The sequence below is a fragment of the Seriola aureovittata genome, chromosome 22 (genome assembly GCF_021018895.1).
Source record: "Seriola aureovittata isolate HTS-2021-v1 ecotype China chromosome 22, ASM2101889v1, whole genome shotgun sequence".
Taxonomy (NCBI): Eukaryota; Metazoa; Chordata; class Actinopteri; order Carangiformes; family Carangidae; genus Seriola; species Seriola aureovittata.
The window spans coordinates 20,574,273-20,645,733 of NC_079385.1; the positions used below are offsets into that span (position 1 = coordinate 20,574,273).

The 71,461-nt window shown below is 41.0% G+C and overlaps 7 protein-coding genes and 2 long non-coding RNA genes across 9 annotated transcripts in view; 4 read left to right on the forward strand and 5 right to left on the reverse strand.

Annotated features, from left to right (window-relative positions):
* LOC130163706 (histone H2A) overlaps positions 1 to 2,061 on the reverse strand; it is a 2,181-nt gene extending 120 nt beyond the window's left edge. The window contains exon 1 of the mRNA XM_056368053.1: positions 1 to 2,061. This exon is cut by the window's left edge and continues 120 nt beyond it. Coding sequence (XP_056224028.1) covers positions 1,633 to 2,019 — 387 coding nt within the window. The 5' untranslated portion in view covers positions 2,020 to 2,061 and the 3' untranslated portion in view covers positions 1 to 1,632.
* A 418-nt stretch (positions 2,062 to 2,479) lies between these two features.
* LOC130163703 (histone H1-like) lies at positions 2,480 to 4,551 on the reverse strand. Its single transcript, XM_056368049.1, has one exon. It carries the CDS (start codon positions 4,159 to 4,161, stop codon positions 3,526 to 3,528), a length of 636 nt encoding a protein of 211 aa, XP_056224024.1. The 5' UTR covers positions 4,162 to 4,551; the 3' UTR covers positions 2,480 to 3,525.
* Positions 4,552 to 8,191: 3,640 nt separating this feature from the next.
* Positions 8,192 to 9,853, forward strand: LOC130163701 (histone H1-like). The gene has a single exon (XM_056368048.1). It carries the CDS (start codon positions 8,726 to 8,728, stop codon positions 9,359 to 9,361), a length of 636 nt encoding a protein of 211 aa, XP_056224023.1. The 5' UTR covers positions 8,192 to 8,725; the 3' UTR covers positions 9,362 to 9,853.
* Positions 9,854 to 10,531: 678 nt separating this feature from the next.
* Positions 10,532 to 11,479, forward strand: LOC130163704 (histone H3). Its single transcript, XM_056368050.1, has one exon. It carries the CDS (start codon positions 10,558 to 10,560, stop codon positions 10,966 to 10,968), a length of 411 nt encoding a protein of 136 aa, XP_056224025.1. The 5' UTR covers positions 10,532 to 10,557; the 3' UTR covers positions 10,969 to 11,479.
* Positions 11,480 to 11,602: 123 nt separating this feature from the next.
* Positions 11,603 to 12,029, reverse strand: LOC130163710 (histone H4). The gene has a single exon (XM_056368058.1). The coding sequence runs from the start codon at positions 12,005 to 12,007 to the stop codon at positions 11,696 to 11,698; it is 312 nt and encodes a 103-aa protein (XP_056224033.1). The 5' UTR covers positions 12,008 to 12,029; the 3' UTR covers positions 11,603 to 11,695.
* Positions 12,030 to 12,924: 895 nt separating this feature from the next.
* LOC130163708 (histone H2B 1/2) lies at positions 12,925 to 13,566 on the reverse strand. The gene has a single exon (XM_056368055.1). It carries the CDS (start codon positions 13,528 to 13,530, stop codon positions 13,156 to 13,158), a length of 375 nt encoding a protein of 124 aa, XP_056224030.1. The 5' UTR covers positions 13,531 to 13,566; the 3' UTR covers positions 12,925 to 13,155.
* A 1,509-nt stretch (positions 13,567 to 15,075) lies between these two features.
* LOC130163834 (potassium voltage-gated channel subfamily A member 1) lies at positions 15,076 to 51,561 on the reverse strand. The gene is made up of 2 exons (XM_056368257.1): positions 48,632 to 51,561; positions 15,076 to 18,735 (listed from the first exon to the last, which is right to left on the reverse strand). Exon 1 carries the CDS (start codon positions 51,277 to 51,279, stop codon positions 49,561 to 49,563), a length of 1,719 nt encoding a protein of 572 aa, XP_056224232.1. The 5' UTR covers positions 51,280 to 51,561; the 3' UTR covers positions 15,076 to 18,735; positions 48,632 to 49,560.
* LOC130163835 (uncharacterized) lies at positions 20,714 to 54,816 on the forward strand. Its single transcript, XR_008826530.1, has 4 exons — positions 20,714 to 21,035; positions 39,791 to 39,904; positions 53,946 to 54,029; positions 54,655 to 54,816. It is a non-coding gene; the product is annotated as an uncharacterized LOC130163835 (long non-coding RNA).
* A 12,565-nt stretch (positions 54,817 to 67,381) lies between these two features.
* LOC130163601 (uncharacterized) lies at positions 67,382 to 69,510 on the forward strand. Its single transcript, XR_008826490.1, has 2 exons — positions 67,382 to 68,290; positions 69,387 to 69,510. It is a non-coding gene; the product is annotated as an uncharacterized LOC130163601 (long non-coding RNA).
* Positions 69,511 to 71,461: the final 1,951 nt, after the last annotated feature.

A 71,461-nucleotide genomic window follows, 5' to 3' on the forward strand; every position in this document is an offset into this window, starting at 1 on the left:
CTTTCAAGCTAGAGCCCGTGAGCCTCTGAACTTCCGGCTAAAATTCATTCAAAATAAAAGTTAAACATTGACCCTGGCAATCCTGCTGACCTCTGAAATATTAAATTGGCCGCCAACATAGACTCTAATTATCAACTACTCAAATTTACCAAAATATTGGCGTTTTTAATTTAATATTGTTTCCACCTGTTATGACCTTTGCAGGGTTTGGAGCAGGTTTATTTCATTTGGATTTGTGGATGTGAAATATATATTCATTCAAGTTTATAGAATAATTGAATGGATGAGCCTGTTTGAATAATTTTTCAGTTTGATTGTTCTTTATGTGACATAATGAAGTGTCCAAAATGATTCAGTGTCACATATAATTTAGTGTCCAAAAGGGAAAGAGTTATCATCTGAACACATTTGGAAATGTTGTTTAGATTATTGTAAAGGACATAACAAGGAGGTTTCTCTCCTGCTCTGATGTATCCAAACACATTTAATTTCAAGCCTGATTGAATTTTAATACAACCTGGAATTATTGACAAATGTGCGCTGCATCATACAACAAGTACAGTCACTAAAGAAAAAACTCAGCCAATACCTCAGTGGTTTATTAGGCCGTGGGATTATGGAGCTGAGAGGAAGTGAAGGACCAGTGGATCTACAAACATATAAACTTCTGAAGCCTTGGAAATCCTCTGTGAAACTAAGTGCGGCCACATCCTTGTTCAAATGTATTCATTCAGCTCATCTGCTTTAGCACTTTCATGGAACGTCATTAAACATTATATATTTCTTGTTTGTGTTATTTGAGTTATAAACATGTTAACAAACCTTTTTTATTCACTGACAAATAAATGAACATGTCATCCAACTTAATGATGTTAATGTTTGAGACCAGTTAGACCTCAGAGGTTTGACCTCAACAACAAAACCCATTTATTTTGGACTTTAGAGGGTGGTGCCAATGTGCTGACTGCAGTTTTTACTGTGGTCTATAAAATACAGTAAAGTATATGAAAGTTTCATATACTCCCATATTTGAGCATAAATTACAGGCAGTCTGTGAGACCCATAGACTGTAAATAACAATGGATGTAAACAGGTGAGTTCTTTAAACAGGTGTCATGAAGGAAGAATTTAGCTCTAAAGACCAAAACTGTTTTTGTACCAGGCTGTAAACATGTTTATATCTGCTGCAAAGTTGGACATTTTCACATGGAAGTCTATGGGACTGACTCACTTGGAGCCAGACTCTAGTGGTCGTTAGAGGAACTGCAGCTTTTGGTTTCATTTTTCAGCTGCTTGGATCAGACCACAAACCTTCAACATTCAGGTCATTGAATGGCTGCACTTGTTCATACAGATCTGTGTGGTATAAACTAACTCAACTACAACACAGAAAGTGTGATGTAAAGTAAAAGACAGGTATTTGTGGTCAGTTTAGGAGCAACATGTTAAGCCAATGTGTGGTTGTTATAGATGTGCAACATGTGTTTATGAGAAACTACAATAATAACTGATAGTATGTTATTAATAGTTGTATATGGAAATGATTATGTAGCATATAAAAAGGAATGAGCTCTTAAAGTGCAAGTGTGTGGCTCTTAAAAGAGCCGTTTGTTCAGTTGGAGCGGGCTGAGTTTACTTGGCCTTGGCGGGCTTCTCGGTCTTCTTGGGCAGCAGCACCGCCTGGATGTTGGGCAGCACGCCTCCCTGAGCGATGGTGACTCCGCCGAGCAGCTTGTTGAGCTCCTCGTCGTTGCGGACAGCCAGCTGCAGGTGGCGGGGGATGATGCGGGTCTTCTTGTTGTCACGGGCGGCGTTTCCCGCCAGCTCCAGGATCTCAGCGGTCAGGTACTCGAGCACCGCCGCCAGGTAGACGGGAGCTCCGGCACCGACACGCTCGGCGTAGTTGCCCTTCCTCAGCAGCCTGTGGACACGGCCAACGGGGAACTGGAGTCCGGCACGAGAGGAGCGAGTCTTGGCCTTTGCTCTGGCCTTTCCTCCGGTCTTACCACGTCCAGACATGTCTAACGAGAAATTTCCTGTTGTGAAAATTACGAACAGAATAATGCAGTGTCAACAAAGCCCGGGTTATATAGCTGCCATCTGGCCGTTCATTGGTCAGGTACAGCCGCTGCGTGATCGTCCAATCACAAAAGGTCACGTCATGTTACTGTAGCGAGTATGAGACTTCCGCCGCAGAGTATGTGCCACTTACAAAATAAGAGTTTCACTGTCAAAAAATAAAAGGTTGGTTATAAGTATAGTGCATTAATGTACATACAATTAGAAGATGTGTAGTCTAACACAACGTTCATTTTCCATTTCATCTTATTAAAACTATTAAACACTGAAACAATCATAACTTCTGAAATAAGAGACAGTAAAATAGGGACAACACACATAAATAAAATCAAAGATTAAAATCAAAGGGAATAAATGCAACATATAAATAAGGATTATGAAAAAAAAAATGTCCAAAAATATATATATTTCCAAAAGCAGGTCTATATACACAGTGAAACAGAACAAAGATATTGAAGGAAAATATTTCAGGCTTTACAAGTTTCTACTGTTTTGGAGTCATGGAGGAGATTAACACTGATGAAGGAGCAGCGTATGAACATCTGTTTAGATGTTTGTCCATGTGAGATTTTTGTGTTTGCTGCAGTTTTAGCAATTATTTATTGGCTGGTTTCGTTTTAGAGGGAAAGAAACAGTCCAGAAGAGTGAGACACAAACTGTCCACGTCACACGGCTCATACATGCACTCATGCAATCATATCTATATTGTTTTACTGTGGGGAAGATTGTCAAATTTTCTTTTATACTTTTCTATAATGTAAGCTAATCATGTACCTTTTCTTTATCATTAGTGCTATGGTCTGTATGGCAACATCTAAACTCTTAATTAATTGTACAGAAAAATAAAAAACATCCATCCATTCAGCAACTCTTTCACTCAATAAACGCTTCAATGGCTCTTGGATCCTTGTGTTTATATGTGCACACCAGCTAAAGGCTATAGGTTCATTATCCTTATATAATATCCTTATATAATCAGGCAACATAATCACATGTCAAGTCTAGATTATACATATAAGATTTCATTCATTCATTGTGATGTTACTACAGCTGTGGCGGTGTGGTTGTGTCAGGATGAAGCAGATCCACCTCTGAATGGAAATCACTGCAGACATCTGCAGTGATTTTGATTTAGTTTATTCACTTTAAAATCACCTTTAATCAAAGTTATGTCTGTTCTACCGAACATTATTCTACATCCACAGTAATTGGCTACTTACCTGTGACTGTTGGAAAATGTCATGTGACAGTTTAATTCAGGGACGTATTGATCATTACTAAACACTTTCTATTATTAAGTGAGTGGAGAAAATAACATGTCAAAAACAAACAGGAATTGTATAATATATAAAGAGTAAGTTAGAGGCTGGACATTTGCTCTTAGTGAAATATGTGGGTGGCTCTTAAAAGAGCCTTTTGTTGTGTTTAAAGTAAAGTTTTGTAGATTTACTTCTTGGCTGCTTTCTTAGCGCCAGTCTTCTTGGGCTTGGCAGCTTTGGGCTTCGCCACCTTCTTCGCAGCCTTCTTGGGTGTAGTCGCCTTCTTGGCGGCCTTCTTCGGGCTCTTTGCGGCTTTCTTGGCCGCTGCGGGTTTCTTGGCGGCGGCGGCGGCAGGTTTCTTGGCCTTCTTCGGGGTGGTCTTGGCCGCTTTGGGCTTCTTGGCGGCCGCCGGCTTCTTAGCGGCGGCTTTCTTGGCCGCGGGCTTCTTGGCTTTAGGGGCGGCGGCGGCAGCGGAGGCGGCGGGCTTCTTCACCACCTTCTTGGGCTTCTCGGCGGTCTTGCTCGCCTTGAAGGACCCGGAGGCTCCGGTTCCCTTGGTCTGGACCAGGGCGCCTTTACCCACCAGGGTCTTGATGGCGCGTCGGACGTGGGCGCTGTTGTGCTCCACATCGTAGCCCTGAGCGGCCAGAGACTTCTTCAGAGCCACGTAGGACAGACCTTTCCGCTCCTTGGACGCGGACACGGCCTTCAGGATCAGCTCGCTGGCGCCGGGGCCGGTCTTCTTGCTCGGCTTAGCGGCCTTCTTCTTCGCTGCTTTGGCCGGAGCGGCGGCGGCGGGTGCGGCTGGGGCGACTTCTGCCATTGTACTGTCAAACAATCACTGTCAACGAGAGCGATCGGACTGATTCAGATTCTCCTGCAAAGACTGGAACTTAAACACACCATGAGAACCGTGGAGACTCAACCCTGCCGGCCTCTCCACAGAGCCGCGGGAACAGGAGACACTTGTGTTTTCTCTTTGCCGATAAACCCAGAAAATACACGTTTGGCGGAACTAATCAAATCTATAATCGTATCGATCTGACAGCGAACGAGTTTCTCTGCGTGTGTAAGTCAAATAAAGCTCTGAAGGTTTTTGAATATGGATTGGGAGGCCTTCAAACCTCTCCTATCTGCCGCCGTGAGAGGCGTTGGTCCGGGACTTTTCTCTCTCATTTCTCTCCTAAATGTTTTAAAAACCTCCAGAAAACTAATTAAAAGACTTTGACAGTGAGATGAGAAGTTTGTTCACAGATCTGATGCTAAAAGATTTAATTCCTGACACTAGTTTTTAATTAAACACAGGTTAGTTTGCTGCCTTCAAACACACTCATGCCAGTCGAAGCCACTGGCTGAGTTACTTCCTGTGTCATCTATTTACCAGTTACTCATTTTTAATTCATCATGGATTCATTCCTAAATTAAAGTTACTGCAATCTGAAGTTGTGTAACATGTATTTACATCACTGTAATGACTCAAACGACTTTACACACACACCGACCTCAAAAGGAGACAGATGTGCTCAAGCTCACACACACACTGTCAACAGTAGAGGTCACTTTATTTATCACTACACTTGATAACAATCAATAGAAGATCAATACACCTGTTGATTGGTTTTTCTACAATATCAAAGCAAGAAACAAATTATTTCAATGAAACAGACACTTAGGAAGAAAAACAGAAGAATAAAGGTTCATTCAGTCAAATAACAGAACACTTGTGTATGTCTGGACGACTGGGTGAAAAGGTTGATTTAGATGTTTTAATGTATGAAAAGTCACTTTTAAACAAATAAAACATAAAACTCCAGAAGAACGTGAGGTGAAATAAGAAAGTTATATTACAGTGAAATGGCACATCACAAAAAACTATGGATTTTGCAGCACAGCTATAATGAATATGCCCTGAATGTAGTGATGAGAAATACTGTAAAATGTAAATAATTCACATTAAAATCAAACATATTTATCATGCTGTAAATACACCCTATTTCCAGTTTATGAGCCACATCAAGACACAGCTGTTGGTATAAATCAGGTTGAAATAACAACTAATAACTACAACATTATCAGAACCATCATAAAGATGAATCAACACCTGTCAGCTGATCTGATCATTATAACCTGGATTTATTCCACTGCTGCTGTTTTACACTAAATCACTATTATATGGTATAATTGCATTGTACTATAGTTTATATGATGGTCTTCGTGTTTAGGGTGAGAATAAACAAATACTTTTGAATTGCCTCTAACTATTTATCATTTATTTTTGTTTTTTCAGTTGGTCACTAGAGGCCATCTTCATTTTCATTAGATTTTCTATTCATGGCACATGAGTCATTCTTTTACAGCATGAAGGATATTTTTTGGGTTATTCTGTTTAAAAACATATTTAAACTGTTAATCCTGTTACTTTTGTTTATTCGGTTGTCATTTTACCTTTATGTTGTCACAACAGAAACAAGATTTAAATCTAATCTTAACCAAAACAGAATCGCCTTCCACAAACTCCAGTGATCTTTGACCTAAAGGAAACTATGGCGAATTATCCAACCTCATTAACTGACAGTTATTACATGTTTTACTATAAATAATATTTAAAGGAGGTTATATGCCATTTATATACTGTCTTTGATCGCATGACATGTGACACATGTCAATACAACTCATTTTGAGTTTTATGTCCACATTTACAGTGCATTCAGAAAGTATTCAGACCCCTTCATTTTTTTCACGTTGTCATGTTGCAGCCTCATGCTGAAACTAAATCTAAAAAAAATTGCAAATTTATTTAAAAAGTACAACCTAAAATACTGATATAAGTCAGTCAATCAGACAATTAGCTATGACAGTAATAATTACATTTTTGAAATTTTGATGAAACCGAGATTGAACTGTTTGGCCTCTGTTATGTTCCCTGACGAGGAACCAGGGGACGATCAGGAGGCAGAACAACGTGTGAGGAAAACCAAGGAATTTTCTTCTTAAACTAAAACACAAACTAAATCACCAGACAAGGTAACTAAAAGCGCTGGTTGCAAATGAACTATAAAACAATACACTACCAGGGTTTTCACAGCGTACTGAAATGAGGGTCAAAGAGCAAAAGAAAACACAGGTAAGTCAGGTATCGTAACACCCTCTTTCACAGGAAGCACAGCAGCGTACAGCTCCCACCCTGGGGTGTATTGTCATGTAATGTAGTGCATTGTACTGTGGAGCCAAACCATCACATACTTCATTCAGTGTGAGGATGACTGCTAATGTGCTGAATCAGCGTAAGACCTCCAGAGCAGTGCGGTAGTCAAGCATAACAATAAAACACATATTAACACGTTCATTAGGGCAAGTCGTCATGCAGCGGAAATTCTGAATTGTTTAATATGTTTTTCAAATGATAAACAGCCGTCTAGTTGTGTGACTGATGCAACATCAAAGGTTAAGATCCATGGTTTTTATACTTTATACTGGTCTCATGGTTTTGGTTTATGATGGTTTGATTTTCTCATGATCTTCCCGCCTTTTTTTCATCATGTAGAACAGGTGGACAATAATGCCACATACGATATAAAAATTGATTGGTCAGAATCTAAATATTGTGGTTAAAGGTGTAGCTGCTCGATAGAAAATAATTTTATATTAGAACTAGAAAATTCCAGGGAAATTTTGAGTGCCACGGGGGCTACTGCCGGGATGAGTACATGATTTATTTCCAGTGTTCAAACGTCACCCTGATCATATTCTGGTTTTGAGAAATGTCTTGATATAAAAGACTCTGATATAAAACAATGTCACATCCCTCCATCATGTATTATGTGGAAATATCTCATATTCGGTGTTGTTTTTTTTAATAAAACAAGAGGCAACATGTCTTCAAACTGGCATTTAAAGGGTTAAAATCCTGAAAACTAATAATCATTTGGTAGGTTTGAGCAGAACTGAAGTGGTTTAAGAGATTTATGCAAAAAAAGCAGAAAAAAATATTGATATATGATGATTTTATAGCATTTTCTTTGTGTGTCCTTTTTTGGACGCGAGGAACCCCAGAGGGAACAAAATGTGTTACCAGTGTATAATAGACCTGTAACAGTAACTGACATTAGATTTTAAAAATATGTCAAAAAAGACACTTTCTTGCAGAAATCCATACCTGCGTTTATTTATATTGACCATATTTTGTTGCTGATCAGATATGAAGACAAACCTGGAGGAATCTAAGTAAAATCTTACTTTAAAAAAAGATTTAAATAACTAATGTTTCTGACTTGCTTGAAAAAGCTATAGATCTAGATCTAGATCTTCTTCTTATGTTTGGTAAAGGTATTGATGCCACTACTAGTAATACTACGATTTATGAATACAGTCCATTCCTCTTGGAATTAGCACAAAACAATATATTGACCTCAGAAATATATGAACAGTCTAAATATAATGTCCAGGAAGATGTGAATCATGTACATACAAATAGTCAATGTTTGTGCATCAGGTCAGTGGGAACATATATCTTACCCAGTTCATAGATAAATAATCTGTAATCCATGATAAATATGAGTATTTATATCTATCATTTGTTATGTTTTAAACATATATTCAGTAAATTCGAGCCCATGATCCTCCTGCCAGACCCGGGCCTGAGGCCTGAGGCCTGAGGCCCCGGCAGCAGCTCATAGGTTTGTTACAGCAGAACAGTGAAGCAGCTCATCCCAAAGCAAGAAATTACATTTCTATATTTATTCCTCCACTTTTAAGTGCTTTTGCTTTAATGACAAAGAAACAGCTTCAGATTGTCTTTGGTACAAACACTTTTTACAGGAGAATAAAACTAATGATAAACACAGTGACTGTCTGCCATAGCAGGTGTCAACACCGTTTGAGTGTGTTTGAAGGCAGCAAACTAACCTGTGTTTAATTAAAAACTAGTATCAGGAATTAAATCTTTTAGCATCAGATCTGTGAACAAACTTCTCATCTCAGTGTCAAAGTCTTTTAATTAGTTTTCTGGAGGTTTTTAAAACATTTAGGAGAGAAATGAGAGAGAAAAGTCCCGGACCAACGCCTCTCACGGCGGCAGATAGGAGAGGTTTGAAGGCCTCCCAATCCATATTCAAAAACCTTCAGAGCTTTATTTGACTTACACACGCAGAGAAACTCGTTCGCTGTCAGATCGATACGATTATAGATTTGATTAGTTCCGCCAAACGTGTATTTTCTGGGTTTATCGGCAAAGAGAAAACACAAGTGTCTCCTGTTCCCGCGGCTCTGTGGAGAGGCCGGCAGGGTTGAGTCTCCACGGTTCTCATGGTGTGTTTAAGTTCCAGTCTTTGCAGGAGAATCTGAATCAGTCCGATCGCTCTCGTTGACAGTGATTGTTTGACAGTACAATGGCAGAAGTCGCCCCAGCCGCACCCGCCGCCGCCGCTCCGGCCAAAGCAGCGAAGAAGAAGGCCGCTAAGCCGAGCAAGAAGACCGGCCCCGGCGCCAGCGAGCTGATCCTGAAGGCCGTGTCCGCGTCCAAGGAGCGGAAAGGTCTGTCCTACGTGGCTCTGAAGAAGTCTCTGGCCGCTCAGGGCTACGATGTGGAGCACAACAGCGCCCACGTCCGACGCGCCATCAAGACCCTGGTGGGTAAAGGCGCCCTGGTCCAGACCAAGGGAACCGGAGCCTCCGGGTCCTTCAAGGCGAGCAAGACCGCCGAGAAGCCCAAGAAGGTGGTGAAGAAGCCCGCCGCCTCCGCTGCCGCCGCCGCCCCTAAAGCCAAGAAGCCCGCGGCCAAGAAAGCCGCCGCTAAGAAGCCGGCGGCCGCCAAGAAGCCCAAAGCGGCCAAGACCACCCCGAAGAAGGCCAAGAAACCTGCCGCCGCCGCCGCCAAGAAACCCGCAGCGGCCAAGAAAGCTGCAAAGAGCCCGAAGAAGGCCGCCAAGAAGGCGACTACACCCAAGAAGGCTGCGAAGAAGGTGGCGAAGCCCAAAGCTGCCAAGCCCAAGAAGACTGGCGCTAAGAAAGCAGCCAAGAAGTAAATCTACAAACTTTACTTTAAACACAACAAAAGGCTCTTTTAAGAGCCACCCACATATTTCACTAAGAGCAAATGTCCAGCCTCTAACTTACTCTTTATATATTATACAATTCCTGCAGTTGTAAATGTGTTTAATTGAAAAATTGCTGTGTAAAAGAAGAAACTTGAGAAGATGGCGTTTATTGAATTTCTATTTTTATATACAGTTTATTTAGTATATTTTTGTATTGGTGACCATCCTGGTTATAAATCACTGCAGTGATTTCTAGATGGACTTAATGATACTGTAGTTTTTAGAGCAAGTACTTACATTTTTCTTCGGGTCATGACGTTTTTTTCAAATGTCACTACAATTGTCTTGTTTTACTGTCAGTCACAGCTGTGTCACCTGACTTGAGACTTGTGTATATAACTTTCTACTGTTGAACTTGATTGTTGTTGTATTATTTATTTCTATACACTTTTTATAATAAAAAATAATATTAGAAAAGTGTGTTTGTGTGTGTGTATATATATACTTTTCTAATATTATTTCTGTCTTTGTGAGTTTTCCCTCTGGGAATAAATAAAGATCAGACTTATCCATAATGCTGTAAATTCATTACCAGTAAATAAACATTAATTTATCTTTATATTATTTATATCAACATGACACCCAGCTGTGGTAAAATTAAACAGCTGTTACGCTCATTTACTTTCATTACTTCCATATAACAGACAGTTACAGTAATAGTTATTACTATTTGGTTGTCAACATTTATTTTACAATAAATATTTAGTCTCCATTAAATAAAACTTATGGTGTGAACACACACAGGTGCATGTAATGTTTTTTGATCCAACCCACTCATATACCAAATGTTTATTAGATAGATTAATACTTATATTATTTTGTACATGACAATTTAAAATATTATATATATATATATATTTTTTTTTTTTTTTAAATAATCATATATATAATATTTATTTTTTCCTTTCTATTATTTAATGTATAAAATACTTGACAAAATGTTTTATACATGAAACGTGCATGCCTACTTTGGTATGACGCTGCAGACGAGCAGCTACGTCACGTGCACATATTCGACCAATCAGGCTTGTCGGCGCTCCGGCTCTGGCTATATAAACAGACACGAGCTGCTACTGAATCACAACTCTTTCTGAGGAAGAGGAAGAATCTCGTACTCGCCCGAAATGGCAAGAACCAAGCAGACCGCCCGTAAATCCACCGGAGGCAAAGCCCCCAGGAAGCAGCTGGCCACCAAGGCTGCCCGTAAGAGCGCCCCGGCCACCGGCGGAGTCAAGAAGCCTCACCGTTACAGGCCCGGTACCGTGGCTCTCAGAGAGATCCGCCGCTACCAGAAGTCCACCGAGCTGCTCATCCGCAAGCTGCCCTTCCAGCGCCTGGTCCGGGAGATCGCTCAGGACTTCAAGACCGACCTGCGCTTCCAGAGCTCCGCCGTCATGGCTCTGCAGGAGGCCAGCGAGGCTTACCTGGTCGGCCTCTTCGAGGACACCAACCTGTGCGCCATCCACGCCAAGAGGGTCACCATCATGCCCAAAGACATCCAGCTGGCCCGCCGCATCCGCGGGGAGAGGGCTTAAACCCGCCTGACTACACTCCAAACACAACGGCTCTTTTAAGAGCCACACACCTGTTTCATAAGAGCTCTGTCCTTTCAACAATATACATAATACTCACCAAATATATAATTAATCAAACTCATTTATATGGTTTATCAAATATGGTGAACCTTTACATGTGGAGCATAACTGATCCTGAATCAGTTCAGGAAAAAAAAGTATCAAACACATTTTTCCAGCCAGTTTTGTAAAGTTGTTGAATAAAATTAATTACTGTCTTCAGACCATAAACAAACTGAGCCTGTGAACACTCGCTCCAGAAGCACAGAGTTACATTAACCTATATGTGGCTTAGAGACATGTATAGATGCAGTAATATGATTACACTAAATCTGTTAATAGTTGAAAGACAACCTTCCAACATTATCCCAGGCTTGGCAACGTCATCATAAAGATATCCCCGAAGTTTTTGTTCACAACATGAAATATATTATACAAACAAGTGCAGCTACTTCAGAATTAATATTCATTACAATTTAATATAGTTTGTAGTAACTTCAACTTTTACCAAAAGTAGGAATTAACCTTAGTCACTTATGATTTACAATGTTTGTAGCGTCATAAAGAGTTTAAACTTCCTTTACACAGTAACAAGATACTAATATTAAATCTAAAGGATTAATCTCTGTAGAGTAGATGTGTGGCTCTTAAAAGAGCCGTTGTGTTGTTGGGGTGTGTGGTGACACGTTTAGCCTCCGAAGCCGTACAGGGTGCGGCCCTGCCTCTTGAGGGCGTAGACCACGTCCATGGCGGTGACCGTCTTCCTCTTGGCGTGCTCGGTGTAGGTGACGGCGTCACGGATGACGTTCTCCAGGAAGACCTTGAGCACACCGCGGGTCTCCTCGTAGATGAGGCCGGAGATACGCTTGACTCCGCCGCGGCGAGCCAGACGGCGGATGGCGGGTTTGGTGATTCCCTGGATGTTATCACGGAGAACTTTACGGTGCCGCTTGGCGCCTCCTTTCCCGAGTCCCTTGCCTCCTTTGCCGCGTCCGCTCATGTTGCTGATGGTTCTCAGAAACTGATGATGAGCGCGTGAGTCGCGTCGCTATTTGAATCCTGTCTGCGGACGTTAGTGAAGACTACATGTATCCACTGGGCGGGAAACTGGGCGGGAAACCGTTAACCGTTGGCGTTAACCCTTTGTTTAATGAACAGAGGACATTATCTTATGTTTTCATACAAACTTCTTTAGATATCTAATCACGTATTTTTCTTTATTTACATGTTTTCCCGCCTGTTTCCGTCAATGAGTGAAATGCACGTTAAATTATCACTGTGCCATCCTTTCAGGTTTCATTCCTCCAGTCTAACACAGTATTGTATTTATCACATAAACGGTGTATGTATTAAAATAAAGATAATGTGTTGGTTGTTAAGGGACAGTGTGTTTATCATCACAGAGCAGTTTAATGTCAGAGTATGATGGATGATAATCTGATGTATTTACTGCATTATTATACAGAGGTCCGAAATAGGAAAAGCAGAACAGAAAGCAATTGTTTTAATTGTTGGCTGCGTTTTATCATCTTTATATGATCCTGTTTAATAAGAATGTTGTTTGTTATTTAAATTATATTGTAAAGTCTTGTGTGTTCAGTGTTCTTTCATTAATAGTCTTTAATCTACATTCAGGTTTCTGTTGATAATGAGATTTATCTACTTGATTAAATAAAAAGGTAAAAAACAAAAATAGTAAACACAATAAGAGAACAGTATAACACTGATGTGATATATTTGAAGTGGGGGATTAAATGAAGGCGGTGGAGAACAGAGCAGTTTTTAAACTTCTCTCTAAGGTTCAGTTTGGGCAGATCTGGTCTCCACTGTAGTTACTCAGTGACGAGCTCATGTGGACTAAAGACTTATTTATACACACACACACACATAAACACTATATACTTATATAAACACCTCAGATACAAAGAGAAGTGAGTTCTTAGCATGTGCCAAGAGGATGATAAGCTTATTTCTTAGTGAAGGATGATGTTGGGACTTTAGACTTCAACTCCACTATTGTTGGTATTTGTATTAATTATGAACAGATTATATTTGTACGACACAAAGCAGAGGAAGGTTTTGTCTTTGTAGAGAGAGTGGGTGGCTCTTAAAAGAGCCGTTGGGTTGTTGTTGTTATAGCAGAGCTGTTTACTTGGAGCTGGTGTACTTGGTGACGGCCTTGGTGCCCTCAGACACGGCGTGTTTGGCCAGCTCCCCGGGGAGCAGCAGGCGGACGGCGGTCTGGATCTCCCTGGAGGTGATGGTGGAGCGCTTGTTGTAGTGAGCCAGGCGGGAGGCCTCACCGGCGATACGCTCGAAGATGTCGCTGACGAAGGAGTTCATGATGCTCATGGCCTTGGAGGAGATTCCGGTGTCGGGGTGGACCTGCTTCAGCACCTTGTACACGTAGATGGCGTAGCTCTCCTTCCTGGTCTTTCTCCTCTTCTTGCCGCCCTTGCCGGCGGTCTTGGCCACGGCTTTCTTGGAGCCCTTCTTGGGCGCTGTCTTCGCTGGTTCAGGCATCGTCAGAGATTCACTTTCCTCAAGCAAATGTGAAGAATAAGCGCTGCGCCTGCTCTTCTTCTACACACCATATGCTAATGAGGCTGCGCTGTCGCCGCTCTGCCATTGGCTGATTGTTAACGCGTGAAGGAGCAGCTCCACCCGGAAATCTAACAGCAGGACACGGAGGAGACAGTTCAGGGGAATGTGGTTCGACCCCATTTTAACGGTACAGACAACGTGATGTGTTCATAACGCTTCACTTGAGGCATTATTTAGTTATAAAATATAAAATAAAATCTATTTTGATGCTCATTAAAGACACATGTTGTGTTTGTCACATCAGTCTGATTTCATGAACATGTTTCATACTTTTGATCGTTAACAAGAGGATTTTTTTTTTTAAAGATTATCAATTAAAAGTGTATAAAATATTAACCGGTGAAAACATTTTGGTGTAATCTTAAACTTTACTTGAATACGTATAAAAAAATATGTGGGAAGTTTAGTTAATCTGTTTGGGGACTGAACCTACAGCACAATGAGCTTTTTAATTTATTAATTTATTTAAATGTAATTAATCAGTCGTTTTTTCTAGGTCAGAGGGGACAATTTAAAAGACTGATACCTCATACAACCTGGTTTTGGAAGGTGTCTTATATCCAGCAAGCTGCTCTTTGTTCAACATTTACTTTAGATCTGGATAACATGAGACAAAGTAAGAATTGGCCAGAAACTGTATTTATACATAAAAATCTGTCTCTAACATAAATTCTGTTTATTAACTTTTGTTTATTAGTGTCATCTCTCTCTCTCTTGTGTTTAGGGAATAAATCTATTATACATTATAATAAAGTTAACCTTCTATTTCAATACTGTTAAGCAATGCCCTCTACAAGAAGGAATTTGGATCAACCCTACATCTGCCATATTGTGCGCTCTTGTACAGTTTATTTAGTGTATGATATCATGCAAGAACATATATAATAATTATTTTCATTTCATATAAAGTTCATCTTGTGTAAAATCTTTAACTGTCGAAAATAATTAACATGTGACATGAAGAACCATTTAATACATTCAGAATTTATGTCAGTATCAGGATGAAATCACACAAAATTGTCTGAAATGGAGAAGAAATTCTGTCCTGAGATTTTCTGCATTTGAAGAAAAGGTACATCAGAGAAATAATATAAGGAGAATTTAGACAATAAAGATGTTTAGACAGCGACTGTGAATAAAATCAATGTCAGATTTATTGTTTGGAACCTAATGGATGATAAAAATAAGGAAAAAATGAAAATAGTAGATCAAAACTACTCTATTCTTAATGATACTGCTTCAGCTCATGTCTTCTTCTTCTTCTTCTTCTTCTTGTTTTTGTTCTTGTTCTTGTTCTTGTTCTTCTTGTTCTTCTTCTTCTTCTTCTTCTTCTTCAGCAGTGTGATAAACACGGCCACACTGTGCTGAGATAAATGTATGTGCACGTTAGTGGCGCCATCTAGTGGCGAAACATGGAAACACCACCTTCCTCATTTCTCCTCAGTCAACAGCAAACAGCCACAGTTGAGTTAGTTTCAGTTTATTTCATAACTCTTCTGCATATATTATTAACATTTTAACAAACAGGATTCTTTTTTGTTAAAAACACAATGTAACATTAACGGGATTGAGGTTTAACATGTGATACACTTAAACCACTTATACACAGAGAACGTCAGAAAGTTTTGGCTTATTCAGACCAATTTGGCAGCGTTGTTTTGGGGAACGGTGTCAGTAAAGGTACTTGATGGACGGAGGCAGCGTCACGGATGATTCACACTCACAGGCAGCAAAGTCTTAGTGACTCCACACAGGAGGGGGAACTACCTCCACTACTGTTGGCAGAGCACAACATCATAGGGCTGTATTCAGTCAAAACCATGCAGTAAAAATGAATAAATAAAACAAAAGAAAATCAAAACACTTTGCAGGTTTGCCTACAAACAGTTGCTTTTTAAGAAATGTTGTAAAATGTGGATTTGATTGAAACAGATTTGTGGACCATGAGCGCCAGTTTGTGCCTCTGAGGGGTTTTTTGTTGTTGTTGTTATGGTTACAGTCCAGTCAAAGAAAAGCAAAAAGAAAAATGCACAAATCAAACTCCTAAACAGGTTTCTTCATTTCTGAGATACTCTGACACTGTTCAGTACAAAGAGATATTACATGAAGTGTTTCATAGAGCAGGTTTTTAAACCCTTTTGAAAGTGTTTGAACCAAACAAAGAAGGAAACTCGTCGTCGCTCCTGCCGTGCAGCACGTCACCACAAGTTCTGTCAGGATCATTTATCGAGTTTAGTCTAGTTTCTTTCATATTTTCATTTCCATATAAAAATAATGTGTCAGAATGATATGTAAGATACAACCAGAAGTCTGTCCCTGTGCTCTGGTGTAACTCCTGATGATTCACTGTGTGAATGGGTGAATGAGATATTGTAAAGCGCTCTGAGTGGCTGACAGACTAATGTAAATGAGGTCTATTTACCATTTATTTAGTTCTGGGGCTGGTTTGGATGGAGAAACCCCCGTCCTTCCACACCTTTCAAACATTCGAGTCGGGGGCGTCTGTGAATTCACACCCACTTATCAGAGCTTTTGTGTCCTTCCTGTGAGTCTCATGCATTTCCTCTTATTCCTGCCTCAGCAAAGAAGCTATTACCCAGGTAGCGTTAGTCCAGGACTCTGCCTAAAGTTTAAAGTCCCCATATTTAAACGATATCACCTCCCAAATCTCCACAACCTTGCAGTTCCAAGCAACGTGAGCATGTTTAACACATCATACAAACTAGTTCTGATCCAGGATCCTTTGGTCCAACCAAGTTAAGCCCAGATCAACAGTAACCATGCTCGGTTTGCAAGAATTAGCCAGAACTAAACTGGTTTAAACATCCACATACTTTTGGCCACACGTCGTATCACCTTTACAGTAGTTGCCATCTTTGTTTGGTTAAATGAACAGAGATGCACCTTGTAAAACAGATTTCAAAAAGAAAACATCACAGAACTGAACATTATTGTGAACATGACAATTCCCTAAAAGGCACAAACTGAATCTAGTGAACCACTGATGCATTTAACTGAAATCAATAAAAACCCGATCAGCCTGTAAGATAAATATGTGTGTGTTTGTGAGTGTGTGTGTTGTGAGGTAATATGGAGAGCTAATGGAGGATGTTTGTAGGAGTTGAGGGGTAAGGCTGGACATCTCCAATCTACACAGTACAGGGATAGCAGCTTCGAGGAAACACAGAACACGATTCACAACTGCAGAAAACAGGGTTGAAACAATAAAACTGGAATTACTGTAAATTCTCAAATACTGGATTCTATTTGAATTATATTCCTAATAATTAAAGTCATCTTATTTTATTAATAGCAAAAATAAACAGGACTTTTACTTCTGGAGGCCTGATAAACAGCCTGATACACTATTTACTACCTACAATATAAGTAGATGTAAAGGGGGTTTCCAGAACAGTTACCTGGTGTCAGCATTGTGCAGCAGTAATTCATTCCCAAACCTAAATACAAAAGTCCATATATTAGTTTCAGAGTTGTCAACCAGACCTTAACCCTGTTCAGCACTGACGGACTGAGATAAACTAACAGGGTCCAGACTCTTCTTGTGAATATCAGCTAACAAGGCACAAATCTAACGTGAATTTAGTCATGAGTTTTGCAGGTATCAAAAAACTTTTCAAAGATTTTTAACCCCAATCTCTTTCCTTTCTATGTTGCCTGAAAATGACATATGTCCTCGCTCGATACAAGAAACGACGCATTAAGTAAACATATTTTGTATAAAAATATAGAATTAAAGAAACCAACATCAATGTAAACGAATATTACTGATCGTTAAATGTTTTAATTTCGGTTTATGTCGCACAAATTGGGCACAAAGATACAAAATCTTCAGCCGCCATCTTTGCAAAACTGATTAAAAATCAAATCATTTTCTTTAATTGTTCAACATATGTAATATAATTTCATCCAGATGGTCAGAAGAGTCTGTGAGGATCCAGAAATACCTGCAGATTGTCAGGTATTCAGCGTAGCTTTCAGGAAGAGACTGATGTTAGCTATCTTTACTTAATCATGACCATTACTTGTATTTTATTTGAGAATTTACAGTATTTCACCTCCCACTCTGGCACTCACTCATTCTTTCCCCACTTGCACACACATATGTATTCATGCCACTTATAGTTGCTCGATTGATATGTAGGAGGAAGTACAAAATAACAGCAAGAAGAACAGGCCACACAAAGGTAGAGAATACTAAATACTTCAGATTCAAGCCCCTGAACGTACAGTAGAAACCAAAAACATCGCTCGAAAAATCCAACAGCTAAGATGAGCTGACAAAGAGGGGCTCGTGATGTCAGCCCCCCCCGAGAACGGTGAGACCCTGAATGCATCTTGCTGTTAGGGAGTGTTTAAAACGCCTGGCGCATTGTTATCTGAGATAGGCTATGGCTTTGGCCCTGGTCGGAGCAGGAGGGGATGCAGCTGAGGAAAACTAAACTTGGACAAAATCGTCTTTTAGCAACAACCAAACGTCCGCTCTCCCTCAAATGTATTCAGATGATTTTTTTTTTTTCTTCTCCCTTCATCTGTCTTATCGTTTTAGAAAAATAGAAATCAGGAAAACATCATTACAAAAATAAACCAAAAAGTTCATCCAAAGTCTACATCCACATGACAACTTCACATAAATATGGACTGATATTGCACAGCAAGGGATTCCTTCTGATATGAAGTAAATCACTGACACAACTTGTAGAAAAAAAATAACGTTAGGACATTAAAATGATCAAAAGTTGCATGTCCTGGTTAGGTTTGATTATTATTATTATTTTTTTCTCCAGAGAGACAAAGCAGCACAATCCCAGGCCCTCCTACATCAGGCAGATGCTGTATCCTCTGAGTCCTGCTCCAAAGAAAAAGAAACTAAAAAAAGAGCAAAAGAAAAGCTTCAGAAGTATCACTGGTGAATTTTGGTTGAAGGCACAGAGTTCCAAAAAAAGGGTCGAAGATGCTGTTTTTTTTTTGTTTGTTTGTTTGTTTGTTTGTTTGTTTTTTTGAAGAGCAGCAGCAGTTTTTTTTCGTGGTTATAGTTTCCAAGGTGGAGGGGGTTCCTGCGGTCGGTCGACTCTCCTGATGGTCGGAGGGCAGGGCTTCAACTCTCTGTGGAGACAGAAACAAACACACCACACATGTTCAGAGGTCAGAGAGCAGAACACGGTTCAAAGCAGCGGCAACTAAATGCTTTCTGAGACTGTCCTGTAAGACATTACTATGACATTATTATGACCCATAGTTAGGTTTTGTTGCTAGGCGACATCTTGTGGTCGTAGTAGTTATGGCAGTAACAAAGGGAGAAGTGCGGTGACGTAGGATAAAGAGAGACAAAGTCCACATCAGATAGCAAAATAAATCTGACCCATACTGGTCCACATGCTTGTTTTCTTCTTTGGGTTCCACGGCCCAAATCTGGCCCACATACAGCATGACTCTCTGGTGCTACTTCCACATCTGGACCAGTTCTGGTGCACACACAGAAAGATTTTCATCCGTCAGCCAAGACCAGAGGATAACAGCCAGAATCTGCCCAGATGTGCAAGTGTATGGGCCAGACTTGGGCCGATGCTCCAGGCTTATGTTGGGCCAGAAGTTTCATTTTGCTCTCTGGGTCGGGGGGAGGATGTGGTGGATGGATGGGTCGACAAAACACAGGAATATGACACAGAGAGCAGTGTTCGATTCCCATGTGAAACTAGCTGTTTATATTGTAACCATGACAACACAGAGGGTGTAATGTTGAGGAAGATACTTATTTTAACCTAAATCATCACCTTTTCCTAAACCTAACCAAGCCATGACCATTATTCTTGTAACCAAGGCGACAAAGAAAGGTACGCTGCTCCTGGTACAGCTGGCGTGTATTATCGTAACCATGACAACTGATGTCCGGTACGCCTGCCGCAGTAAGGGCGCTATTCCAGGAAACACTGCCATGGGTCGTATCAGAGGGTTGAACAAAACAACCTGGTATGTACAAGTATATACTTGTAATTGATTATCATGTTGTATTCACCACTGGTAGTCGAGGCCCAATCAGGGAGCGACTGTGTGTGTCTACATCATCGTTTCCAAAGGTCTCAGTTTCTGTCCGTCCAGACTACAACACAAACCCAGAGTTTTCAAAATGAAACAGGTCCAGCAGCGTTTCTGAAACTCTCAGTTTTAGGCGTTCAGAGCTTCAGAGTCATGTGGACAGCAGGAGTAAACCAGCAGAAGAGATGAGTGTTGAACCTAAAACACATTGTGTGGTGTTTGCCACAATCGATTCTTGCAAGAAAATAAAAAAACTAACCAGAAAAGAAAACCGTGTGGTTGCAGAGTCAAGTTTTCAGTCTTGAATTTTATACAGAGGCTGAAACTGTGAGATGTAATCAGCGCTCGAAAACCAAAGTGTGAGGTTTTGGTAAACTGTAGGGATCCTGACAGCGGGTGCTTTTTGTAGGGTGGTCAAAAGCTCGGGGTCTATTTACTGTATGTGTCGATCCGGTCCTCCCACCCCCCACCTTTTTCAACATCTTCCTCGAAGTTAATCCTGCCCGCAGCGGCAGATGGTGCTGGGAGCATCCATGGCTGTGCCCTCAACAGCTCCTGTAGTTATGAATGATTGCATGGTCTTAGGCATTAAGTTGGATCAGTGTAATCCACTGCAGCATATGCAGCAGCAGCCCCGCGGGGCCAAATCCAGCAGGCAAGAACTTCCCTCCTTCACTTTCCTCGCCAAATGCTCACCAAGGAGGCCAAGAGGTGTTAACATGGGCCACCCTGCCCTAATAATGTGATACCACACACAGAATTATTCATTATTTATGTGATGTTTGGTTCATGTAAAGGTGCATTAGAATTTATAGATTTTTTTTTTTGTGTGTGTGTGTGCATCTATAATAGGATTTAGCATTTGACTTTTTATAATTGTTTAGAAAGTGTTTTAATTTACAGTTAATATATATTTTATAAGCTGTTTCTAAGGCTTGTTCAGTTCTGAGAAGGTTTGGTAATGATTTTGTTTAATTTGGAGATTTAATTTGAAGGAGTTTGACTTCCGGTTGACCTCTGGGTGGTCACGCGAGAAAGACGTTAGTGACAGAGATGAGTTAAGTTGTAAACGCTACGGACTCTGAAGTGTTTCCCGTGTGATTGTGTGACGTGTAACTGTGGATTGTTTGTTAGTTTACTCGCTCCTTTGTGTGTGTGTTTGTGTGTGTGTGACTTTGGGACTGTTTACGACCAGCGAGGTGTGTTTTTTTTATTCACTCTGGAGCGAGCTAGCTTGATTAGCTGAGCTGCCGCCATTGTTGGGAGGAACATCCGTCTTCTTCACCTGCGCGGACGAGAGTGGAGGAGCAACGGTCGGGAGGAGCCGTGACTCGGAGGACGGGCTGCCGCCAGACACGGTGTGATTCCCGGTACGTGACTCCTGCTGCTGCTGCTGTTTGATTCATTATCTCTCTATTCAAGTGTCTGTTTCTCCATGAGCTCCACCATTAAGCGCGCCAACAAACCTCAATGCAAAAGCTTGTTTTAAAGAACAAACTAAACTATAAACTGCACTGAGGTTAAGACAAACTGGACAAAAAAAGTCAGACTAAAGCTACCTGGGTCTTTTTGTTTTGTTTAATTCATGTTTTTCAAATTGGGTGTGTGTTTGATTTGTGGGATTCCTGCATTCAGTTAATACAAAATTCAAACTGAGGAAATGTCTTTCCCAGTATATGCTGAATAATTGATAGAAGATAATTAGCATATTTCTGTAGTCACACCACACTGTTATTGAAGCCAGGGTTATTCCCTTTTAGCCTTTCAGTAGTTAACATACAATCATACTTTTCCCTAGATGTGTGTTTTATTCAATGAAATGTCTCTTTCACCATTTTACTAAAGGGGTTTAATAGTTTATCACGTTCTGTATAAGTGTCCTTCACATCAGGAGCCGGTGGTTCAAGGGTTTCATTTTTTATTTGAGCTTAGGACAAAATAAAAAGTGAAACAGAAAGTTATAGTAAGAGTTTCATCTAATTTAGCCAACCTGTGTTGTAAAGGCCTGAATATACATGGATGGAAATCATTTATGCCATTGACCAATCACAAGCCGTCTTTGAGCTGATCTTTGAGAGTCCAAAACAGATGAAGCTATTATAGCCTTTTAGCTTTATTTGAATAAACTGTGTGGACTTATCCTCCCACCAAGCTAAGATAATGAGTTTACTAGCTTGTTATTTCATAGAGCGTCATTTTCCCTCTGAAATTATTTTTTTAATTGAATGAAATTCTGTAAAATGATGAATAAAATGTCACAGGAAAGTAAAGGAGCTGTTGTCTCTGAGCTAACCGTTAGCTTGATGGCTACAGAAGTGCCCTATTCAGTTCCCACCAAGTTTAAACCGATCAGCACCAATCCAGTGTATGACATGATCAATGCACATTAAATACAGTTTCTGTATCAGTATAGAAATTAGTGTTTTTCCATCAGTTACATTTATTCTTTAACTTCTGGCTGTTGTGACACGTGACTTAAAAAATTATGGAATTTTTAAATTTAGCAGAAAAAGGCACCGTTTTAGTTTAGAGTTTGTATTTGTTAACAGAATCAGACGGGGACATCAGGCTGACAAAATAGATGTAATTATTGATCTGTGATGAGATTACAGAAGGAAGACAGTAATATTTTTTTGCTGATTTAGTCATTTTGTTTCCCCCTTCCTTTTTAGACCAATACTCAAATCAGAAAGTTGAGGCCTTGATTAATCATTGAACAATTAGAAAGCAGGAGATTTGTGTGATTTGAACAGTTGGCACAAAACTGATAAACATAAACTTGGACGTGTGTCTGTACTTCAGAAAATGCTGGCAGTGTAGATCATCCCTAATGCTAAATGTTCCCTTTGAACTCTCTCTTTGAGCAGTATTTATTATTAATTCATCAGCATCACTGGCTGGATTATCTGAGCACAGTCGAAATCTAAACACACACAGTAGACAGTGTCTTTGGTTATATGGACATAGGTGCATCCAACAGGGTAAAATGTTCTTGCTACTGTCTTTGTATTGACAGATCAAAGCTGATGGAAAAATGAAGATACAACCTCCACACATTTCCATTTTTCATTCATAACATAAGCAAATCCCTTCACCTCCCTGTGACCTTCCCTTCAGCCTCATGAGTGCCGTTTTTTTCTGAATGACTTAATCATTGATTATCCTCCGTCTGTAATCACGCTGACGTCCTCAGCGGGACGTCTCGTTCCGTCCTCGCCGACAGACGGACGATTAATGATCTAACTCTGTTAAAATCAAAAGTTCATCCAGGACATCGCTCATGTCCAAGATTCTCTATTTAGAGATGTGTTAGGACGTGTTTTTAAAACGTAAATAAATTCAGAGTAATCACTTATAGTTAACATCAGGCTCATTGTGTAATTTTAAATATGGTACTTGTCTTTCTCTTGATTCTCTCTGGTCTTAAAGTTTACATAAAACAGACTTAATGGATCATTAGATCGCCTGAGGTTTTGAATTTTAACGGATGATCAGATTTCTCTTTATGAATTCATTCGTGCGTTTCTTTCAGCTGATCATTCTTGTACAAATTTGTCAAGTATTGGTATCTCGATGCAGAGAAAGAAATATTTCTATTCTTCTAAACTCCAAATTTAGAGGGTTTTGACTTTTGCAATAAGCAATAGCAATTTAAATAAGTTAACTAGCACTTCAGGGAATAATAATGAGCATATTTCACAATTTCCTGACATTTTATTCAACAAATGATTAACTGATTATTAAAGAAATATACATCACATTGTCAGTCCACAGCCCGACTTCCCTCCAACTTCAATTCCATGTGTGTGGAAACTATTTACTTGGAAAAAAACCTGTTCACAATTATATAAATAATTCTCCAGTGTATTGATAATGAAAATAATTGTTGTTTGCAGCTTTAATGATTTTGCACAGAAAAAAGAAAGTAATTCAATACAAAGCAGTTTTAGAGAAAGTGAGCTCAATATAAACTAAAATAAATAAGATAATAAATAAGACGGAGGCGGTCCCTCTTCCAGACCGGGGCCACAGAATAGAAGATGGAGCTTCCATTATAGTTAATGATGTCGTTAAGCGGTGCAAATGTCCAACACATTAGCGATTAATCAAATTATGTAAAAAGCTTTTGGAGCCGCCAGCGGTCCTCTTTGTCTGGATGGTGATCTGTTTAAATCCACATATCACTGCAGCACTAATTGTATTCTGAGTGTCTCGTAGTTAAAGTAGCAGAGGATGAGAATACTTGTGCATTTTTACTGCTTATACTTTAACTTTATTTAACTGATTATATTTATGTACTTTTGTATTTAAATGCAGGACTTTAACTTGTATTGGAGTCGTTCTACATCCTGGTTCTGGTTCTTTTACCTCCGTACAAGATCTGAGTTTTCCCTCCACCACTGCTCTTTATTAACCCTCTGATATCTTCAGACTCGTCAGTCTCATTAAACACCACAAGGTGGAGCTGCAGCATTTCTGCAGATGTGCGTCGTCCTCTCTGCTGTGGGAGGTTTTTGGTCTGAGAGACGCGAGACTGCTCTGATTTGTTCACTTGGTTTAGTTGTGGTCCGTCCTGTAAATACATGATCGAGACATTGAATCATTAACATCCAGAGGACAGGAGGAGCTTGTCTCTGGGACTGACGTCGTCTTTTCTTTTGTTTCACCTTAACTCTGCACTTTGACCTCTGCAGATGTAATTTTACATTAAGATGGGAACAGTGACATTTGGGCGCTCCAGCAGTCTGATTCCCCTCCGGACTATTTAAAGCATGAATCTATTTGACAATGCGAAGCAGATTAAATGCAGAGAGCTCAGTATGTATGAATGTATTTATGTATGTGTGCCTCTGTTGGTTCAGATGAACACGTGTCCTGCGTATCTGCTGTTACACAGTGGGAAAATATGCACAGAGAAAAAACTGTGTGTGTGTTAGATTTGATGATTCACTGCTGGGGTTGTGAAACATCACGCTAACCTGCAGGGTGTTTTTTTTTTTTCTGCTGTCAGCTCACAAAGTGGGAGAGGTTTTATTTTATGTTTTTTTTTCATGGTACCACCACTAATTTGGATTTATTTGTGGTTGCTATGGTTACCATTTTCCATTTAGAAAAAGCTTTGCAATAAGATTTCTGACCTTGAGTTTCACCCTTTTAATTCACGTGTCTATTGTTGTTATCACAAGGGGCTGCTGATGGTCTTTTCTATTAATCATCACATCAATTCTTAATATAGTATCAGTAACAAAGTCGTGTTGATACCAAGCATTTATTAAATATGAGGTGACAACTGGAGAACAGGAAGTAACAGTACTGACAAATGTCATTAACAGGCAATTTGATTGGTTAAATATATTTATATTTTAAAAAATTAAACTCTAATGGAACCTATTATTAATTATTTATTTATTCATTCACATTCGTTTTTATTTTTTTTATTTTTCCTGATAAAAAAATACACTGACATATCAATGACCGAGGAAAATGTGATTTAACAAACAAAAAAAAGTAATAAATATAAAATATTATGTTGGATCCTATTGGATCCCAGAATATTGAGAATGGAAAAATAAAAAAAACATTTTACATGGCAGTTATTGACGACAATTTGCTCTATTAGCAGCATTAATTCGCCCTATTATTTATGGTCGTATTCTCTTATGTGACAGGTGTTGCTCTGGGACTCCTCATACAGTTATAGCCCTTATCTTTATCCATGGGTATATATTACAGACTTGGTGGATAAACGTGGTGCCCCAAAAGTGACAATATTATGTATTTTTGTGATGTCATTGTCCATTTAAAGTCTGTAATGTATCCCAGAGATGTAAAAATTAAAATTTTATATGATTTTAAACATAAAAAATATTGATTATAATCACTATCTCTGCAGCTTTGACACAAACAATAGTATTGATTTTAAAAACTACATGTTGCTCGATCCCTAAAATAGACAGCGGAGATCGACGAGGTGTCGCTGCTGGATCTGTTTTTCATCAGAGACCCTCCCTGACCTCTGGATGTGAGGATGGCCGCGGATCACGTAGCACGCTCGGCATTATGTACTTAATAACAGACACTGCAAATCCCGACAGGACGGGCTCCAGCCTCAGTCAGCGCGGCGCCGCAGCCTGCAGGACTTAGCTTGAGCCAAAGTGTTTTTGCAACCATTACACAGATACCGCTGCAGTTTTAAAAGGATCTGCACACATTTCAGACCTCAGCACAGAGAGAGAGAGAGAAACATAACACACACCTCTCAAATCTGGATGCATAAATTGACCATATCCAAATCTGTTTTCACACCCAACCTACATAATCTGGGGACGGTCTGGCTGTTCCTTGCATGGAAAGGAATTATGGGAAATCTGACAGTGACGGGCTCTCGAGAGGAGGCCTACAGCTGTCACAGTATATCACACATGTACACATGGTCTGGGCTAAAGATGGATGTTGTTGGAGTCCTGACATAGACAGAAATGATAAAGAGCTTCAGGTTTTTCACCTGACGCCTCGTTCTGACTGGATTTCTGTCTCCAGGGGAGGTGAGGTGATTTTAACATCACCTGCCCTGATCAGCGATTTTAATCCTGTCATTTTTCACTTTCCGACCCCACCACATAATTACAGCCACAATGATATCCTGTTTTTTCTGCTCCTCCTGCCATTTAAATCCTGTCCCAGAGATATGTGCTTGTTTTTTTTTTTTAAAGTGGATCTCTGACTTTTTTTTGCATGAAGAGCTGCTTGTCCTACTTTATTCAACAAGTCCTGCGATCCTAAACACCGGAGTGGCTGTTTGTCCGTACCCTCAGATACAGCCCACAGGAGCGACCAGCACTTCGGTTATGGGCTAGAACAGTGACGTCAAATTCTGGCTTTGAAAATGAAACCAGAACCAAAAAAGGAAACTTGTATTGAAAAAAGTTATATTGGCACAGACATAAAGTTTGGCACTGAAAAAGAAAGGGGGAGCGCTCGATTTATTTACATTCAGAAGCCTGACGGGACCACATGCCGAGGCAATGGCTTAGTAACTCCAGAACTGCTTCTCTCTGCGCGCTAACGTTAGCTCATACCGGTCAGCTAGCTAACCCACAATAACCAAACAGTGAGGACTGCTGGTTAGTCGATGTCACAACTGTTTGTTCCTATTTCCCAAATTGGCACCATTAAAAGTAGCTGAATTACCCATGAGCACTTCCTGTTTACAGTGTTTTTCATAGATGTAATAACTGTCACTGTGATACTGCAGAAAACCTGAAACATGAAGTTTTGCAGCTTCATTTCTCTGGATTTATTTGTTGATGGATTGACATTGTACATCAGAGATATTTCTTTCTCTCTTTTTCCTTCTTTCTGCTTCATGCCCTCGTCTGACACAAACCATATCCTGTAATTTCACCGGGTTTAAACACCGTCCAAAACGATGAGTTAAATGACTGAGGAGCACGGTGAAGATTACACTCCCCACCTCCCTCTGTAATGTTAATCCTGCATTAATGGGGCTAAAGACATATTTTTATTGAGCCTCATCACTGACGTAGTCGCCCAAAAAAGGAGGGTAAACTGTAAATCCCATCTCCTTAACTTAATATCTCCTGGGGATTTAAATCATTAGAGTTCGTTTTAGTCTGTAAGTAAAAACTTTTCTGCAAATGACAAAGGACAGTTTTGTTTTAAAACATAAAGATTTGTGTTTTATCATTTGCAAATTTCCTCCTGCTCTATCCATCATCTGGTGTAAAAAAACAAAAACAGTCTGTAATTTAACTGTTGTCTGAGTCTAATCGGTGCAAGAGACGAGTGAAAACACATTGGTTATATTTTACAAAAACAAGCAGGATATTGTTTAATGATGAAAAGCAGGAATTATGGCCCAACACAAGTGATTTGATCATAATATTTTCAAATTCAGAAAGAAAAACTATTGATCTACTAATTCGTGCAGACTAATTGATAATTTAATGAAAGGGTTTTTATTTGAGTTTAAGACAGCAGCAGCTTGTGTGTGTCTCCTTTGTTATTAATTATTCACGACAATTTGGCAGCACTCCAAAATACACAATAGGTTCAGTGCAGTTCAGTCTTTTAATATTTCTGTGTCTCTGTCGAGTCTGAAGTCAAGTCCCACAGCGCACACACAGCTCTCGTTTAGCCTATTCATATTATCTGTTAGTTTAAATATTCAGGTAATTTTCTGGACAAACAGGAATCAAGAGTCACGACATCTGCTCATAACTTAGGACTTTCTCAGGAGACCGTCGTCCTAATTGTAATCTGTGCTTGAACAGACACATTAAAAGGCCACTCGATCCAACAGCACAGAGTAGCATTGCAAACCCTTCCTCATATTCCTAAACAAGCTTCTCCTCTAATTAGCAGATTTATGCATGAAAACGTAAAAACATCAGTACAATCACGTTACACTTGCCTCCAGTAGTTTAGCATCAGACGTAGCAACAAAAGCCTCATGACTACATGCTAATGCTGGAATGCTAATGCAGGAGTCTCTGGCAGAGAAGATATCTCCCACTTGGTGAAAAAGAGCTTCAGACATGTCGACAGACTGTGGGGAGATAAAAAGCTGAAAAGGCTCCACAGGTCCAAACAAAACCCAACATTATACAAATGAATATACACACTGTTTCTTTGAGTCTCTGGTTTCACTTGAACTGCTAACAGTCTGTAATACACCATAAGAAGCTAATTCAAGATGTTAATCTGGTGTGACCACAAGGTTAGCACAAGGGCTAACACCTCAGAATAATGCGTGAACACTCCTAAATGGGAATGACAGGTGTTTTGCTAACATGCTGATGTTGAACAGGTGTCATGTTTACCGTCCAATAGTTGAGATATCTCTGTCTGGATCAAGGTGCTCAAACAACAGTGTAACCCACAGAGACAAAATTAACTGGCTTAAAACACAGAAGAAAAAGAAAAAGTGAAGCTAGCAAAAGCACAACACGTAGTTGCTAAAACTACTAGCTAAAAAACATTTACAAAATAAAGCAGCTGCTGAATGTCCTGTTAATTACAGAATAATCTCCTTTATTGGAAAGTGAATGACTTCTATATTAAACCATCTTTACTCTTTAAATTTAAAATATTTTGGCAACACTTTCAGAACCACATGAAGAAATAAGTGTCACACCCAAAGCATTGACACAATCCTTCAAAATAAAAGTCACCTGTAGAAGTTTTTTTTTTTTTAAATGTGCGTCTTTTAAAAACTATAGCTAAGAACCAAAATGTGAACACGAGCTCTCATTTGGTTTGTTTTCTACTCATGATGGTAGATCTATGAGCAGAAACTGGCGCTCCACTTCTTCATTGGTGTTTTTAAACCGTCTGAGATGAATGAAAGAACATTCGGCGCTGTTCGGCGTCGACACAGCCCACGACTTCACACCCTCGTCCTCGCTGAGAGGGAAGTGTGATGGAGACGAGCTGCAGCGAGACAGTCTGCTACTGAGATGTTCAACAGAGTCACACAGGAGACAGGAACTGATTTCATCCAGCACCAACACAATGCTGAAGTCGCTCTGACGGAGGCACAGATTCCGCAGAGGTTTGCAGCGTTACGTCACCAAAATGACCAAACTGTGCCCGAGGTTAACACCCGGGCGAAAGCACGGCAGGATCTCTCAGGACAAACGCTTCATACAGAAAAACCCATAATCACTGAGCCAAGAAAATAAAGCTTAAAGCTCCGTTAATCAATTATTTCCTATAAAAATGGATCAAAGGATGTGTCGTGTCAAACTGTCACCAACTCTACAGCGAAAGAGCCAGATGTTTCCCTCAGGAGCTGGTGGAGACTAAAATACAGCTAAAAGAGGGAACTGGACAAAAACACCACTTTTGTTATTCAGCACAACTCTATGAAAGGTGCCTTTAAACACCTGCAAGTCCTCCACACTCTCAAGTACCATACATTTTATTTAAATAAATAACAAGACTTTGTGGTTTAACAAGCTGCAAGTCGACTGTTTGGTGTTTAATGACATCAGTCTTTAAGATGAGTGAATGTTACCAGCCTAAAAGAAGAAAACATTTTTAATCTTCATTAAAGCTCCTCCAGTGTAAAGGTCTGTGTCCATGTGTAGTGTGATTATAGATCAGCTCTAGCTTCTATATTAATACTGTGAAAGTATCAAAGCCTCAGTCCACAGAGAAATGCACACAGCCTGTATTCAGAAACTGAGCCTTAAAACCAGCCGTCAGGACTTCTGGAACTTTGTGATGTCACAACAAAGCAGTCACCAAGCCCCGCCCACCTGGACCCACCATCCAAACCTTGCAGGATTTGGTTTCTCTGAGTGTTTTTACCTGAAATCTGCTGTATTTTTATTGGATCAGTCAGAAAACAGTCAGCCAATCAGAAGAGAGGCTCAGAGCCTCCTCTCTTCTGATTGGCTCACAGACCTGTTGTTACTAGAGCTCCAGAGAGAAGCCTGAGAGAGGAGATGTAAAACTACACTGAGATGGTTTTTATATCTTTTGATGGATCAACACTTCAAATAAAACACAGAAGAAGAAAATATGGAGCTTTAAAGAGAGGGTTTTTTTTTTTTTTAACATTTGCTATGTTTGAAAAATGCAGCTATATTTGCTAATAACGTTTCCTCTTTGCTCATTTTTTCTTGCAATTATTATTCATGTTGACAAGCATGACAGTTAAAACCTCTGGAAGTAATAAAAGTAGCCTAAATAACAGCCACCCACCCATAACTATTTTCACATGCGAAGTTAAAGAAGGAAAACTGCCCGTCCTCCCTGTGAAGCTGCAGGGTTCACACAGCCTCCAACTCTGAACTAAACCAGCTGATTCCTAATGTGGACTGCCCGGTGGCTAATGTACGAAGACACGACATGACACGACACAAGTAGAAAACTTTGGAGTCAACTTTTAGTAGTTGAATTTCTGTTCTTTTGGTGGAAGCTGCACATTGACCCCATCGTGTGTTTCCTTCACAAGATCTGATTTTATTTATAGCGCCTGTCACAACAGCACAGCACAGTTCAACAGCTCCTCTAACTACATCAGCCAAAGTAACACGTCTGTAAAACAACAATAACTGATCATTACAGCCTAAAGGTAGAATTTAATGCAGGACCTCTTGTATTAATCTGCATTAGTTTTAATTCGGTGTACACACATAAAATAGCGCTTTCATTTTTGTATTATTAACAACATAATCTCCGTCATGTCTCCGTCAGAGCTGACACACATCTGTGACCAGCGTCCACGGCCTCGGGGTTTATTGGAAGCCGCGTCGTTAACGGTGGCCGACCGATGAAATTCAATCAAGCGAGGCCGGCCGTGATTGGCCGCTAGAAGCATGTGACCTCGGCCTCCTGTGTCTGCTGTTGGTGTGCTGTGACACCAACAGCAGACTCCGCTCTGATTACTACAAACAGCACAACACACACACTCACATTTTGTCTATTTATATCTGGGGTTAGATGTGGTGAATATTATTACTGAGTAATTAAATCTGTGTGTTCATGCATGACTGATGTGGCACATGGAGTCGAACGTGCTACTGTAGCCTGTCAGCTGAAAACATGAAAAAACACACAGCGTTACATGACGCAGTTGTGCCACCTCGTCTGTGAATAATGAAACAGGATTTTCCCTCTTTAAGCCCCTAAAAATAGCTCCCAAATTCAGGGGGGGAGGTGTGTGTTTGGGGGGGGGGGGGGTCCATTACTGTCCATCCTTTCAGCCGAATGGAGGATCACATATCCTGTGTGCTTTACATCACAATATTATATTATGGAACTACGTTACGTCCCATCACACAGAATATGTAATATAATCAGCAAAGTCATTTACACAACTAATTGAATTAAGTGCAGTTTTAAGGTGCTTGCACTGTACTAATAAATATATTATAATATAATTTATTACACATTTATATCATATATTATTATAGGTGGTAATAGAATAATGTTCTCAGCCATGAATAAAAACGTTGCTTCATCTTTGTCAGCAACATTTTGACGGATCACAATTGATGACTCCATTAAACAGCACCGGAGCTAATGGTTTATTACAGCGATTAATCTGCCAATCATTTAATCTATAAAATGTCAGAAAACGGAAATAAACCAATCACAGTTAATGTCTTCAAATACATAAATATGTAATACATGTTTTGTGCGACTGACTTACTGATATTTGATATTTGATGTTTGGAAAGTGACTGAAATACTTCATCAATTATCAAAATAGATGCATTCTCTGTTGCTAAACTGATCAATTCTACTACAAAATAGTATAATAAAAATAAAGCACGAACAGGTTTCATTCTGCGCGTATAATGTAAACTTTTGTTTTGTAAATTTTGCTAATAATACATATTCTTACTTTTAAAAGGATCTAACAGTTATGACATCTGGAATTAAATTTTTATAGATTTTTATTTATTTATTTTGTAGCTTTATGGTAGAATAAACCACAAAAATTAATATTTAATATGTGGCATTTTAAGCGTTAAATTGCACATATTTTAAGTATGAAAGGTGATTCCTGACCTTAGTAAAAGTAGATTGATAAAACAATCCCAATTTAAGGTTTGACAGACGATGAAAATACACAGAATGTATAGTTTAATTTGTTTGCTTTTATTTACAATATGTACAATAGACTAAATGTCAATGATATTTATTGTTCAAAATTTACTGTTAAAGCATCTACTGCTACTGATTTTAACAAGTTAAACTCTAAATATTTTTACTCAGACATATTGTCACGAAATGTTTATTAATTGTTATATTAATATTTAACCACATTATTGGATTTTTTTGTTTTCAAATCAAAGGTCCAGGGTCAATTGAGCTCTAATATATACTGTGTATAAAAGTATTCTACACCTAGTATATAAATATTGTTCTATAAATAGTATTTACTTACATAATGCATGAAACAACAGAAACTCAGAGGGATTGATCGTTATTTCAAACTGACAGAGCTGCTGCTCATGAGCTGGACCTGCAGTGACTGTCATGAACACGGTGTGAACGCCGCAGACTGCAGCAGTTACAGTTCGATACATGAACTCGCATATCTGATGTTACACAAGACGAGAAAGACGTGGCTCTTCGTGTCCAATCTGAGACGTTTGACAGTGATGAGGACGGACTGTGAGCTGGAAAAGATCCGCCTCAGTTTGACCTTTGGTCAAAGTGAATTCATTACGCAGCCCTGCCGAACACCGCACATCCAGTCCTCCCCAAACCGCAGATCTGTGTGGACAGCAGAGCCTCACAGGGGCGTCACACGGGGCCCGGGGCCAAACTTCATGTCTCTGTCATCTCTCTGAAAAGCTCCGGCCTCACATCCCAGCTGCCTCTTTGACCTGCTACTGTGTTCACACAGTCTGAAGGTGACAAACTAAAAGCTGTGCTGCTGCACCTTATTCAAGGCTGAAGTACAACTGTCTGCAGCTCTTTCTCATATATCTCATGTTTATAGAGCTACTGCTAATGTACCACCAAACCTCAGGGCTACACACACAGTACTTAGAGATATTCTGTGTTAGTTTGACTCTGTACATGAAGTAAAATATAGAATATCATCAGTGACACACTAAAGCTCCACATTTTCCTCTTCAGGTCTGTGAGCCAATCAGAAGAGAGAAGGCTCTGAGCCTCCCCTCTGATTGGCTGACTGTTTTCTGAGTGATCCAATAAAAATAAAGTAGATTTCAGGTAAAAACACTCAGAGAAACCAAATCCTGCAAGGTTTGGATGGTGGGTCCAGGTGGGCGGGGCTTGGTGACTGCTTTGTTGTGACATCACAAAGTTCCAGAAGTCCTGACGGCTGGTTTTAAGGCTCAGTTTCTGAATACAGGCTGTGTGCATTTCTCTGTGGACTGAGGCTTTGATACTTTCACATTATTAATATAGAAGCTAGAGCTGATCTATAATCACACTACACATGGACACACACCTTTACACTGGAGGAGCTTTAAGTTTAGGGGAAGATTGGTTCACTTAGTTAAACTGAAAAAAGACAAACCATTTCTTCTTTAAGTTGCCGAACAACAAATAATAAAAACATGAATTGGTGGATTTTGTAGGAAACTGGTACAATAAATATTCACACACTTTTACTTATGCAAAAGATTAAATACAATAATGTAAAAATGTCACTCTGACAAGTACTGTCAAAATAAAGTATCAAAGGTAAAAGTAGAGAGGTGTCACATATTATTAGGTTTATATAACAGATTGATTAATATGAATGTACCATTTTCATGTTGTAGTTGCTGGAGGTGAAGCTACTTTATAACAGTGAATCATATTTATAAACTGAAGCTTTTACATTTCCTCCAACAACATATTTGTTAATGTAAAGTTGTTAAATATGAACATATTTTTAGGAGCCAGTGTTGTTTCAGTAGCAGCCTGAGTCTTCTTCACAGATGTAATAAATGTGGGTTTTTTAAGAATGAAGTATTTGGAGTCAGAGTCTGTAACAGCTCATCACCAGAAATGGAGCCAAAATAAATTCTTTTCACCTTAATAAACATGAAGAGATGCCAAAATGTTTTGTTAGAAACACAACCCAGCATCTGATCTGATTTTACTTCTTATTGTTTAAGACTGAGTTTCAGCCTCTTCCTGCCCACGGCCCTGTCTCCGTCTTTTTCTCTTGCCCACGTATTATTTAACAGGCCAGACTGACCTCTGCTCCGTCAGACAGCCGGTCTGCAGCTTGATGTTCGGCCTCGCTGCCTGACATGTCAGTGCAGACTGAAGCTGACCTTTATGTTCCCGCCGCTGTTCGGACTCTATCAGCCTGCTGCGCCATGTCAACACGACACGTTTACATGTCACTTTTAACAACGGCAGGTCTACATGTGACCGCATCAGAAATACAGGCTGCGTTCACTCTGGTATTTAAGAGTCAGGGTTTCATTTCTTCTTAACAGAGGGAGGTACTTAAGGGTGTTGCACAGAATCTCTTAAGGGAAAAGGTTACGTCATTTGCAGCAGTGAAAGACAATTTACAGCAGTACAATTCTTCTGCGTCGTTAAGGGCGTTTCCTGGTTGCAGAACATTATCATCATCTTCCTGGGATGTTTTCATTTTCTTCATTTGTCGCCATAAACTTTGGTCATGTTGCAGTTATGACAGAGTCAGAGGTAGATTTAGGTTTTTCCTCACTTTGGTCTTTTGTGCAACAGTTTATCTGATTCTTTAAGTGTAAGACTAAGACAAGGAGAAAATCTTAGATACTCCAGTGACCATTATAAAGACGCCTTAAGGAGAAGACTTGAGGTTGTTTTTGTGCAACTGTTTTTATTTTAAGGAAACCTTACCTCAGACTTTCAGGAAAATCTTAACTTAAGGTGTTTTTGTGCAGCTGGGCCCCCGGTCCTTCACTTCTGTGAAAGTACCAACACCAGACTGTAAACATGTATAAGTCCTGAAATTAAAATGTCACTGAAGTATAATCAGGAAAATGTACTTAAAAATGTCAAAAGTTAAAGTCCATCCTAAAGTCCTTCTATGACACATTCATGTGTAAACAGCATTTAACTGATTCAGTTGGTCGAAGTGCAGCTTTTTTTTAAAGTTATTTTATACTGGGCAGCAACTAATCGTTAAAAATGTCCTCATTAATCAATTCAATTGAATGTTTGGTTCGTAAAATTTCATAAAATAGTGAAACCTTCAAAATGTTTTGCCCGACCAAAAGCATCAAATCTTTACATTTGAGAAGCTTGAATTATGAAATGTTTGGAAGTTTTTTATTTGAAAAAAAATTCAAAAGTCAATTGGCCGATCGATTAATCAACTAATTATTTCAGCTCTGGCTGCGTATACTGTCGGGTAGTTTCCCTTCAGAATAGAAGTATAAAGTACCGTGAATGGAACATACAGTTTCGAGTAGATTCATCTGTAATAATGCAAAAATATTTACTGATCACGTTGTATATGTAGAATCTAAATCTGCAGGGTGGGGGCTTCAGCGGCCTTCTTTGCCCAGGGCCTCTCAGACTCTAGGATCGTCACTGTTGTACTTAGTTAGATTCCACCACTGGCTAAGAGCCTGTAAATTAAGGAGAGGAAACTGGACACAAACAGCCGAGAGTGAAGCAGAGAGTGATGTGCATCATGAGTGTGTGTCTAATATTTTGTAATCTTATGTAACTGCATGAAACACGACGGGGGGAAAAAAAAGAAAACTCCCTCTGTTTCCAAAGACCCACAAAAAGACAAAGACTGCCACTGGACAAACAAGGTAATGCTTCTGTGGCCTCTGATTGGCTGTGAGCAGTAGCAGTACCCCGAGGTGTCATTATCATCATCGCCATCACCATCATCATCATCACTTTCAGCAGCAGTGTAGGTGCTGCGGTGCCCCGTGGCAGACAGTTACGGGGCTGCACTTAAAGCAGATGATGCAGAAGTGATGGCAGCGGGCGCTCATGTGGAAACGCTGCATTCAGTCAGTCTGGTTAGATAACGTTCCTCTGATGCCTCTTTGTTTGCTTGTTTTCTGCTTATTTGATTTTTCTCTCTGTGCTTGCAGAAGCACCACAGTCTGTGGTGACCCACGCCGCTGAAATACATCTGACACTCAAATATAATCTGCACCAACATGTTTTTAACCTGCACGTGTTTTATGATTTAAAATCTACTATTTACGCCATCGACCTTTGTTACAGCTCCGCTTTTATATTAGTGAGGTTTTATATTCAACGATTTGATATTAAATAGTAAATATTCCCCTGAGCAGGTAAAACTGACTCTAATATCTTCTTCAAAATGAGCTCCCCTGCATCTTCTGATTTTGTTTATTAAAAATGTTTTTTTTTTTTTATTAATTCCCTTAAATTTAAATTTTTTGCTACAAATACAGGACAACATGAAAAATGTAAGTTTACTCACTATTAGTAAAGTGTAGTCTTATTATCAAGCTCTCTATCAGTATGTGTGTACCATTATCCATATGGATTTTTATTAGACTTGAGATATACAGACATGTGTATATATATATATATATATATATATACATATATACACACACACACACACACATATTTATATGTATTCTGTCCCAAAAGAGCAGAGGTTGTATTGACACAGAACATGAAGTCAATTTTAGATGTGATACACAAAGACACAAGAAAAAAGAAAAATCACAATTACAAAGCTTCATCCAATTAAGTATGAACTGACAATTTTCAAAAATCCCGGAGGTTTTTTGGGTTGAGATGAGAATAAAAAAGAAAATAACTGGAGGGAAATTACAGAAATAATTAAAGTTTCTACTGAATTTTTAAGTTTTCAGCCAAAGTCTGAACAATATACAGTATAACTTAACAAAAAAAATGTAATACTTGACATTGAAACTTTCTTTTCGTGCTAATCCAGCCATAGAGAGACTTGCCTCAGCGAGTTAAAGCAGCTAAAACCAACTTTTGTCAGGACCACATCAGCAGGATGAGCCCCACAATCTGTCAAAATGTCTTTGACTGACTGAGTGATCATAGTTCCGTAGTTCAAAATGAATCGGCACAAACGGTTTCTATCAGGGGGCGTTCACAACCTGCAGTGTTGCGAAGATGGAGCATAACCCTAACGTCCTTGTTTGAATTCAGCCATAATGTAATAGAATGCAGAAAATAAAACAGAAATGTTATTTTCTCTTTTTCTTTGTTTTCTTCTTCTCTTGATTATTTCTAGCACCTACATCCTTGGCATCATTATTCCTCAGAGCAACAATGAGGAATCTGTTTATTTGCGTTTCATATGTTAAGCATTCATTAATCACTGAGACATTTGTCAGGATGAGTCAGTGTGGTATTAAAGTGGAGGTGATGTTACCATGTGTGAAATTAGCAGTGGAGCGCCCCCCCCCCCCCCCCCAGTTGGTTCTATGAGCGCAGTTAAAGGAAGCAGCAGCAGAGTTGAGATGGCAGCGGAGGGCGGGAACACCGAGAGGGATTAATTAGCATTCTCAGTAGAGTTTACATATATTTGATTAATTCAGGCCCTCACAATGCTTTCCATTTTAAAGATAAGCGCTCTTCTCCAAGGCTAAACAATTAGGTTACATAAGCTCATATGAGTCTTACATTTCCATGTCACAGACCTCGAGCCAGCTGAGCAGCTCGGCTGAAAACCCTTAATTATCACACGCCAATGAGGCAATCATTTTCTATTTACTCATGCACTCTCTTCTACACACACGGCTCCAGTTAATCACCCGGTGCAGCCCAGGTCTAAAATAACCTACGTGAGGATGTAGTGAACTTCACGTTGCCATTTTGATCGGTCTCTTTTTAGATAACTGTGGGCGCATGCGTCACTGCACTCCACGTTTATTGTGCTGAATGTTTTACTGCTGGTTTAGAAATGATTGGTCTATTTATGTTCAGTAAATTAATGTAGAATAAAGCTCAGCTGACTTTAAATGTCTTCAAGGTTCATTATTTAGTTTCACATTCTTATATTTTACATCATATTATTTCAAAATTATTAAGTTTGTTTACATTGAAATGTATGTTTTTATTTAACATTACAAAATTAATTTAAAAAAATATATTTTAAGAAATAAATTTCCCCTCTATTACTGTCAAAATAAAGGTAAAAATGTCGACAAAAATGAAGAAATAAATATGATGATATAATAAATAAAACAAAACCGATGTCAGATTCTACAAATATTTTTTGACAGGAATTATTCCTGGTTCCATGTTCATAAATTAACACATTAAATATTGTTAGTATTTTAGCATTATGCTAATAGGATGTCAGATATGTTGTTTAACTGATTGATTAATCTAATTCTTCCTTCTACCCTGACTTTGGACAGAAAATCATAGCACTTTCTCCACTTCCCTTATAATTAGCACCAAACTGCATCAGTCTTTCCTGGAAAAATCCTGGTGGTTCAGAAATAGAAATACGACGTTTATATTATTGGACATTGACGAGGGAAGTTTCAAAGTAATTAGCTGGAAAATTGAAGGCCCATAAAATGAAGCGTGTTGCCATCAGTTTAACTCCTAAAGTTCAACTGCCGTCACTGTTTTCATACCTGACACTTCACACCTGAAACTGTCACTTCACCATGAACTGACACTTCGACTGCTTTCAGTGCTGATGTACGAACTGACAGTTCAACATCCTACAGGCTTAAATTTAAACTGAATTTTCTAACGTTATCACTAACAACACTTCTACTGCTTTCAGCTCTTATAGTTCAACTTACACTTCAACTTCTTTCAGCGCTTCTGCTTCAGCATGCACCTTATTACCCCGTCAGTCCCAGCAGAACGCCGGCATCCTTCGCACTTTTAATTGAGGCCTACACACAAACCGATTGGTCTATCTTGCTGTCAATCAACACATCAGCGGCCCCGGTCCTCATGAACATAATGAACCGTCACACTCGGCTGTAACCTCTGTGTGATTGTTGTCGTAGCGATCTCTTAATTTTACTTTGATAGGCTGAAGAACGGGCGACATCATTTCCCCCCTAAATCATATTTAGTTGCGAATGAAGACGTCATATGAGATGCAGATGTTTCAGTGGCAGGTGAATTCAACCATCAGCCACAGACGTGAGCCGTGATGAACACCTGAGCCTCCATACACAAGATTGGTTCTTATGCAACTGGAGGGTTAAATCCTGCCCATCACCAGCACAGATTACAGAGGGGGGGGGGCATCAGCCATGCTTCACTTACATTTTAGGTTTTTAGCTCCAACTACGGCTCAATGTAATTTATGCTAATTACAAGCAGCCAGTGATTACAAAGTCAAGGGTCAAAGGTCACAGTGTTTTGATTATAAATGAGACTCTGGTAGCTCAGTGTTTGTCTTCAGTGAAGCTTCATCATGACTCAGCTGTGGTTGAGAGCGACTGTGGCCTCCAGAGAATCATCTGAATATGAACCACTTACACTTTGTGTTTGTTTGCCTGTGGCTGATTGTTGGTTTTTACATTTATATGATGTTTTATATTCTATTTTTATCTTTAGTACAAAGAGAACTGACTTTGACTCCATTATCGTTGATTGATGATCAGTTCTAGTGTGTTTCAGGAGAATTATCTCTACATATAACTGTTCTGTTTTTTCTCTTTACCAGGAAATGCAGAGGAGCCGACGGATGTTTTCCAGCCCTGAGTAGTGACTGCAGGCTGCACAACAACCTGCGCCAAGAAGGGAGGGATGTGCTGATGTTTTGCTTGCAGAGCTTGAGGTAAAGATGACGGTATGAACATTTTGATAAACTGGAAAAAACGATGATGACAAGAATAAGATTTTGAAAACGACCAGTGAATATTGTGCCGCTGGACACAGACGGCTGCTACTACACAGTTTCAGAAGCTCTGGTGGTATCTCATAATAATCATTTTGAAGGTTAGTGACTTGTTGGCAGCCAGCAGATTTAAACCTTCAAAACCTCCCTTCACAAACCCTCTGACACCAGATATAACACCTGCATCACGTCTCCTACCAACAGCCCACACTGGTTTCTTTTAACCTGTTAGCAGACACCTCCATATCTCTGCACAACCCTGAATTCAATGTCTTCAAAATAAAATGTTACTGTTCTTTAAGCCCTAATCACAGCCACCAACCTACAACCAAAAAATGTGAAAATATGAAAAGTAAAAGAGATTTTGTTTTGCATAAAAAATGTCACCTTTGGAGCCACTTGTCTGAACCAGTTCTGTGTCGCAGCTGTTGCAGTGATGTGAAGAAGCTAAAACACTTTGCACAGAGAGAACCGGAAGACGTAGAGCTTTCAGACCGTGTAGAATATGTCAGGGTTGTGTGAAGACTGAGTCCGGTACAGACCAGAACCAGAACACACCTGCTGTAACTCCACCGAGGCCAAACGGTCCCAGGAGGCGGGAAGTTTTGTTTGTGTTTAACATGGTTTTCATCGTCATGACTGAAGACGTGATAAAAGCCTTAAAGATCCAGATTCTCTGAAAATGGAAAACACCGTTTCCTCTGGAGTCACTCACACTGTCGGCCCGGACGAGCTCAGACCCATCTTTGCTCTCTCGCTGCTTTCCCACTTTTTTCTGAGCAGCAGTGGAGGTTACAGCTGAGGACTGCCACTGTGTGTGTGTGTGTGTGTGTGTGTGTGTGTGTGTGTGTGTATATATATATATATATATATATATTTGTGTGTGTGTTATGTAACTTCCTCATCGCTTTGTTTCTCCTGCTCCCAGCGCTCGCCCAGCCTGTGCAGAGCGGAGCAGGGGTTACAGGGCTGCAGAAGGAAGCTCAGCTAATCACCTCGCCCGTCAGCGTCTCCAGAAATCGCAGGAAAACGTCTCCGTCTTCACGCTTGACAACCGGAGTCAGTGTTAATGCCAAAAGCTTCACTCAGCTGAGCTGCAGCGCCACATATTTACATCTGACAGTCACGTTTTAATGGTCCTAATCATGGCTGATGGGTGTGTGCGGTAACAGCAGTGTGTAATTAGTCGTGCTGCTGCAGCTCCTCAGCGATATTCCTTGTGTTGCTCCTGTCACGCAAAGCTTAACACACCCCCGGATTAAATGCTTTTATGAAGGTAAAAATAGAAACATGATAATGCATCACATGTAAATACTGTACTTCTAATGTGTGTTTATTTATATGAATGGTGGCGGCCTGAGATTACAGAGCGGTTTGGATTAGTCACTGAGTCGGTTTTTCACCATCTCTCAGCTCTCAGTGAAATGAGATGTCAATCAGTTCGACAGCAGCGACCGGATATTTTTGTCAGAGCACAAAAGTTTTTTAATCTTCTCCCAAGTTTTCGAAGGACGCGGTTTAAAAGTCGAAGCCGTCGCACCAACACGAGGCGTTTAAGGTCAAACGAAACACGATGGGAAAATCATTTAGGGATCAAATCTCCATGATTTACACAGACAGCTGTTCAGGGGTAAATGGTGGTAGCTATGAAGAGATTAACAAAACTTTAATTTAAAACAATTTTGCTATTTGACATATTTTTAGAGCAACATGGTCAAAAATATCAGTTTTAAGAGAATCAAATGTACGAATTTCCTATTTTTCAATCTCTTATATTTTCATAAACTCAGTATATGATTTTTCTATGTTTGGTTGGGCACAAAAAAAAACATTTGAAGGCCTCACTTTGGAGCTTGATTTTTCACTATTTGATGACATTTTATAGACTTAAACATTATAAATGAATTGATAGATTTAAAGTCAGGCCTTACAGCTCCGTATTTTCTTCTTCTTCTGTGTTTTATTTGAAGTGTTGATCCATCAGAAGATATAAAACCATTTCAGTGTAGTTTTACATCTCCTCTCTCAGGCTTCTCTCTGTAGCTCTAGTAACAACAGGTCGGTGAGCCAATCAGAAGAGAGGAGGCTCTGAGCCTCTCTTCTGATTGGCTGACTGTTTTCTGACTGATCCAATAAAAATAAAGCAGATTTCAGGTAAAAACACTCAGAGAAACCAAATCTTACAAGGTTTGGATGGTGGATCCAGGTGGGCGGGGCTTGGTGACTGCTTTGTTGTGACATCACAAAGTTCCAGAAGTCCTGACGGCTGGTTTTAAGGCTCAGTTTCTGAATACAGGCTGTGTGCATTTCTCTGTGGACTGAGGCTTTGATACTTTCACAGTATTAATATAGAAGCTAGAGCTGATCTATAATCACACTACACATGGACACAGACCTTTACACTGGAGGAGCTTTAAGTATTAGCTTGAGTTTTGATCTAGTTTTCACTTCATTATTGCTCCGACATTGCGTTCATGATTTCTGTTTGGCGTCTTGTCATTTTGTCATTTCCAGTCGACAGTCTCTGCAGTAATGTAACGTCTGTCACGTCAATGAGGAAATACGTTGATTTCAGAGCTGTCGACTTACATCTGTGTCAATCATGTTTGTGGCTCTGGCTCAGGAAGACGACGTCCCCATTCTTAATTTTGGCCTGCAACGCTCTGATTGGCTCAGCTGTTCCTCCAAACAGGGAAGCAGCTGTCAATGAGCACAACGTCAGACCTATTGGGAAGCTGAACAAATCAGGGATTAGGCTTTGTTATGTGTGAACTGAGCTGAGCGCTTCTGTCTGTCGCCGTCGGCTGCTGGATTTGGTGGCAAGGTTCTGGACGGCTCGTCAAAGGAACTGGACCCGGCCCAGTCCCTGGAAGGATTACTGAACGGGTTTACTGGGCAAGAGATCAGGGGGGAGTCTGGGAAGTGACTGTCAACATTTCTTGTGGTAAAGTTAATCAAACAACCACAAAGAAACACAAAACAACTACACACAGATGCGCCATTTTTTCTCTCCGTCCAGACGGCCATGACACATCTTTTCATGTGACTCTGGGTAAAACGGCTCGTGGGAATTTGCTTTAAGACCTTGAAACAATACTAATTTTAGAGTTATTTAAAATCCATCCATCCATCCATTAGCTTTACCTCTTATCTTTTGGAGGGTCACATGGGGCTGGAGCCAATCCCAGCTGACACTGGGCGACCAGCTGCTAATTAAAGTTATTAATGGACATCAGGGTAAAAGCATTTCCCACTGACATATTTATTCCTCAAAATGTCTGTGCCTTTACCCTCTAAAGTTTTGTGTCCATACAGAAACTGTCAGATCTAAACCTCAGCAGGTAATCCTGAAGAATTAAAGGTTGTTTTCCTGTATCCGTGGATGATGTTGACCCCCCCTCATTGGTCGGGCCGCAGCCGACGGCTTCCCCTAATTGGGATCTGCAGAGCGGCCGCCTGTTCACCAGATTACAACCACGGCTCTGCCAAAACGTACGAGTGTTGGACGGCGTCCCGGGACTCGTGGATTGTCCTTATATCCGGCTAATTGATGCGTCCAGCAGATAGCGAAGGCTAAAGAGCGGTTTAGTCTGATAAAGCCACACGGCAGGAAACAGTTGAGATGAGGCAGCAATATAGTGGTTAAACTACATGGCCAAAAGTATGTGGACACCAAAATATTAAATGTGATTGGATAAAGTACTCTCATAGGCTGTAGCATTAAGATTTTCCGTCCCAGGTACGGGTACAGGCGTGTCCACATACTTTTGACCATATACAGATTTTTACATGCACAATCTACAGAAGTTAAAAATGTTATTCTTGAACTTTGAAGCTAAAACTGAGAGAACAATCTCACCACAAGGTCCATGTTGTAGCTGTTCCACAGCTTTCAGTCAAATCACATGATATTCATCATGAAGAGTTTGACCAGCTTTTTGAACTTTACGAACATGGACAGGAAGTCAATCAAATGGAAATTTGAAGATCTAAAACTGAGCAAACTCCACCTACTGATGAAGATCATGTGATGTGGTCAAAAGGCCAAGAATAGCGACTTAATTGTAGCTCAGCTTTTACTCAAATAAGAATTAAAGGTCTTAAAGGGACAGTCCGTAAGTCACAAGCCACATTCGTTTACACATACTCTGACTTTTTCCTCTAGCACCATCACCAGGTCACATTTTAATTCGTCCAATCCTTTAGTTAATAACCAAATTGTGTTTAGTGCTAATTAGCAAACATTATTATGCTGGCAAGCTAAACTGAAATGGTGAACATTGTACCTGCTGGACATCAACATGTTAGCATCATAAAAGCCTTGAGGATAACATCTCCTTTGTTTTTAAGCACAAATGGGCCAAGTTTAATTACGGTACATAAGCTAATGAGCACATGTGCTGAGGTTTGTGAATGTATGAGAAGTTATAACATCGTCCCAACACACAAAAGCCTTCACAGTTTATGCTCCTGTCATGTCACGTCATATTCGTGGGTTGTGATTGTGAACATTTGGCTTTGTTGATGCTCATATCGCCTTCAGCCACTGTTAACATACATACACGTTCACATCTGCCACTCCTTCACTTTCTGCTCAGGCATGAACATTTGAATATAACATGTAAAAAGGAGGAAATTGGTGAATCTGTCACTAGTGTTTACTGGTGTTTTTTAAAAAAAGAAGTCAGGCCTTAACAACCAATCGGGAGGATGCACAAGAGAGGATGGTGATAGAGGCTGTAATTACCCAGTGAAATCAGATGAAAGTAATAAAAGATGCAGGCTAACATGTACATTGGCTTTTGGTCGACTGCATCCAGATGCTGCACTGCTGGCGGTGTGTCGGCGAAGGTGAAGCCACGTGGAACTGCACGACAGATTTTTGTCCTGCACATTTCTGCGGACTGAGACGATGCTATATGACCGTTTTCTTCACGCAAAAAAAAAAACAAAACAAAAAACAAAACGACTGTTGTCCTGGTTGTAGAGTCCACATACTGTGGCAAACAGGAAAACAATTGAATAAACCAAAAATGTTATGTAATCTAACTGGATTCAGGCAGCGAGGAGACCTGGATCGCTCACAAAAATCAACAGAAGAGCCCCTGAAATGATTAAAGGCAGGAGGACAGAGCTGATGGATGATGAGATCAGCAGAAGCTGAGCCAAGATGATTTAACCAAAATAATAATAATTTTCAGATACTTGACAGGGTGGACTTAAATGTCCCATGAATGGGTAAATATTCACAAAGCATAAGATGCCCCCGGATTAAATATTCACACTGTATTAACCGAGTGTTGAATTCAGCCTGAATCACACGGCAGTGAAGGAGGTCAGTCAGTCGGTTAATGACCGAAAGTATTTGGACAGTCACATCTACACCAGTGTACATGTGTTGAGGTTGTTTTTCACGGCCCCAGTAAAGACAGAAATCTTAAAGGAGCTATTTGTAAGTTTTGCTATTGCTACGTAGCAAGCGCATTAACCGCTTGCATTAGGTGATAATATGTCCTCTGAACAGACTGGACGCAACAGCGACTCGGTATTGGAAAGTGATGAGATGCACTGCAGCTAGCTGGTTAGCATGCTAACTCTAAATAGAAGCAAAAAAAGAGGGTTTCTTTCTACCAAATAGAGGAATGAAGTTTGATGTTTAACTTGTAACTGATGTAAAAAGCTGTTAATGCTAACGCTAGTTATGAAGCAATAGTAAAACTTACAAATAGCTCCTTTAAGATGTCTCTTTAACGGGACCATGAAAAAAGCTGCAGTGCATCTCGTCCCTCTGCGATACCGGTCAATAAAACTTTCTATGCTTGGCTCAGGTGAAAAGGTTGATGCATGAATAAAAACAAAATGTGACAAAGAGCAATGGAAACTAACTTTTCCTTTTCCTCACATTAACACATGAAACAAATGTCAGATCTCCATCATGTTCTCCACCTGGTTTTCCATCATCTGAGCTTCAATGGATCTTTGAATGACCTCATCTTCTTCTGCAGCTCCATCAGCTGTTTCCCTCCATCAACCAGTCGACTCATGTCCACACATCAGCAGAGGAGGGAAGCAACGTTCATTTGCAGATTATCTTTTAAAACTTGGTTAAAATTTTTCCTACATTTTGAAACTTCCCTTCGGTAACGCACCCCTCCCTCCCCAGCCACGGGTCGCATCTTCAAACGTATTTCAGAGATCTCACAAATACTGTCTGCTTGAAATAATAACAAGTCTGTTGAAGCGAAAACCAACATTTTCATCCAATATTTGCAGAGATTTCACAGGCCACTGACTTAACCCACATCCTAAAGAGGAAGAGCAGAGCCGGGTGTCGACGTCTGTGAAAATATTGGATGTAGATTTTGGTTTCACCCCAGTGAACAAAAGCAAGAATCTGTGAGATCACAATAATCGCTGAACGACTTGAAGAGACAGTTTTCCCAGTTGTGGTCTGAACAGAACCAAATCCAACATCTGTGGGAAGAACTGGATCACCAACACACAGCGGGCCCCGTCCCCTTTCAACACCTCCACTGTCACACCTTCAAGTCAACAACTGAGCACAATGGAGCTTGTTTTAAATAAATAAATTGACGTTGATCAGTTAAAGGTTCAAAGCCTCTGCAGTAAATCTCTCTCAGCCTCCGACTCTGACTCTGCTGGCAGATCTCCAGTCAGTTACTAACACACACTTATCCTGATGTAATGATCACAGTCGTCCTCACTCTGCTCTGTCAGTCCGTATCATTATCCTCTAAACAACCATAATGTCTGCAGTGTTGACTTCACGCAGCTGCTTATAGACTGATACATTAAAGCACAGTCTGTATTAAAGGACTATACCTGGTTTTTTTAACCATTTCATCATAAAATGTACAATTTACATTGAAGAACATTTTCCAAAGAAAGATCAACCTTTTTAGATGTTTACATTTTTTTTATTTATTCTTCTTCAATTTAATCTAATTTAATTTTTTACATATGTATTTTATTTTGTGTAAAAAAACATAATCCATTATAAGGATTTTCCATGCGTGTTATTTGTTTTATTGTTTGGTTGCCAAACTGTGAAATGGATGGAAACCAAAGCATGTTTTAAAAAGTCTAAAACACTACAGTGAACTTATTTTAAAATTAAATTAAATATTTTACATTTGTCTAAAGTGTAGTTAACTACAGCACAAAAAAACTCCTGTTTGGTCCTTTAAGACGCCCCATGTCCCACCTCTGCCCATGTCTCTCAGGACAGGAAGAGGTAACACTCACCGTAGCAGCTGATTGGCTACACACCTGTCGACTGCAGCTTTGAACCAAACTTAAACAATAAAGACAAAAGTCTCACATCCACCCTCAGCAGAGGGAGGAGGGCGTTCCTGCAGGATCGTCTCAGAGGAATGAATCACCACCACCTGCACTCAGCTGCTCTACAAACCTCTGCATGTGCATTCATCAATTCCCCCATTCACACAAACACATCACCTCTGTGACGCAGTAACCGGCTTTGAAAAGTTTCCAACTTGTCAAACTGTTCAAACAAAACAGAGACTCGGTCAAACTGCCTTTGGGTCGTTTTCTAGCAACAACTTTCTTTGTTTAAGCTTCTCAAATGAAACTGTTTTATGTTTTTATGTGACTTGTGTGACACAGGACTGAATATCGTTGGGTTGGTGGTAACCATAAAAAACAAGTGATAAATCAAAAAAAGTTAAAGTACAGAAGTATTATCAGCAAAATGTACAAATATCTAAAGTAAAAGTACTTGTTCTGATTAATCCTGAGTCACTGATGCTTCAGCAGCATTTTACTGTTGGAGCTGCTTTAACTACATCACATACACTAACATCCACTGGCTCCCAACCTGGGGGTCGGGCCCCTCCAAAGGGTCACCAGATAAATCTGAAGGGTCATCAGGTGATTAATGCGACAGGAAAAAAAAAAAGTTTTGAGTCACTATTTTTTCTTTCTTCTTTCTTTTGTATATTTGTTTTTGTCTTTTTGTGAAACACTGGGTTTCAAGTGAAACCATGTCACTACACAGATATTTTATAATGAGTCACAAGACAGTGGTGGAAATGAACATTTACTCAAGTGTTTCATTTCAGGGGGAAATATTATGATATATCTGCGATAAACTCATATCAGACAATTTACTGGTCCATCTCTCATCACAGGAGGGAAACAAGTGGTTTAATCTTTAACAAGATATTGTATCTTATAAGTTTATCATGTTTTCTTAAATGTAAAATCTTAACCTGTAAAATAAAGTAACACTAATTGTAATGCAGTAAAAAGTACAATATTTCCCTCTGAAATGTGGAGTAGAAGTATTACGTAGCAGGAAATGGAATAAAATGAAGTAAACTACAAGCACTTCAAAGTAAAGTACTCAAATATCTGGTCTTTTTTTTCTCTCCACCACTGGTTACAGATTTATGTCTATAGTATGGAACTTGGACATGAGGGTTTAATTCGGTCCCTAATTACACTCCATACATGAGGAGCTGTCCTTTCAGCACTGGTGCTGAATTTATGGAGTGATATTAGGGACAAAACTGCTCCATATCTGGACATAACTGATGCTTTTCAAAGAATTCCCATCAAATAAAAACACATTTTTAACCCAAACTGAGTTAAAAAATAATCAGCTGTTTGCTTCAGGACACTAACCTGGTATCAGTGTTGCTTGATCTCTCCAGATGGTCTCTGCGCTGTCCTCTTTTCTTGGCTGTCACTCCTTCGGTTCACATACTTCCACATTATGTCCTTTTTTTTTTTTTTTCTTAAAAATTCAAAAAGTCTTCTTTCTTTAGTTTCAAACGAAGATAAACAAGGCTGTTGTTCAACGTCTACAAATCTTCTCTTTAGGTTCTCTGAGGGTGAAAAAGGAAAAGTGTTTCACCTCTTTGACAGAACCTGAGTGGAGGAGAACAGCTGTCTGCATCTCAAAAAAATATACTTGTTTTCTTTTTTTGTTCTTGTTCCTCAAAATCTACAATAACACCATAATCCAATTCATAAACAGTAGGCCTATGGGAAATATGTACAGATTTGCTGCAACTTTTCAGTGTAAACATAACGACTAAATGTTGGGAGGATACGAAAAAAAAACAAAAATTTGGCTTTTTCTTTTGTTGCACTACAGAGTATGGACTGTTTCCTACATTATGTACAAAGAGTACAGTACTAGTTGGTGCTGTTAATCCTCTCCTGATGTCAAGTAATTATTCCAAGTCCTGCTTGTCCTTGATTATCTGTAGCACAGGCTACATGTCCTATTTTCCCTCCTCAAACTAATTCATCCATGAGTTAATGTTCTTTAGGTGTTCCTACTTTATTAAAGGGCCACTGTGTTGCATCACATGCACCGTGGTTTGTTCATAAACTCCTCAGTTTTTCCACTAACGGATGTGCTCAGGGATTAAAATGTGCTTTTTATAAATGAACCCCAGTCGCTCTTAAAACTTTTCAGGATTGAGATGTGTTGATCCTCCTGGCTGCCATGTGCAAAGACTTAAGAGCCCATTAACGGGGGTTTATTCTACACAACTATGGGCCTTAATAGTTTTAAATAAAGTGAGGGCTGCAGGTCTGCAGGTCTACAGGTCTGTCTCCCGCGTGTCCAGGCAGAAAGCGTAAAGGGATCTCTTGAAGTCCATGCTGCTGTTCGCCTTGATGTTCGCCTTCTCCGCCGAAGCGGCCGCGTCGTTGTTCTCCACGTCCTGCGACTTGGTTGACGATTTACTCCCTTTGCGTTTGAGCTCGGGGCTCGCGCGGCCGCTGTTGGGCTCGTCCTTCAGGGAGGACTGGTCCTGGTCCGTCTCCCGGTGGTAGAAGTAGTTGAAGTTGGACACGATGACCGGCACCGGCAGCGCGATGGTGAGCACGCCGGCGATGGCGCACAGCGAGCCCACGATCTTTCCCCCGACCGTCACCGGCCTCATGTCGCCGTAGCCCACGGTTGTCATGGTGACCACGGCCCACCAGAAGGCGTCAGGGATGCTGGAGAAGTGCGACTCCGGCTCGTCCGCCTCTGCAAAGTACACGGCGCTGGAGAAGAGGATGACTCCGATGAAGAGGAAGAAGATGAGGAGGCCCAGCTCCCGCATGCTGGCTTTCAGGGTCTGCCCCAGGATCTGGAGCCCCTTGGAGTGTCTGGAGAGCTTGAAGATCCTGAAGACCCGGACCAGGCGGATGACCCTCAGGATGGCCAGAGACATGGCCTGCTGGCCGTTCTGGTGCTCCTGGCCCTGCTGCTCCGCCAGCTCCGTGCCCACTGTGATGAAGTAAGGCATGATGGACATGATGTCGATGATGTTCATGATGGTCTTGGAGAACTCGGACTTACTCGGGCACGCGAAGAAGCGCACGAAGAGCTCGAACGTGAACCAGATGACGCATGTGGTCTCGATGATGAAGAAGGGGTCGGTGAAGGTGAGGGACGGCCGGGGCGCGGTGCTGTTGTCCAGCCGGCTGGTGACCGGCAGCTCCCTCTCATCCCTGAACTCCGGCAGCGTCTCCAGGCAGAAGGTGATGATGGATATGGTGATGACGATCACGGACACGATGGCGATGCCCCGGGCCGGACTGGAGCTCTCCGGGTACTCGAATATGAGCCAGACCTGTTTCTGGAACTCGTTCTGAGGCAGCGGCTTCTCCTCCTCCTTTATAAACCCCTCATCCTCGCGAAACCTCTCCATGGCCTCCTCCCCCAGCTGATAAAACCTAATCTCATCCGCGAACACATCGATGGACACATTGACAGGTCTCCGGATCTTCCCCCCCGACTGATAGAAATACAAAATCCCATCAAAACTCGGCCTGTTGCGGTCGAAGAAGTACTCGTTCCGGAGCGGGTCGAAGTATTTTATCCTCTTGGTCGGATCTCCCAGTAAAGTGTCCGGGAACTGGTTGAGGGTGCCCAGCTGGGTCTCGTACCTCAGCCCGGCTATGTTGATGAGCACCCTCTCGTTGCTCTCCGTGTCCATGTCCATGTCCAGCATGTCCTCGTCGAACAGATGAGGACTGTGGTCCGCGCGTAAAAGCGCATCCATGGCGTTCTCGCTGCAGCTGAAAGTGTTGTTCATGTCGTTGATTTTCCAGGAGCTCTGGAGCTGATGCTGCTGCCGCGGCTGCTGAGGACTCCCCCGGGTGTTCAGCTCCTTGCTGTAGTCCTCTCCCAGTCCAGTTTGAACGAAGCCCGACTGAGGGACATCCAGCGCGTTCCGGCAGCTCTCCTCGGCATTGTTGCCTCCACCTCCACCTCCACCGCTCCCTTTAGCGCCGCCGTTCTCAAAACTCACCAAGGCTATCTCCATTCCGCAGCCATCCACAGTTAATGTGTGAAAAATAAAAGAGACTTGTTGAGCTGCGGCGCGAAGACCATCCTCTCCGATATTTGTTCAGGAAATCAAAAGTTAAAATAATAAATAATAACCTGCAGCAGATGGAGCTGACCGGTGGATCAGGGCCGGGCTCCTCTTTACATCAGTGCATATGTGCTGTTGTTGTTAAGGCTTAAAGCCGCCGCTGCTCTGGATGAAGTAAATATTAAAAGCAGAGGAGAAGGAGGAGACCTCTCTCTCTCTCTCTCTCTCTCTCTCTCTCTCTCTCTCTCTCTCTCTCTCTCTCTCTCTCTCTCTGGGGGCGGAGACGCGCTCAGTTTGTTCTCTGGGTTTATGGAAGTGGCCACATGCTGTCACACTATCAGCTGAACGGTTCACATTTTCTATTTTCAACATTTTATAATTAGAAAAGACAAAAAAAAGGAAACAGCATTCATGATAAATCCTCCATCTGAGCTGATACCAACCTACTGTATATTATATATATCCAATGAAATATAACATAAAGACACATGCTCTTATTTTCTCCAGTAAAAATACCAAAATACTTCAATTCAAATCAATTATGTTTGAACTATGTTTTTATTTCCTTTCTTCCATGTCCCATGCATACACTGTAAATAAAGATGGACGTAGCCTCTTTGACATCACCCACAGTTTCTTGAAGCTCAGAGTGAGCTGCGCCACTGTCGCCATCTTGGCAGTGCTTGACTCCGCCCTCAACTCCTAGGTTATCCAAAAGTGGTCAAAGAGGAGGGGCGTGTGTGAAGCCGATAAGTAATGGTTGTTTTTCATGCCCACTGTAAAGAGACATCTTAAATGAGCTATTTGTTAGCTTGGCTGATGCTACGTAGATAGCGTTATCATTCATGGCTTTTTACTTATCAGTCACAAGTTCAGCATCAGACTTCATTCCTTCACTCGGTGGAAAGAAATCCTCTTGTTTTGCTTTTATTTCTTTTTCATCTATCACTCTTTTTCTTCTCCTGAAGTTGGCATGCTAACCAGCTAGCTGCAGTCTGTCTCATCACTGTCCAGTCTGCTCAGAGGGCGTATTATAACCTCTTGTCTTGTAAACGCATTGTTGCTGAAGCTCTCGGCAAGACTGGTATGCAACCAGCTGTTAATGCTAACGTTAGCTACATAGCAATAGCACAGACTGACAGAGCAGTCTGTGCTATTAGCATGCTAACCCGTAGAATGCAGCGACTGTTCCACCTCAGCCAAGTGAAAAGTTTTTTTGCGATATTTCCAGATTTTTATTTTTGTTTTAAGTCAACATGAAGAGTTTAGAAATGCTAACATCTGCTGAGGAAGATCATGTCAGATGATCAAAAGCTCCAGAGCTCATGAAGAAACTGCAGCTTCCAAGGTCAAGATTTTTTTTTTCCCCTCCTGAAATGATTTTCTCTCCTCGAGTCTTATGTAACACTGAACTGAACCCTCTGTGTGTTGTGCTGCACTCGGCCGCTCGCTGCTTAATGCACACACATCCATCTCCTTACAGTCCGAGCACAAAGGCCAGCTTTCCACATGACGTCCATGGACTCTTCTCTTTCACTCGGCTCTTTTTGTTGTCTTTGTGTCCGAGTCCTCTTCTCTTCTCTGTGGATGGAGGGTCGGGCCCCGGGGCCACACTCTGCTCTCTGCTGTTTAACCGGATGTTTACTCGTCCTGGAGGAAGATGGACAGTCTTTCTTTACAGCTACAAACAGAAACTTGTGTTTCTCTGTTATAAAAACGGACTACACTCACTACACCCTGACTCCACATTAACTCCCTGAAACATCAATGTCTTATAACAATTAAACAAAAAGAAAAAAACACATTACAATTTCTTGTTAGCTTAGCATCAGCAGCTGTAGCCACAGTTTCCTGTCTCATTTGTTCTGTATCTGTATGTGTTCAACATGTGAAGGGTTTTATAGCAAAGAAGACCTGAAAACACAAGTTCGTTAGCACAGTGGATTTATATGGATTGATGCATAATTCAAAATGCTATGCTACGTAATGCTACCTTCCTTGTTAGCTTAGCTACAAACCGATGGCCCTCTCCTTTGTCACTGTAGCTTAGTAAAAACAATGTAAAAGACTAACCAGCTAACTAGTTTTTACTCTGTTGTGTTTGTGGACACTGTGCAGCAGGTTATTATGACCCATAGTTACTGTACATTTTGTTGCTAGGCAACATCTAGTGGTCATAGTAATGATGACAGGAGCAAAGGGAAAAGTGTCTGTGATGTAGTGTAAAGAGAGACAGAGTCCACGTCAGGAGGTGGTGGATGGATGTGACACAGGAGAGCGGTGTTCGATTCCCATGTGAAACCAGCTGTTCATGTTGTTCCTATTATCCATGACAGTTCATTGTTATTATAGTAACCATGACAACAAAGATCATCTAATGTTGAGAAAGTACTTATTTTAACCCAAATCACCATCTTTTCCTAAACCTAACCAAACCATGACCGTTAATGTAGTAACTGTGGCGACGAAGGTCCGGTATGCCACTGTTGGTACAGTCCGCTTGTTTATTATTGTAACCATGGTGACAGAGGTCTGGTACGCCTGTTGCCGTGGGGGGCAGAACTTATCAGTAAAAAGTTTGCGACGTTGTATTGACTTCCATTCATTTTTGACAGTCTGACCCAAACCTGAACCAGGACTCAGAAACGACATCTTGACTCCTCAGAACCGGACTCTCCATGAGGCCTGGTCCCAACAAGGTCAGTGTTTGTACTGGAGAAGGTCCCAGATAGGTAAGATGTAAAAATGTGTCCAAACACACACACACACACACACACACACACACACACACACACAGCCAGCGGACCCTCGGAGCCTGAGTGTGTCGGTTTCTAAAAGCAGAGAAGGTGACCTATTTAAAAGGTTAGTTTCTTCGCCCCGTGGGTGGATTAGGAAAACAAAGCACGAGCACTATATTTATCCTTTTCCTTATCTAATGCTCCAGCCTCATCATGATAAGAACTATGTGCATCTCCCCGCCCCTGGATTAGTGCACTGTCCTCAGACTACTGCAGCCATGAATAATAACTCGCCAACATCCATCCCACTGTGTGACTGGCCACTGGCAACGTTTGCGATTTCACGCACTGGATACAGCCATTAGGATGTTTTTACAATAAACTTTATTTAATATTTGCCGAGCGGACGATGGCGGCTTTACGAACGTGAGGCTTCCTGCTGTTCAGGGAGGAGGAGACGAGGACATGGGAAAAGAGCAAAGAGCTCAGAGATGTGGAGATTATTTCTCATTTTATGTGTGTGTGTGTGTGCGTGTGTGTGCGTGTGTGTGTGTGTGTGTTTTTTCACATCATGTGTTTTACACAGATATTTGTTCTTGGACAAGAGGCCTGTGAAGGAAACATGGCAGCTGTTGAAGACGTCCTGTTCATACAGTTACAACTAATCTGAGCCTAATTGCACCGTCTTACAATGAGTGTATTATCTTCAAGTTGAAGGGTATTTGATCTCATGTGTAATTAAAGACAAGCTGGTTTTATAGACTACATTAAACGTCTGTGCAACTAAAGTCAGTTTAACTGTGATTTCTGATCAAAGCTAATTAAGGGAGACTGGGACGGTTGTTACACTTTCAGTTTCTCCAAAATCACCTGATTCACACAAACTCAATTTAGTCTTTATTCCACATGTGAGGAAGCAGCTCCCTGTGACACACACACACTGTTTTGGAAGGAAAACACTATTTCTAAGGTAAGAAAGTTCATTTCTTTACTTAATTTATTTTCGTACCAGCTCCGTCTGCTCTGCAGTTCAACTCTTCAAATTTAAATCATGTTTACTGTGAGTCTGTGTGGATTTTATTTTAATGCTAGCTGTCAGTGCTAATGGCTGTTAGCTGTAAGTTAAGCTAGTTCTCGGCCACAAGAGTCTGCGTTAGTTGTAACAACAATACACACAATCACTGTTTTATTATGATCACTGCTGTGACTGAGAGTAACCAACATACTTGGCTCACACTCACACACAAACACAAAGACACACACCAACTATGTAAAAAATATTGAATAAAAAGCTTTGTAGTTAAATAATAATATTAAATTGATTATTATTACTATTAATTAAGTTTTTTCTCCTAATCCTGTCACTCCTTGTGTTTGAGACTGAACCAGAGATTTTGAGTTTGTGTTGCAGAGGTAACACCTTCATCATTTAACAACAGACACATGGAACTAGTTTGTGTTAAATTTTGAATAGATACAGATAGATAAAGATACAGACAGAAATGTTCCAACCATCCCTCCTCTCCCCAGCTGTTCACCACTGACACTAAAACTAGGATGGAGGTAAACTGGTGTTTGGTTCTGCTCCAGTTTCAGTTAATTTGTTGTTTTGGGATCAAGTTTTATTACCTGATGTTTGGTTCACATAGTCTGTGTGTGTGTGTGTGTGTGTGTGTGTGTGTGTGTGTGTGTGTGTGTGTGTGTGTGTGTGTGTGTGTGTGTGTGTGTGTGTGTGTGTGTGTGTGTGTGTGTGTGTGTGTGTTGGTGTGGGTGTGGGAGACAGAGAGACCGAGCCGAGTCCCACTCTGTGGTACTCGAGGTCTTGTTGCCAGTTACAGAGGGAAACGGTAACCATAACAACAGGTAACCGTAACAACCAGCATCCATAACGACCACAGCTCGCAAATTAGCTCTCTAATTACAGAGGCACAGTTCAGAGCTGCTGCTGCTGATAACAACAGGCTTTTCTAAAGTGTTTTCCAAGCAGCCGTTCATCAGCGCTGCAGCTCACCTCACACTGAAGGTCAGAACACACAGGAAACAGCAGAGAGAGAGAGCAGTCCTCCTGTTTCATATGTTCTGTGTCTCTTACCTGCTGTTGTGTTGTTATTCATACTGATCAAAATATTATAACACCATAATGTGCTGAATGTTAAAGCTGCTCCAGAGTAAAGGTCTGTGTCCATGTGTAGTGTGATTATAGATTATAGATCAGCTCTAGCTTCTATATTAATACTGTGAAAGTATCAAAGCCTCAGTCCACAGAGAAATGCACACAGCCTGTATTCAGAAACTGAGCCTTAAAACCAGCCGTCAGGACTTCTGGAACTTTGTGATGTCACAACAAAGCAGTCACCAAGCCCCGCCCACCTGGACCCACCATCCAAACCTTGCAGGATTTGGTTTCTCTGAGTATTTTTACCTGAAATCTGCTTTATTTTTATTGGATCACTCAGAAAACAGTGAGCTACACTTCACTGAGATGGTTTTTGGTTCTTAAAACCAAAAACCATCACCAAATATATCTTCTTATGGATCAACAAGAATAAAACACAGAAGAAGAAGAAAATATGGAGCTTTAAGGCCTGATTTTAAATCTGTCAATTAATTTGAAATTGTCTAGAAAAGTCATCAAATAGTGAAAAGTCATTAACGAGTTACACTGAAGAGCTAAGCTAACTGCTAACCATCTGCTGGAGGTAGCTCCATGAGCGTAGGAACGATACGAACATCTAAAAAACTGAAAACAAAGATATGTCCCAGACACTGAAGTGGCTGCTTAAATGAATCCGACCTGTTGGCTTCACCTGTCGGCCTCGGCGCTCGAGCTCGGAGCGGCGCTGTCGGTACAGTAGCAGCCAAACGTCAGATTTGGTGCATGTGAGGAGACGAGCGGAGCTGCGAGGCTAACAGTAGGCCTGAGTCAGACTGTGCAGCCCCTGAGGGAGCTTCACCAACCTCCCATCATCCTCCTCCTCCTCATCATCATCATCATCATCATCATCATATCTGTGTGTGTCTATGTGTGTGTGCGTGTTTCACACTGTGTGTCTTCACCATTTTTGACTCTGCATGCATTCGTCTGTGTGTTAAATGTGTGTGTGTGTGTGTTTGGGTGTGTGTGTGTGTGTGTGTGCGCATGTGTGTGTGCGCATGTGTGTGTGTGTTTAGGCTCAGGGCGGCTGCACGGAGAGAGAGTGGCGTGGAGGGGAGAGCGGGAGGAACGCTGCGATGAGTTTAAGAAGTCTTGACAGCAGATGCCTGCATAATAACACACAGAGAGGACATGTGCAAGCAGGAAAATCAAGGACACCACGTCATGCGTGCCAGTCATTTAAAGTAACAGTTTCCTCCCGCAGCTTAAAACATGCTCACAGATTATGAGCAGAAAAGGCTGCAGATGCTGCTAAATGGATTTGTAAATCAGTGCTGTGAAATATAGCCGAGGAGGGATTTAAAACACGATCTGTGTATTTTGATGAGGTCGAGACAGTGTTGCTAGGGAGAGGACATTTTTTTGAAAGTATGATTGGTGATTGGTGAGATTTGTCAGCGAGCGTTCGAACAGATGCTGATGTGTAGGAGGAGGAGGAGGCCGAGTTCAGCCTCGGTCCCAACCAGCAACAACAGTCACAATCTGATGCTGCAGCTCGTTAGACTTCAACACTCAGCAGCTGAGATCTGAAACCACTTCAGGTCCAGGTCCACCCACACACACACACACACACACACACACACACACACACACACACACCCCTTCCTGACATCAGTCAACGTGTCGTCACATTATCTCCTCGCTCGTCGTCCTGACTCTCACAGAGGAGGCGTCACCGATCTGAGCGCGCTCACATCACAATTGGCCGTCAGTGTCAAGATGGCAGCGGTTTAAAATGGGCTCCTCTCTATCTGCCTCCTCCTCCTCTTCCTCTTCCTCCTCCTCCTCCTCCTCCTCCTCCTCCTCCTCCTCACCGTATGAGTGTGTGTACGCTCATGTTTCTGTCTCTGTGAGGACCAGTGTGTGTGTGTGTGTGTTGGTCTGTTTGTGGGTTAAAGGGTCAGTTCACACAAATAACAAAAATCTGAAACAAAGATGTTTAATCATTTATTTGATAATTAAATGATAATAACTTTATTTGTTTTGACCTTTTCATTCACCAACAGCAGCTTTATATCATGACACACTGCGTCGTCTCATCTCTTACTTGAGCTGACGTTTTATTTAGTTTCATGTTGTCATCACATGATTTTACATCGTCTCCTGTCGTGTCGTTTATAGCGTCACGTCCTCTTTGTCTCTTACTTATTACAAATTTTATTTTTGTCAGTTTGTGTTGTCTCATGTCTCGTTTGTGCTCTCGGATACAAAAAGACATTTTATTTTGTGTCATGTCGTCTCATGTCGGGGTTGTTTCATGTCATCATGTCACGTTATCGCATCATGTTGCGTCCTGTTGTCTCATCTCCGACTTGAGCTCTCCGATACGATCATTACTGCGTCATATCGTCTCATGTCGTTTATGTCGTTTCATGTCTCATTTGTGCTTTAAATTTGTGTCGTGTCGTGTCGTGTCGTGTCGTGTCGTGTCATGTCGTGTCATGTCGTGTCGTGTCGTGTCGTGTCGTGTCGTGTCGTGTCATGTCGTGTCGTGTCTTGTGTCATCTTGTATTTCGCTTCAGCTCTCTGATACAACACAGGCTCATTTTATCTTGTTTCATGTCGTCTCATGTTGTTGTGTCACATCGTCCAGTGTCGTGCCGTCTCATCTCATGTCATATCATCGCATCACGTGGCGTCATGTCGTCTGCCATCTTGTCTTGTCTCATATCTCACTTACGCTCTCTGATATGCAGCAGACAAATTATATTTTATGTCATGTCTCGTATCTTGTGATCCTAACCTGACATTTTATTCTGTTTCCTGTCATCTCGCGTCATCTCGTCTTGTGATACAGTCTAACACAAACCACACAAATTTAGTTTCGAGTCATCTCGTGTCATCTTGTTATCTCAGTGGACGGATTTTTACCATCTTGTCTCACAAAGCAGTATTTTTTTATTCACTGTAACTCAACAGAACCGAGCAGCAACACAAACGACAACCTCCAGACTGACGACAAAGTCAAACCAACACGTCTGAAACATTTTCATCCACCGCAGCAGGAGAGAAAAACAACACGTCAAGGTCGGAGATTCAGGTTTGGGTTCAAGGTTCGCCACAAGGGAGTAGTGTATTATGCCAATGAGGGTCCTCACAAGTATAGACGTGTATACGTATGTGTGAATATATATGTGTGTGCGTGCGTGTGTGTGTGTGTGTGTGTGTGTGTGTGTGTGTGTGTGTGTGTGTGTGTGTGTGTGCACTGAATGAGCACTGAACTGGAAAATAACTGCTACTGGAGGAACTATGGGCCAATCATCGGCCTCCACTGGTCACGAATCACACCTCCAGCTTTAACATGCAGCCTGAGTACCCCCACCCCTCAACACACACACACACACACACACACACGCACACACACACACACACACACACATGCAGGGTAGGGCTTCCCCTCCTCCATCCTACCCACCTCAGTGTGTCTGCATGTGTTCAAAAGCCCTCTGGAACCCAGATCACCAGATACAAAAAGAAAATCTCTGCTTGTTCACAGCAGCCTACAGAGGATATTAACAACGCACGCGCACACACACACACACACACACACACACACACACACACACACACACACACACAGGCACAGGCACAGACACACACAGGCACAGACACACACACACACACACACACACACACACACACACACACACACAGTCATGCACAACCAAAGCTACGATAACTCAACAAAGGCTGTGGGAGGGGGGGGGGGGGGGATTACAGCCTCGGAGAAATAATAACAACAGCCTCGGCCTGCAACACACACATATTGCAACACACACATATTAAAACACACACATGCATGTCATGGGGGGTGGGGGGTTGGGGGGGTGGGCAGGAGGAGGGTGAGGTAAAGGGTAAGAGCGGAGTCATCATCAGTGATATGTGGTGTCAGGAGTGCCGTTGAGCAGAGGGATGTGGGTCGGTGTGATGGAGGGAGGAGGAGGAGGAGGAGGAGGAGGAGGAGGAGGAGGATTGTGTCGAGGGATTTTAATTGACAGCTGTCCAAATCCCCAGACAGATCCTCTCTCTCTCTCTCTCTCTCCTTCTCTCTCACTGAGAGTGTATGTCGCACGTCCTCCCTCGCTCTCCCTCTCTCAGACGAGGGTATTAAGAGTGAAAAGCATTAGGAAAAGTGAGGTATTAAGAGTCTTCTGCTCCCTCTTTCTCACACACAGACACGTCACATGTAGATAGAAGTTTATGTTCAGGCAGCGAATGTGAAGATATATATGCACTGACATGTTCAGTCTATAGACACATGTATGTACAGATACATGACACAGAGCAGCCTGTTGGAGGTGCTATTGAAGGTGGAGGAAATGCAGCATCTTAATAAATTATTATTAAATATTTGAAAAGAGCAAATGAATTTGTACTTTTTTAAGATGATCTGTTCTTCTCTTTAAGAAATGTGTTTTCAATAGAGCTCTGCAGGAATGTCAGTGTTTCTAAATTAACGAGATCATTTTTAGATAATTATCTTATTAATTCAGAAAAACAGAGGAGTGAGCCAATCAGAAGAGAGGAGGCTCTGAGCCTCCCCTCTGATTGGCTGACTGTTTTCTGAGTGATCCAATAAAAATAAAGCAGGTTTCAGGTAAAAACACTCAGAGAAACCAAATCCTGCAAGGTTTGGATGGTGGGTCCAGGTGGGCGGGGCTTGGTGACTGCTTTGTTGTGACATCACAAAGTTCCAGAAGTCCTGACGGCTGGTTTTAAGGCTCAGTTTCTGAATACAGGCTGTGTGCATTTCTCTGTGGACTGAGGCTTTGATACTTTCACAGTATTAATATAGAAGCTAGAGCTGATCTATAATCACACTACACATGGACGTCTACTGGTCGGTTTATTGGAGCTTGTTGAGTGAAGACACGTCTCTGTGAGTTCATGCAACATTAAACTTGAACGAGTCGATTATTCGAGTTTTACTGTTTCCTGAAAATGTGAACATGCAGATCTGCAACTATGAACATGACACCGCAGCGTCTGTGTAGACTGAACCAGATGCCTTCAGAGCCCACAGAGAGCTGCAACACACACACACACACACACACACACACACACACACACACACACACACAGATATGTACACACACCCCAGGAGAGACACAAGAAAAGGAAGGACAGATTTTTTCAGCATGAGGGAACATCATCCTGCACATTGAATTCCCAACCAGAACACACACACACACACACACACACACACACACACATTAACACACACACACACACACATTAAAACACACACACAGGTTTGCCCTACTATGCTTCTTACTGTGCCGGCAGCCTGTATTCAGAGGTCATTATATAATTTCAGAGGCTTTTTTCACATTGAACAGCGTCTGTGAACCTTCAGAGGACTTGACTGTCGCCTCACGACAAACCTCTAAATCACAAACTCACAGCCAATCAGTGTTCAGTGTCTGGATCAGGACAGTTTCAGGTGTCGTCACCTGTTTTTCACAGCACAAACGTGTTTCATCTTGTCTTGGGTGACTGATTCGTCGGAGCTGCTGGTCTGTACGTTACAGGACGAGCGGCTCGTCAGACCATGTGGTCTGACATCACTTCCTGTTTTAATGAGAACAACCAGCAGCCGCCATGTTCTGCTATTAACAAACATTTCTGCTGCTGCAGCTTCGGCTCAAAGTTCTCCTGTGATTTCATCATTATTGCTTCTTCAGATTATGTCACTTTTTGCAGAGAATATCAGGATTAGTTGATTTATCAGATCGTCAATTAGCAACAATTTTTAGGCAAAGAGTCATAATTCACTGGTAGCAGCTTAAAGGTGAATATTTTTTCATTTTTGTAGTTTTCAAAGGAAAGGTAAACTTTTTTTTTTGGCAGTTGAAAAGTCTGTTTTTCTTCTGAAGGTTCAGACTGAGTGAAATGAGCTGAAGCAGCATCGTGATCAGAGCTGAGGAGAGGAGCTTCAATGCTTCCTACCTTGTCTCCTTCAGCAGAGGAAACACTGGAGCTTCCTTTAGGAAAGGAAAGGAGAAATGATTTCGATTCTGGAAATCCTTGTCCGATCAACTGAAGCCCAAATCCATAAAAATAGATTTATTCTCTTTATATTGCGTCAGGAGTCACGAAGAACAAGCCGACTGAATCCTCCATGGATTCTCCTTCACCTCCAACGTTTCCTGATATTTCATTCAGTGAACGATCGAAACTAGACCAGACTGTACTGACACTGGACTGACAGGCGTTGTGTTGTGTGTCTGCAGAGGTCAGCTCTTCCTCTCCTGCTCCGTTTGTTTGTTTGTTTGTTTGTTTGTTTGTTTGTTTGTTATTTACCAGCGTTGTGGGAGGGAGCCGAGTTTGTTTGAGAAGTGCCCAGCAGGAAAAGGCTGTCCTACTTTATCTCTCATTAAACAGGTCACACATCAGCGACATGACTCAGTTCAAACAACAACAACAAAAAAAGAAAGAAAGAAAAGAGAGAGAGAAAGAAAAGCAGTGATTTAAGTGAAACGGTAGTAGCACCAAACGTGGCCTGGAGGTTTCCTTGGCCTTATTTCTACAGACAGCGCTGGTGTCTCATTGTTTTATTGTCTCATCATCCATCAACAAACACAAACTCTCTGCCGTCGTGTCATTATATCTCCTTCCCTCTGTTATTTACTGTCTCTCATCCCTCGTGCTTCACTGTTCATCCTCCTCCCTCAGTTTTTGACATCTCCTCCTCTCTTTCCCTCTCACCAGTTCACAGGTTACCATGGTGACACACAGTAGTATTTGCCTGTTGCCAAGGCTTGTCTCCATGTGAACGCAGCATCCCTCCCACAGCGACGTGATGGATTGTGTATTGGATATGAGGATGTGTATTCCATAGTGTCTTTTCTTTTTTCTTTTTGTTTTTTTCAATTAAAAACTGTAGTGACACCGAGGAGCCACAAGGTGGAGCTGCAGACCTGTTTGTCCACATCAGGACTCTGGCAGAAGAAAGAGTCTCTGAGTCTCTGAGTTTGTCTTGAGCTGTGAAAGTGCATCACTGATGTTCATGCTAACCGCAGTCTGCTGTTAGAGTGAAGGATTGTGGGAAATCCTACAGTTCAGTCACATAAAGTATCAATATAATGATCCAGTAATGTGATAAACTCTGATGGGAACTTTTATGTTTAATAGTTTCAGTATGAAACATCTGTTGTCTGGTTTCTGAAGCTCAGAGTGAGCTGCTCCACCGTCGCCATCTTGGCAGTGTCTGACTCCGCCCCCTAACTCCCAGCTAATCCAAAAATGACTTTGGTGCGTGTCGGTTTGTGGCAAGCATACGCTCACCCACCTGTCACTCAAAGAGGCCACGCCCTCAACTCTCCATAACTGTAGTCCTTAATAAAATGTGAACAGGTGAGTTATATAAACAGGTGTTTTTGTTTGAAGTTGGACATTTTAACATGGGAGTCTATGGGGACTGACTCACTGTTGGAGCCAGACTCTAGTGGCCATTAGAGGAACTGCAGCTTCGGTTCTTCAGCACTGATGCTCCAGTTTTCAGCCCTGGAGGTTGATGCTTGAGCTCAATAAAAGGCCACCTTAAAATGTGTAGTTTTATTTTGAAAACAGACACAGACACACACTGAGTGACAGATGTGCATCAGTGGCTGTGTGAACATGCTGGATATTGACAGGAAGTGGAACACACTGTCATATAAACAGATCCAGATCCTCTCAAACCTGTTCAGTGGGTGACATGTCTGATGCAAGGACAGGGATGTTTGAAGCGTCCAGGAATTGCGTCCATCACACGGCAACATGAGGCGATGGCGACAGATGAACGGCCTCAGGATCTCATCACGGTATATCGAGGTGTATCTTTTGTGTTTATACAAAAATCTTCAATCTTTTATTTCTACTCAACAAAAATGGGAGTAAAGACAAAAGTGCTGCGTTAATATTTTTGTTCAGTAAAGATCTCAGTATTTCTTTTACCTCTGAAATCCTCTGTACCTCGATGACAGAGTCTTAATTCACAACGTACCAAATGCATCATTTGGTACGTTGATGGTGCGACACGTGTTTATATGAAGAGTTTTGCTCCAGCTGAGCGTCACTGTTGCAGGGATGTTAGATTTACTCTGACGGGACGTTCTGAGCCTCAGTCACGGCGACTGTTTTCAAGCTTGTTTTGATGTTATGTAACTCGTACGGGGGGTTTCCTATTAGCTGCACAGCAGACGGAGCCGTGCAGACCTTCATCCCGTTGCTCTGTAGTTAAAATCCTGCCGTCCCTCCGCACAGGGGTTTGGTGAGTTCACGACCTGCCATTACTGATCCACAGCCTGGGAGTTAGTGATGACCCAAAAAACCTGATGACAAAACTCACCACAAGCTGCGAACAGGCTGCCGGCTGCAGAAACCACCAGCAGAGACCCAAGTTCAGAGAAAGACTGAGGCGGTCTGCAGATGATAACTGAGTCTGTGGTGTTTCGGTCTGTTTGCATCAGACTGAGACGAAAGGAGAAGGATAATAAATGAGTCTTCTTTGTTTTTTCACTGGGATCTTCAATCGTTTCGTCTGTTAAGTTCTTAAATGAGTGAAAAATTTCCGCATAGTTCAATGTGACTTGATTTCTTTTGTCATTTAAGCTCAGAAATTTACTTAAAACAATGAACTGATCATCAAAATTGTTGGCAATTAATTCTCTATTGAATTAATTGAGGAAACGTGTGTCAGACCTCCATAAATTCTATGTTAATTTATATGTGAAACGGGACAAATACTCATTAAGACTCGCTTTAATATAATTGATAAGGGCTGAATATTGAAGTAGAGGTTGAATTGATCGATTGACAGGTTGGTTGAACAGATCCATCTGGGAAATTTCCGGTTGTAAAATAACCACAATCTAAATCAGGAATACCAGATATTTGTATTTTGTTCTGGGCCTCAGAGTCGCTTCATCAGTGACTCTTTATCCGGACAGGATCGTTTCTCCTGTTCTTATGTTCATAAAAGTGAAGCATCACTTTGGAGACGAGTTGGTCTCTGCAGGACGACCTTCCTCGACCAAAGACCGTCTCTGTCCCCTGGTTCCTCCTCGCTGACTGACATTAAGCTGACACCAGCCCATTCAGCTCTTCTGTCCTCCAAAGACAATCCTCCGAACCGTCCTTTTGTCCTGAAGACTATTGTTTTGACGTATTATTCACAGCTCCTATTTTTAGAGTTCTGTCTCCAGCCTTAAAAGGCAGTCAAATCCTTACAGTATGTGCACTTACACAAGCAGAAAGCCAGTATCCGCTGTCAGTGTGTATTAAAGACACGTCGTCCCGTCCTGTGGAAGGCCTCGCTGCAGGGCAGTGAGCCTGTGTGACGAAAGCAAAGAAAACAAACCAGAGACAGAGGAGGAGAAAAAAACAAAGGGTAAGGGGCAGGGTTATGTAAATGATGCAAAGGCCGGCCGCCCAGAGGAAGAGGCGCACACTCATGCATCTGAGCGCACCTTAAATAAAGTTTTCATAACGTGGTCTTTACAAGAGAGACACAGCTTCAGGCATCAACAGCAGCAGTGTGTTCTTGAATTACTCGCACTCTGACTTCACCTTTTATTCCAGCCAGTTTTGACAGAAATAACTTTTATTAAGTGAGTTAACATCATCCAGGAGCAGTTTAACTGCACCTCACAAAAACCTGCCCCCATGTTCATGTCAGGGGACGCATCAGCAACCTGCTGACTGCAGGACATCCAACATATACCAGCACATGATGGTTACCTTTAACATGTTAAGACCAGAAAGATCTGAAGGCTTGTGTCCCCTAGAGGCTCCGGGTTAATTACAGCCTCCTCTCTTCTGATTGGCTGACTGGTCTACTGTAGCATAACATCATATTCAGTTTACATTGTGATCACTCTGCTCAGTTTCTATCCTTTCTCACATCAGGCTCATCCAGTTTTCTTTCACTTTTGTTAAATGGAAGAATATATTTCATATATTTCATACTAAAAATCTGTGCAAGTATGAATGAAACAGCAAGAGAAACGTCTCTGAATGACTGATCAGGTTTCAGCTGTTAGTCACTGTCATTTTAAATGTAGTCATTTACTTTAATACAACAGTTAAGTGATGGTCACAATCACAGTCCTCCTTTAATAAGATAATAATCCTCCATGTGTAGCTTTGTGTGTGTGGATCTTCTGGTGTCAGTCAGGTTTAATTTGGCCCTGCTCTGCCCCCTACTGGACAAACATGGACACACAACACAACTGTGGAGGAAAATGGCAAATTCATGTCATTTTTACTGGGATTTAAATCTTCAGTGACTTTGTGTTGTTACAGCTCTCACAGTTTTCAGAGGCATACCAACAGCTGTTTGATAAAAACTATCTAGGTTTTATTTCCTAAAAGTGCTGCTCTCCTTCTCGACATGGAGGATTTAAATGCTCATATAAACTGTACATCGACGGCAGAGCTTGTATCTGTGTCTGTCTGAACTCTGTGAGGTTGTTGTCTCCCTGCCCGGCTCGGTAAGTGGCTCTTGGTTTGTTATCCTGCTTACTTCAACTGAAGAGTACCCACACACACACACACACACACACACACACACACACACACACACACACACACACACAGTCTCCGGTGACTAAATCAGCTGTCGGATTTTGCACTTTGCACCTTGTAACTCAAGAGTTTGAGCGGCTGCTGCTCTATCTGTGTGTTGACTGCAGCTCTGTATCATCCATCATTTACAGGCCTGCTTTAGAGAGCTTTGTTTGGTATCAATCATTTAGTCTCGTTGTCCACGTGCCAGCAGACGGCGGGAGGCCGATACACTGCGTCCCTGCTGGGGCAAAGAGCCAGATACAGAGACACCGAGGTGAGGAGGCCTGATGCTGCTGAACGTTTGCTAATTGACACTGTGACGTTTAGCAGATGTTGGATTTTAAAGTCACTTTTACTCTAAAGATGCTGTTGAGGAACCAGGTCCTCTTCGTACTGTATTTCTGTTTCTACATTACAGTGTCGTCATGTTGCTTTTTAAAAGTCAGCCTTGCTCCCGTTTTCATACTACGCACTTATGCTCTGGATAAATATTTGTGTGGTGTGGCCTTAAAATAGCAACGCAAATGACACATTTTTACATTACCGCTGGTGATGAGCGTGATGGGCTGTCAATGGGTCGCCTTAACGAAATGTAGCGCGTCCCAAATCCCCTCTCAGCTGCACTAATCTAATGTGAGAAGGGGGGGGGGGGGGCTGTTAACTCAAAGATGGACGGCTGAGGTGACTCTGCTTAGGTAACCTTTAGAGAGGAGGAAACTGGGTCCAAACCAGTGACATGAATGGAGGGATATTGGATATTGGAGGGATACAACAACCCTGTGCACTCAAAAAGGCTCCCACTGCAGACCTCACTGTAATGGATTACCTATTCTTTTTTCTTTTGGGTTGTGTTTTACCGAGATACATGAACCAGTGCCATGAACGCACTTAAATCTGAGCCACCTAACAGTTTGCGACAAAACAACCAAGCAATCATCAAAATCACACAGCAAACTCTTTCAAAATAAATCAGTGTCTTTTAAAACCAAAATTCAACAAAAGAAAAGTCCAAATAATATTCATCAACATAAGGAGTCAGGGGCTCATCAACAACCACCAAAAAATTAAGGTTGTTCAGTTCCGTTTCTTAAATTTGCCTCAGAGTGAAACCTCTTCCCAAACAAAACAATATTGGATCTTTGGTCACGTTTCAGTTCAGTTCAGTTCTTTTCAGCCACGTGTGACTCATCTTCTCAGATAAATCCTTAGAAGATCTCTGGCAACGTTTGTTTGTTAATTCACTACATTTCTAACCGAGTGAATCCTCTCCCATCAGATTAAAAGTGGATCTTTGACAAAAAAAAGTAAAAAATCTCCGACGTTGTCTGAGTTATCAGCGGTACCGGGGCAGGTAGTTTCTCCGATCCTGCCGGATGTAAGAGCCCGGGTTGTTTGGAGGCTGGAAGGAAGCGCGGGAAGTATTTACTGACCGCAGACTGTACACGGAGCCGGAGATAGACACTAGCTACAACCACAACCGACACGCTGCAACACAGGCCCGGCCTCTCCTCCAGCGGTATGTCGCCATTTTGTTTTTTTTGTCGTCCATATTTAAAAGAGGTGGATCACTCAGGTGGGGGCCAGAATCCTATAGAGCGCCACAGGAGTGAGTCGTAAAACCCGGAAGTTAGTTAGCATTAGCTAGTTAGTTAGCACTACCGGTTCTTGAAGTCTGGAATGTGTTTTTGGTTATATGGCTAAAATAAGGTCTATGTTTCACACAAGCTGATTTCTTTAAGCTTTTACATCTGTTAAAAAAAGGCTAGTCAGAGTCATTAAGAGATTATTATTAAATATTTATAATTAGCAAATGAAGTAGTTCAATAAAATGATCAATCGGGTCTGACATTTGTATGAGTTAGCATCCTAGCACTCCCTGTTCCCTGATCTTTAGGTGTCTGAGTTTTTTAGTTAGATGACTGAAATAAGGTTTTGCTTAACATAAGCTCAAGACATTTTAATGTTTTATTCTACAACATAAAATCTGTCAGTAAATACTCCAGTCCTGATTTTTTGAAGCTTTTACGTCTCGGTTGCTAACGAGTGTCTAAATGAGACTACGTGTAACGTTAAATGTCGTCACGTTGAACATGAAAACCGATCAATGTTTTAGAGCCTCGTTGTGTTTATACAAACTGTCACTAACTCAGTCAGAGGACAGGCTTTTGTAGAAGAGGTCAGAGCTGAATCAAACTACAGTGACGCTGTCATGTGACCCTGGTGTCGTTTATAGCCTAATATTAGCTTTTTACTTCTGGTTTCAAACATCATAAAATGGTGTTCATTAGTGAAGATGATCCTGCTGAACAAAACCTGTCAGGATCATAAACTGTTGTTTCAATACAGTTTGCTTTTTGTGGAGGAAACCAGGGTGATGCTAACTTCCGGGTTGGCCTACAGAAATATGTCATCCCTGTGGCACTTTATTGGCACAATAAAGGAGATTTGACTTGTGTACAAATTGAACATTAATATTTAAAGATATAAAAAAAAAAAAAAAAAAAAAAAAAAAAAAAAACATTTAAAATTATTTTTATGGCAGATTGATGATGATGATGATGATGATGATGATGATGATGATGTGATTTGTTGTCTTGTATGTTCCTTTTTAGGTGTGGAGAATATGATCTATATGCCGAGGCATCTCTGTAGCACCACAATGCTTCATTTATGGTCTGTTGTGACACATTTCACCTTTATCAAATAAAGATTGCAGCTCTTGCGATTTGGATATTGTATTTGGTCATATTGTGATTTTTGACAATATTTTGATTAATTGTTCATCCCTAGTTCAAGCCAATGGAAACACAGGAGGATCACTGCGTCTTTTTCTTCATTTAAATCTCTATATCATTTAAACATGACAATGAGAAAACATGATGTGAATGTAAATAAGATCTTAGAGAGCGGTTGGACCTCTCAGAGGAGGAGGAGGCTGTGACCGGTCCTCCTCCTCCTTACATGGCTGACCATGGACAGGTGTGTGGAGAGAGACACAGGCTCGTAAAGATCAGGCTTATGGAAAAAGTTAGCGAGGCACGTTACTGCGGAGCCGACACGTGGAGGTCACATGCTGGGACAGGTGATAAAGAGCTGACAGACAGACAGCAGGAAGTCGTCATGTCCCTGCTTAGATTACAAACTTCAAGTCTCGTCCACCAGTGTGCCCGTGTTAGACTTTTATTTTGAAGAGTGATGTGCTTGAACTAAGGAACTGCTCTAGCATTTAGGGGAAAGGTTCACTATTTTTCAAGTCAGTCTTTAAACAATGACTGAAGGAGGTTTTGAAGTTTATGCTTCATTATTAATATAAACAGTTTAGTTAATGAAACATTTTCTCCAAAGTCTTTTCAGTATAAAACTCCCTCTTTCTGTTTCCCTGGACAGTGTTTCTATGTTAAACTGCAGTGGAGTGACAGTAACACAGAGGGTCAGATTAGTCCCATAGCACTGCATTATTTAAAATAAAATCATCATAATGTTTTTTATGTAAAGTATATATAAATGTAGTGGAGTAAAATATACAATACTTCCCTCTGAAATGCTCTGGACTAAAAGTATAAAAAACATAAAATAGAAAATGACATTATGTTTAAATTAAACTAGTTATATAGTTAAAGTACCAGTGTGTAGGATTTAACAATGATAATAATACATTTTATTTATAGGATATAAAACACAGTACAAACACAGTGTAAAATACAAAATAATCAAGTACAAGGCTTAGAATACAAAATAAATTAGAATAAATATAATTGCATAAAAATAGATATGATTTAATGCTGATGTTGGAGTTTAAAGAGTAGGCAGGTTTGAGTCTGTTTTGAAGTTGATCTATTGGTAGAAATGCCAAGTATGATATTCATAATTATGTTTTCATTAATGTAAAATGATAATGATAATCATTGTTTTCAGTAACTTAGAATGAGCCCAACGTGTTGCATTGGGATGTTTCTACCGTAACTAGATCAGATAAAACAAACACTGGTTTTCAGTTGGATGGCGATCAGCGACTTCACCGCTAGACGCCACTAAATCCCACAAACTGGTCCTTTACGAAAATAAATGTGACACGAAACCAAAACTTTGCACTAAAAGACGCTAAAAACACATGGGGTTCAGTTCAGTTCAGTTCAGTGTTTTCAGTGGCGGATCTCGCTGCTTCTTGCCTTACAGTCAGTTCGTACAGTAGAGGCAGCGCACTCAAGAAAGTACAGATGTGAATATTTTATAACCTAATATGATACATGAAGGGAACAGGACACCGGACTAAGAGGAGCTCCTTCCGCCATGCTGCCCACGGAGCAGAGGTCGACCTCCGCTGAAGGGTCCCTGCTTGTCAGTGCAAATTGCTTAAAACTTAAGACGCTGTATCTGTGTGACAGTCCTGTCCAGCAGTGATCTCTCTGTAGTCTGTACATGGTTTGTATTTAACTTTTAGTTTCAGATGACTGTATTAAAGTGTCAGGATCAGGTTTTAACTGGCAAGAAGAGAAAGACTAAAGCCTCCCCAGGGGGCGCCAGAGACATGAAGGGGAGGTGAAGATAATGAGGTAAATTAGAGTCAAAACAAAAGTTGTGCCCAGTAGACCTGTTCTATTACTTCATTTACATCAGGCATTAAAATGCATCTCGTATCCAGATTGATTTTAATCGTCACATTTACACCAAGCGGAACAACCAAAAC

Excerpts from the sequence above, each read along its gene's own strand:
- LOC130163703 (XM_056368049.1), bottom strand. The coding sequence starts at position 4,161 with ATGGCAGAAGTCGCCCCAGCCGCACCCGCCGCCGCCGCTCCGGCCAAA.
- LOC130163701 (XM_056368048.1), top strand. The coding sequence starts at position 8,726 with ATGGCAGAAGTCGCCCCAGCCGCACCCGCCGCCGCCGCTCCGGCCAAA.
- LOC130163704 (XM_056368050.1), top strand. The coding sequence starts at position 10,558 with ATGGCAAGAACCAAGCAGACCGCCCGTAAATCCACCGGAGGCAAAGCC.
- LOC130163710 (XM_056368058.1), bottom strand. The coding sequence starts at position 12,007 with ATGAGCGGACGCGGCAAAGGAGGCAAGGGACTCGGGAAAGGAGGCGCC.
- LOC130163708 (XM_056368055.1), bottom strand. The coding sequence starts at position 13,530 with ATGCCTGAACCAGCGAAGACAGCGCCCAAGAAGGGCTCCAAGAAAGCC.
- LOC130163834 (XM_056368257.1), bottom strand. The coding sequence starts at position 51,279 with ATGGAGATAGCCTTGGTGAGTTTTGAGAACGGCGGCGCTAAAGGGAGC.